General features: G+C 43.9%; 1 protein-coding gene across 2 annotated transcripts; it reads left to right on the top strand.

The window, feature by feature from the left end:
* Positions 1–794: 794 nt before the first annotated feature.
* On the top strand, positions 795–49714 carry LOC146194976 (phosphate-regulating neutral endopeptidase PHEX-like). Of its 2 annotated transcripts, XM_084596169.1 has the most exons (22): positions 795–900; positions 1981–2108; positions 4298–4446; positions 6256–6303; positions 7217–7393; positions 10999–11091; positions 11774–11970; positions 13645–13824; positions 15615–15701; positions 18053–18183; positions 19812–20043; positions 21293–21403; positions 22026–22103; positions 22183–22292; positions 35933–35991; positions 38771–38822; positions 39719–39786; positions 40769–40899; positions 45146–45211; positions 46154–46261; positions 47202–47278; positions 49564–49714. In XM_084596169.1, the coding sequence occupies exons 1-22, from the start codon at positions 883–885 to the stop codon at positions 49685–49687; spliced, it is 2424 nt and encodes an 807-aa protein (XP_084452295.1). In that variant the 5' UTR covers positions 795–882; the 3' UTR covers positions 49688–49714. The 2 variants fall into 2 exon arrangements, with proteins under 2 accessions (XP_084452295.1, XP_084452296.1); XM_084596170.1 differs by lacking the exons at positions 795–900; positions 1981–2108 and adding an exon at positions 3161–3373.
* Positions 49715–61429: the final 11715 nt, after the last annotated feature.

The following is a 61429-nucleotide window of genomic DNA, read 5'->3' as shown; positions in this document are numbered from 1 at the left end:
AAATGCTAATCCATTGCGCCACTGAGGCAACGACTACGGCAGGATTTAAATGCGCGGTTATTCATTTTTACAATATTCCCGCTATCTGTTGCCAGGTGACGCTGTTCAGAGGACCCTAACGTTGAGAGAACGGAATCACGCGGTAGCAACTGCTACCACCCCGTTTCATAGGTTACGCTCCTATATTCCATCCATCTATTCGTCCATCTATTGGCAGCGCCTTTCTCAAAAAAGTCTATAGTTGCTTGGAAAATGGCGTACTGCGTCATGTGCGTACTGCGTGATCAAGGACGAAGAATACGGCAGTAGTGTATCCAATGGCAATGCAGTAATAAAGCATGCATACCAAACAGAAGGTATAGAAGTGAATAGCCTGTGATGTAATACACATTTCTTGGTCGTTGTCTCTTGACAATATTTCAATATTTTTACGCATTCGCAATACAAGAGATCTTGGGCCAGTTCATATTTTATACTTTCTTTATTTTCTTCCGTTTCTATATTCTTTTTCTACGTTAATTTTTTTTTTTTTTTTGCTTAGATTTGATCAGACCTATGTCAAATACTACAACGGTCTTCCTTTACGGGGTGGTTAAGGATGTATTCCCAAAGTGTACCGTAGGCACCGTAGAGCAGAGCTCTGAAGACCAGGGGCTTGAGTTTGCAGTCATCAAGTATAAAATATGAAGAGGCGCAGCTTCATTGCCATCATTATTCGCAGCAGTGCCTTGACTTGGCTTCCGATGGTTGAAAGTAGGCAAAATTGTGGACGGAAAAGTGAAGACGAAGTCAGCACCACGAGCGGTGTTCGGGGCATGCGCGCGTGGTACCTGGAACCAGCCGCACTTTGACAACGGCTAGAAAAAAATGCAATAAACAGCCATGAATCCCTTCTCCGGGGTGAGTACTTACGGCCCCATGGCCGCCTTTTACCCTTCTGCGCCCGCGTAGCTATGTCTGCGCCGTGGAATTTCCGTTCCGCAGGGAATTTGCGTGGGTCTTTCGTTGGGGGCTAGCGTGATACCTCTAGTACACTACTTGCGTGCTGAACGTTCGCTGCAGGTTCAGAATAAATAGATCTTGCAAACTTTTTATGCCTTGATGCGCTTGTTTTTATCTACGCTTCTCAGCCGGGCAGGAATTTTGATGCCTATTCATGCGTTGTCACCGCTGGTCTACCACTTGTCAGCATGTAGCTCAGCTGTCCGCTTTTGTTGGAGGGTGAATAAATGAAACACGACTGCAACCACATATGACTCAAGCGTCATAAAATGTACCAATTTCATGGTTGTCGCTGTTATACCACAAACGTAGCGTATGCAAAAGCCATGAGAGACCCCGTCTTGTCTGAGACTTTCGGTGTACGCGCAGAATAGGTGGGTTGGTAATACGCTTAAGAAGAACTTCGCTTGCAAATTTTTAATTGAGCAAATATTTAAGCATAAAAGAGTCTCTTTATGTATCTTAGGTTCTTCGTTACCATTTTGCATTCTCCCTTCACGGCACTGGTTCCCGCATTGCCCGGGCACATTTTGCAGTTGCGTATTTATGTACTTTGTTACTCGCAAAAGTTACGTGCGAATGCGGAAATAACATTACAGGCTATCTTTTTAACTGTGTTTAAATGTGCTTTTCGCTACGTCACCGCGGGTTCAGCGATTTTCTTAATATGCAGCTGTAACGGAGTGAAGAAAGACAAACGCGAGCTACCACTTCGCTATGACCCAACATTGCCTGCGATTTTTTCGTTGATAGTTGCATCTTAATTTAGTCCTCTTTAACGCTTTGTTCTGTCGTGATTTTGCACTTTTTTGGGCTTAAGCATCAGCAGCCTCACCCTCATTTTCTTCTGAAAGCAATTCGTGCACCATAAGCTAAACTGAAAAAAAAAAACTTGACCGAATTGTGCTCTGGTTCAGCCATAAATACGTATGAATGTTTGCGGCAACAGCGATTTGTAAGTGAATTATTTCTTCTCAGGACTCCGTGTCCCGTGACACAACTCTGGAGATGCGAGACACCACGGCATCGACGACTTACTCCAAGGCGGCTTCCTCTTCAAAGTACTCAAGTACGAACAAGACCACCGGCTTCACTACTTCGGCACTGTGAGTGTGTCCGCTTGCTTCCAATGCAAAAAGCAGCTGCCATTTGGGCCACCTGGATTTGTTCCACATATAGATTACTTTCTTGTCATACTTGCCCTGTAGGGGTTTTTAGTCACTACAGGCATGATGCTTCAATATCTACAAGTAATCGCGTACACGGTTGTATTCCACAGACTTATAAAGAGGCAGGAGCTGATGCGCGAAGCTCGATTCGATTTAGTACGCAGCTTTTCCGAGACTGAGCTATTTTGGTAGTTTGCACGGGGCTGTGTTCAAACCGCTCTGGTATCCAAATTACACAACTACCCCATACAATGCGAAAACCACTGATTGTACATGCATAAACGCCATAACCGGGAAAACATGGGAATGCAGTTAATGCTATGGTTATACTAGGGCGAATTCGGGTTTTAGTTTTGAATCGAAAATTAATTAGGTATGAAGAGCGTTCACCGACTCGCTGTAGCTGATGAACAGCGAGAACTGCTGCAGTCCAATGCACTATCTAGTGCTTGCCGACGCGGGTCAGCTCTCAATGCATTAAACGCTTGACTAGGTAGATTTTGTCTTCAAATACAAGCTTTTTTGAAAGCTGTAGATGTTTCCCTTTCTAACCGTACAGCTATTGTCGGTCTGCTGATGAAATTATTAAGAAAGAGCGTGATGCATCGGCCTTCGTTTGAAATGACCGCATGCCCGGTTTGGTATTGTGCTGAGCTCGCTTCCTGCCGTCTGGCTCAAAAAAAAAAAAAAGAAATGAAACGCTTGACAGCGTAACGCTCTTTTCTGGTTCACACGCCACGTGCTGTACAAGGGGCTGAAGCTACCCACTAGTGAAATGCGTGAACGTTGATATGCGCGAATTGGTACCTCGGAAGGAAAAGTGTATGCAAGCGATGACAGTGCGCGCTGTGTTACCCTTATCTTTATCGCTTTCTTCAGCGCGTGCGCTGATTCACACCGCCTACGTAGTCAACTCTGAAGCTTCCCATAATCGTCTTTTGCTGGCTAACATTTGTGCCATCTCTCCGTATTCGGATGCATTTTATGAACAATGCTGCCAGTCTTGCTGAAATGAAACGCACCAAGCGTTGAGTTGGCCGCTTGTTGTTGCATCCCTCCTAATTCATTTCTACATTTGCTGATCGTTTTGCACATGGAAACCTCGGTTTTGTCACGCAAGCAGTTATGATAGTCGGCCGATTCCATTGCTCGTAGTGCTTTCATTGGATGCGAGGCATTCGACGCCTTTTTACACAGTTGATGTAAGTACAGCACCTTCAGCGAAAGCGCCTGATTTTTAAGGTGGTATGTGGCCGTGATTTGGCACATTAATTAAGGAGCTCAAAATAGCGTTCGATTCCTGGATGTTGTAAAGAGGAGATTTTGTAACGCAACATTTCTACGTGCGTATATGTCTGCACTGCGAGGGCTATCACACAATGAGAGAAAGGGGATGGCAGGAGGAGAGATGTTAACTCAATACGCTGAAAGCCATGGTTGTGTCTAATATATTAGATGCGTCAAAGACCTGAATAACGAAGGGTGAGCCCTACTCGGCCACCTCAACTCCCTTCTGCCTCTGTGTGCGCTTTAACAAAATTGATCTGTTAACAGTCCCCACGAACACCTTCCTGATCATCTACTACTCATGTCCGCACAAGGTATCCAAGAATCCTTTCTAGTTGAAATTTTCGTCTTCATGCCGTTTGTTGAAGAGCTCTAAGTGCCAATATTATGTAGAGCAAGAAGTAGTACCTGACTAATCCTTGCTGTTGCGCTGCCTATTTAAAGGGCAGGGAAATGTACCATCGTGACCAAAGTGGTATATAACACTCAGCCGGTGGCAGAGCTCGAAAAAACTGCATCCCAACTTTATCTAGCAACAGCTATCTAAGATCGAGACAATAGTGGCAGTGCCCCATTTGATCCACATGCATGTGTCACTGTCGCTGTCCCTTACGCTGTCGCTAGATGCCGTTTTGATCCAATTTTCTCAAGCTCTGTCACTGGCTAGGTGTTGTATACCACTTTTTCTCACGACTGTACGTGGCACTATACTGTTGAACTGCTTTGAGCAGCGCTCTTCCAAACGACCACTCTTCGCTACTTGTTTTTATAATCTTCACCCTAATATCTCTGGCTTTTCATAAACATAGTAGCGTTAGTTTTAATACTAACGTTGGCAGGCGCGAAAGTGGCAGCGGCGGAGGCTCTTCCTCGGTCAAGAGTCGCTTGGGCGCCACATCCTACTGGTGGTTCTTGGTGGGCGCCGTGCCGGTGGCAACTTTCCTGCTCGTCACCATTCCCATCGCCGCCTTCCTCAAGAGCTTTGTGGGTAAGCGCCGAGCAAGCAACCCTTTTTCTTTTTCGTATCTACTTTCCTCGCGCAGTACGCAGGTGTATGCGCACTGCTTGCAAGAAGCACGCATGATGGGAACCAATGGGAAGTGGCACCTTAGCCTGTGTAACTGGCTGTTAGCTTTTGCCTTGTCTATTTCATAACGAGCCTCTCATTTCCTTACATTCATTTAACACTTGCAAGAAGAGCACTACAGAATTTCAACGCAGCCTCGAGGGATGAATGCATGAAAACAAAATATCATCTCTTTATTTTGGACTTTCATAAGGGGTTTCTTACTTAATATAGCTGAAAGGGCGCGTGTCGTTTCCATATGTCTGTTAGTTTCAGCGCCTTGCTGTCAATGTATGAGCCGTATACTGGTAATTTGCTCGCGGACTTGAGAACGGTGCTGTGTCCACACTATAAAAAGCACTATAAAAGCTTTCCTTGATTCCGGAGGAGCCCGAAGGAAATGGTTTTTTAGTATTCGACAGTTCGCTAGGCCGATTTAAACTTCGGCAGTGGATAATTGACAGAAAAGACAAACTTAAGTGACGTCACAGCTGCATGTGCTTAATATAAGCGTCCGAGAAATGAATGTAAAGTGTCGTCAAAAGTATATTCCTTTCTTTGTATTTAAATCCTTACAGGCTTCACTGCAAGCCAGAGTGCGCGAATTCAATAACAATGAACTTGTAATTACTACCGTATAATGTCGATTTTCTAGAATTAAACGAGGCTGGTTTTAGTGAAGGGTATGCGGCGTGCAATTAGCGAAACTACTTGGCGTATAAAACACCGCATCATGGCAGAAATTTGTTTTAAATGACAGGTTATGCAAGACGAACGTGACCTGGCTTTCGTGCTTTTCGCTAACGATCGCGTAAAAAATACTCAGAAATATTTCGTGCACTACAGGTGCATTGTAAACGCACTTAAAAAAACCTTTGACGTGAAGCGGGTGATCGGCGCTCACCATTTTTTTTTTATTTCTTGAAAGGAAAAGCAGAGAGGTTGGCCGGAATAATTCAAATCTGGCCTGCTACTCTGCACTGGGGAAGGGGAAGGGGAGAAGAAAGAAGATCATGATGCGTGACGATGTGGGAGAAGGCGTATGAAATATATGTATAGGTCCAGTAGTTTGCCTAACAAGCGCAAATTATGCCCGCTGGCGCACAAAAAGCGGCAAAGAGCACGCACTGCCTGGACACCCTTCCCCTTGTTCTGCCAAGCGCTCAGCAGCAGTTCCTCCGACAAAGGTCTCTTCTCCAAACGCTTCAAGGAAGCGGCTGAGTCTCCTGCAAATTGTCGGCAGTGTTCACACTTCAAGCCACACTGAACATTACATGTTTTGAAGTGTAGCAGAAAGCTGACCTCTTGTGCCGAACACCAGGAAGTGGGCATCATGAGCGGCGGTTATGTGCAAGTTTTTCTCTTCGGTATTTTTGTGCAAATCAAATCCCCAGTACATGAGTGTTTTTGTACTTTGGGTGCATACGCCACTATACCTAGGATTTTGAACCCTAAGCAGTATCATGTTTAGAACCATCGCTATACTTCCATCAGGAGTTACCCCGCACTTTCTAGTGCGGGATTGATTCTACGCCAAGCGAAGCAGATATCCTCAAACGTGTCTCGACGTTTCGCAAAACAAGGCAAGCTAAACCACCCTGAAATTGAATCGCTATAAAACATGAAGACCACTTAGTACAGTTCGTCCCTTGTTGTCATTCCTGTTCGATATCAGTGCGTGTGACGTTGCAATGAGCTGAAGTTAATTTTTCTCCGGTCCATTTATCGCAGGCTTCGACCGTGTGCGGTTATGCGAGACCCGTGCTTGTAGGGAGGCAGGTGAGTGCGCCTTGCCTTTTCTTCTGATTTTTCTGAAACGTAAAATAATTGATAGTCTGCAGCTTAGCAACATGCCAGGATGGTGCAGTGGTTAGTGCACTCGAATACTGTGCCCAAGGATCCGGGTCGAATCCCGGCCTGGAAGCTGCTTTTCGATGGAGACGAAAAGCAAGGCGACCATGTGTTGTGCGATTTCAGTGCTCGTTAAAGACCCCAGGTGGTCGAAATTTCCAGAGTCCTCCACTATGGCGTCTCTATAGCCTGAGTTGCTTTGGGACGTTTAAGCCCACACACCAATCCGAAGCGATCTGTAGCTTAACGAAATTAACACAGATGTATCGAACAAAAAGCTGTCCCACATGTACCGTTCCCCCCAAAAAAATACTGAAAGAAAAAAAAAACATTCGTGTTTTAAGAATAGTTCAACGATGTTCTATAAAGAGTGTGGACTAGCCTCTGATTTGTTGGCACTTTTGTTACGTTGAATGAAATCTGTTTTCCGCTTAATTGAGGATGGAGTGTAGACAATGATGTACAATAGGTAGCCTCAAAATGCCTTTAGTTATATCAGTGGCGAATAAACATATGCAGGAATATCACAGTAATAAAAAGAACATACGTTCGAGATTGGTCGATAGACCAGCCGCTTAAGCGGCGAACTAATACGTCCGCATTGCCTTAGGAACTAACATTGAACGAAATCAAGCAACGAAACCGTTTAAATCATGCCCTTATTTCGAACTCGGTGAAGTACTGTGAAGGATAAGACAAACTATTTTCTGATAAATATTGAACAGTGCTTTGTGTACGCTGCTTTTTGCGAGCCTTTTGTTTGACACGTGGCTGCGAACAGACTCAGTTCTAGTCGGGGATTGTAGAGTGCTTCCCAGCTTGCGTCTCTGTGCTTGCGCAGGGAAGTTCTACGAGGCCATCATCGAGCGCGGCCGCACCGACCCCTGCGATGACTTCTACGCCCACGTGTGCCACAAGTGGACGCATAACGCGCGCATCCCCCCCTTCTCGAGAAAGTTCTCCTTCGACGACTGGATCATCTCGGACATCGAGAAGACGATCTTCGCCGAAGTCGAAGGTGCGCTGCGCTGCCTACCGAGGGCGAATGTGATCGGTGACACCCTCTCATGCCATTCTAATCTGCGATTCGGAGTGCGCTCCGACTGTGCGAAGAAGCAGAATTTCTACGGAGTCTAAGAAGTGTACCATAGCAGGCTAATCTGAGCTCAGCATCTGAATCCGTTGCGCTGTTCGCTTTCGCAGAGCCATTCGAAATGTCTCTTCACTCTTTACACTTAGGTATAAATTTGAAAGCGAGTTCCGTCATTTTTTTCAAAATATTTCATTATAAGTACTGTGTGCTTCAGATGAGACAAAATATTTTAAGCTTAGCATTTATTGCTGTGCATCATCGGTCTGCAATATTGTCACGTAGTGTTGTCAAGGCCGTTGGCGAAAAATGAAAAAGCTTGAAATTCACTAGAATACTCTTTATTGGGCTCACTTGGGCCCGCAAAAGATCTAAGCAATCGGCGGCGGCGACAGTAATAAGAGTGCTCGACGGTTGTCGATCAACGAATGCCCGTGGCACTCGCTTAAGCTCAATTTGAAGGCGGCGAAGAAACATGGATAAAGCCGCATTCCGGGAATAGCATAACCTGAACATCATATAAACACACGCGAAGGGCGCGAATGTTCTAAATACATCTCGACGCACCTTGCGCACAAAGAAAATGATAAAGCAGCATCACGGTCCGTGCGCCAGAATCACATTGATTAGTTCGCATGCCGGATGCCGGCGGTTATCTAAAAGCAACAAACGTTTAACATGGCTTAGTTCTGCTATGCCTGGATATACATAGCGAAAAGCAGCTACTACCTCGTGGTCAGAAGAAGTTAATTTCTTCAGTTTTCTGCGCCGTCGGTCAGCAGAAAATCTCTACTTGGCTTCCGCGTTGAATGCGGCTAAGTTCACCGGTGTTCTATAATTTGTTTACAGTAAAGGAAAGGCGCAGCATCTGTCACTCGCAAAAGGCAAGAAGCGCCGCCCGGCGGCGTTGGAGCGCCCTCGTTCCCGCTTGGTCCTCATAGCTGACGGCAGATTGATGACATCACATCCTTGACGTCACTTTAATTGAGTGGCTTAACCATTTTAGTCTGTGGTACTTTCAAATTGCGAGCCAATCGCAGTATCTGTCACGCACGGAATCCCGCTATTATCTTTACGGTACACAAGCGGAATTATGAGCAGCGCTTCACGACCCGCGGCGTAGCAGTACATGGACGTCAGTCCTTAAACGAGTAAAAAATGTGGCTGTACCAGGGGGAGCAAAAACTTTATTTTTTAGGTTCTATAGCAATACACTGCATGTTAAGACCTTTTCAGAAATGAAGGATTTTTTCGTACCTTGGGGAAGTCACTGTTTCATATGCTGCAAGCTGGAAACTATCGAACACCTCTGCTTAGACTGTTGGGAAGCCTTTTTCATCTGGGGCATTCTAAAACGAACAATTCAAAAAGACCTACCCTTGGATCATGGGCTACCGCTGGACATGATCATATTATTGGGCCTGCACAGTATCTGGCGATCAAGAATGGCTTTCAGGCATACAGACGTTGAGGCGAGGAAAATACGGCACTATTTTCGCGAAGCCGTTGCGAGTGTAATTTATGTTTTCAAGACACAAGACTGGCTTCCGAGAATGGAAGTGTTGCTGCAAATGTCTTATTTGTAATGGATCACGCAGCCTAAATCGCGTGATTTTAGCCCATTTTATGTGTTTGTGGAGTAACGTTTTTTATGTGTGCAATCTGATAATAAATTTGGCAATGAAGGAAAAAAAACGTGGCGCAGCGGTTAAGCATTCGGCTGGGGTTACAAGGGATGGAGGTTCGATTCCTGGATGGATACTATTTTTTTTTAATGAAGAGGAGTCGCACACCTCTTAAGCGTTGTTAGCAATACCGGCAGAGCTAGGTGAGGGGGCTGCGAATTTGGCCTTGGCTGTGACGTCATGGCATATGGCATACGTGAAGCTCAGCTTTGACCCTCGTAGTGAAGCTTTTCGCTTCAGACACCTCCGCCTTTTCTAGTGACGTCACTCGGTGAGTTCGCGCATACGCAGCTGTGGCCTGAAAGTGATCACACGCACGCCATACCCGCTGTTGACTAGCCTAGTGAAGCTTTTCGCTTGAGAAAAAGTTTGGGATCGTTCGCAACGATCTCAGTGGTACGCACCAGCATTTAGAATTGAGAACTGAGCCAGTAAACCTTCACTTTGTCTTGGTATTCGCAAACAGGTTCTGTTGAAGAGCGACTGCAGTGCTGTTTAATTAAAATTTCACTTCATTGGTCTACTTAACGAATTGCAAAATATAAATTTACATGCAGTGATACGTTGCCAATGTTGAAATGAGTAAAATGCAACGAGAGGACATAAAAAAAAAATATTAATCTCATCCAACTCACTAAGCGTGCGGAAGTACGGCACTATTAAAGCAGCCATGAAACGATCGACAGGAAACGTGACGTTTATTACTTTACCTTAGCACAAAACACGACGTTTAGTGACACTGGTATATTCAGTAAGTAGAGAGTTAACATGTGCGTTTCAGGAGCTCGCCCCGTTAACCCATTCAGGTAAATATTCCTCGACAACTCGCTCCGGGCTGGCAGACTGAGGGAGCACGATGATAAAATATGATAGTTTATATATTGCGAAGAAACCATCAAAAGTACCTAGGCAAGCTAGCCCTCCATGCATTGGTCGTGTCAAAATCAATAAAGTTTCACCGAACGTGATTTACTCTATGCTAACTTCAAACACACGGAGCTGACAACTACCTTCATGCGCAGACAGTTAAGAAAGCTTCTTTCTGAAATATATGTGGTGACAAGGTATGGAAAGCCATATTTTTGTTTCGTGTATAAAACTCGAGAAGAAGCGTTTCACAGTATTTTGCGAAGAACAATTTTTTTTCATCCCACTACCATCAGAAATAAATACAAAGCATATGGCGAGCTTCAGTGCTGTCAGTAAAAGGAAATATGATAGTGAAACAAGCAGTCTCAAAACTAGTTCGTCACAAGAACACAGGTCTTTCCATCCATTTCTTTTGATGCATAAGATCCTCAGCTGTTATGCGTTTTTCTTGCCTACGCCTTCTTTTACTGGCCAGATTGCGCAATTTGTATAATTGTTTCTGTGAATTTAACAAGAGAATGTCGCCAAGGTTATTGCTGTTAACTCTGTCGAGTAGTTGGATGATTATTCAGCAAAAGCGTTGCTCTTAGGCCAGGCAAGAGTAAAATATTTTTATTCTGTCAGACAAGGCGATGTGGTAGCTTGCCCTGAGCTGCTTCAAAATTTACTTTCTTCATAAGCGATATAATTTGTCACGTTTTTTTAGGCATTTAATTTAGGTGGTTTACATAAAACCAATGCCCCGAGAAATCAAAAATAGGGCCGCCTGTCAACATTCTCAGTCTGTATCGTCGCCGAGAGTACGCATCATGGAAGCCGTTTCGGATTGGCTTAATACATCGTAACTCTGGTGAGGTTTCTAGCTTCAGCGCATGCCGTGAAGTTTTCTGCTTGCGGTATCAATTATATATTTTTTTCTTAGGCAGGATTCCTTGAAGTACTGAAATAATGCTGTTGATTATTGATTTTGTTTTGCAGCCTCTATTACAGAGCAGGGTCAGATAATGAACCAAATGACTCACATTCCTGTCCGTAAGTTTGAGGCCATCTTCGCGGCATGCCAAAACGCAGGTGAGCTAATTGCTGTCAAATTTATCATTATTTGACTTTTTTATATGAGGTATTATTTTACTGTCCAACTTTACCGAAAATAAAAGTACGTTTCTCCTGTAAGTGCATGTAAAACCAATAAGAAGAATGTGTTTCCGGCAACATATTTAGAAATCGATCACGGACGCAACGAAATTGTGTTGTTTCTTGCCTGAATATTGCGTACACAAGCATCTTTTTCTGTTGCTCCTACCCCCGCTTTTTTAATGCTTCGGGAAAACTTCGTTAATCGAAGGACAAATTTCTTTAGTACTTCAAGATGGTTTTTAAAATAAACTTAAAAGTTGCGCTTCTCATGATGTATAAATCACATTCAAAACAATAATTTTTTACACTTGGCAATATGGCGATGGAATTGATTTAATGACATTTGCATTATAGCTTTACTGAGCATCAATCAGTGAACGTCACTTTCTAGTCGAAACGTCTGTAAAAATATTTTGTAACTACGCTGTTATATTGTATGCGACGCTTTTGCAACCCGCCCAATGAGCTGAACGAGAACGTCGATAGAAGTTGATCTTCATCCGGGCAAGACGGTTTTGATCACATTTTTAAAACTAAACGAAATAGCCGTAAACAACGTCGTCCGTTTTGTGCCTAATTAGCTGACGCGAAATTGTGTCCCACAACGCCGTCGCAGAGCGCAACAGCAGCAAGGAGGACATCAAAAAGATGCCACATATCCTTGGGTTGGAGCACTTTCCATCGCTAGATCCCGAGGGAGACCCAAAGATTTCCGTCATCGCTGGCAAGCTAGCCAAGAACTTCGGCCTCTTTCCTCTTGTCACGGTTCAGATGAGGGTCGACCCCGACGACTACGACAAAGTCATCATCTACGTAAGGTCATCCTTTTTAAATCGAAGCGAGACACGGGAACATGTGCTACCGATCGGCATTTCTGGGGTGGCAGTGATCAATGCCCTTAAAGTGGCGACGAAACTCTGTTCGAGCTTTATTTCGGCAAGGTTGGAGGATTTTCAAATTTTAATGCGTTTTCTTTTTGATTCGTTATTTGCTAGCACACCGATGAATTTTTAACCAGTAGCGATAAATGATTGAAAGCACATATTTTTGCAGGGCGATTGCAGTGAGATTCAATGTAGCTGAGAATTCCTGCGTGAGCTCTGTGAAGACCGAGAATTTTCATCGTTTGAAAACGGCTAGCTAAGGCGCAACCTCCAGACCCACAACCTAAATCCTATCCGAACATAACTTCCTTGCCCCCTCCTTTCCAGACAATATGCTCACTGCTTCACCGCTTACCTCTCAACTAGCGACGTCGCCCTCCTTCGCGACTTCGAGTGGCACGCGTTATTGTCTTACTGCATTGTGGGTAACACAACTAAGGGTTACGCGGCAGTTTAAATATAGCCGTTGACTTCTTCGGTAAACTGCACCGATAACTCTCAGTTCGCTTAAGGGAAAATGAAGAAACATTTATGCATCGCGGCTTAATAATGACGTGCAATTGATGGGCTTGCAGACAATGCATGCGGAAATGAGCGCTAATATGCGAGTACGATGCGCACGACCTGAATTCGGCACAATACTGTCATATCTAAAAAGGCAAAGTGTGTAATTCATTTAAGCACCGTGGGTAAATCATAGTGTTAAGCGTTAAGGGGGAACGTCATCACAGTTTCTCACCGTCCTATTAAAGTTACTCGGCTCGCTCTTTGTGTGTATGGTCTGCTCAGTGGCTTTTCAACTATTTGAACGGGAAGGGTACTATTTCAAGTATCAGCATTTGCTTGGTCGGAGTCTTGCGTCAACAACGCCATCTAGCGGCGGTTCACTATAGAGCGCGAGGTCATAGCTTGATAACAGGTATGACGAATACGCAACTGTTACGTACTCACTGTAGTTTTAATGCGCGGGTAATAAGCGTCTTTATGGTCGAATATTTTTACGGGCTTCATAATTCCTTGGGAATTTCGACGCGGGCGCATTAGGCCTTTCTTCTGAAATGTATTTCGGAGGCCTTGATGATGTTACGCGTAGGGCATTGGCTTGGAAACGCAAAAATATCCAAAAAAATACGCCACCTTTCTGCTCGAAGCGAATGCATCTTGCGAAGAAGACTATTCTCTGTGAGCTATCAGGCAACCTAGGAGTTGCGCTTTAATTTGTGGACAGCGGTTGCTTGAGTTAACGGAATATAAGTACGTTGTTTGGGTAAAAAGACGCCGAGCAAGTGTTGTCTTCCAAACGTCAAACATACATGTTTAATAGATTTAAAGTAATAATATATATATATAATACATTTTATATTTATTACTGTTAGAGGATGCATAAGTGTTTCATGTTTTCGATTTCTAACAAGTGTTCGCAAAAAGAAACATGCAATGTAATGCAGCTTCGTTGCTTGTGTATTCCTATGTCATTATTAACTGCCTAAAGATGTTTTATATGCAATTGCTCTCCATGTCTGCCGAGTTTCATTTCTCTCCTCAGAGCGCTACCAAACTTCTACAACCTACAGCGTATAACATGTTCCGCTTATGTTCCCAGCTGGATGAACCAGAGACAACGGCGCTGCCCAAGTTCATTCTTTCTACCACGGAGTCTTCGAATTGGCTTCGCCAAAGTGTGTGCGACGCCATGCTATCTGTGTACGGCATCGTGCCGACGAACGACCAGTGGGATACGCTGTGCGACAACATTCAAGCGTTCGACATCGAGCTAATCAAGGTAGGAATGCTCCCTTTTACCGCGCCTAAAACTTTCTTAAGGCTCTGCATTTACATTTTCAATTCTATTTTTTTCTGTCGCTCCCCGTTTATGTGTAATAAATGAGAAGATGGAATGAAGCTGGACAAAAGGGTTAAGAGGATTTTCTAAGGGGAACTGCAAATGATCTTGCCGCCAATAAAATGTCGGTGGGAAGGTCATTCCAGCACATTTCTATGCTAAGAAGTAATAACATCTGAAAAGCGGTTGAAGATAAAATGAATGAGAAACTACTGGAGTAATGTATTTGCAGGAGATTCCATTATTTATATACTTTGGAATTCACAGCTTTACAAAAAAGAAGGAAATATGCAACGGTCTTTTTCTCATTCGAACCCGCCAAAGCATCAAATTCGGACAATAGTGGTTCAGAATAATATGCTTTATTATTTTCCGCTGTTTTTTCAAATCTACGATAAAATGTTTCGAACAATAGACTGTACTGAAATGCACTGCATTTGCAATAATGCTTCTAATATTTGTGCATATATTTCGCATTCATCATGTATTCCATCCTCCGTAAACATGCCTATTGGCTTCTTTACAGTGAACAATTTCAACCCGAAACCATATCTCACCATAATAGTGCAGAGAACTGCTAATCGAAAAATTGGACGATAAAATTATAACTTAAAAACGAAAGTACTTATGGTACGCCAGTTTGTAAATACGTCGCTGAGCGTAAACTTGCACATCCGAAATATAACAATTGATGCGGTAATGGCGCCTTGTTGGTTTTCCATCATCACGTAGGAAAGCGGTGCTTCATAGTTTGCGGTTTGATGAATTGCACTTATATACTTGTGTATGACACGTGTTTGCACATGTTTTCGATGTATATGTGTATATAAGGAGAAAAGTGCATGTAATAAACAGTTGAAAGTTCGCGCACGTGCTAGTCTTTTCGTGCTTGAGTGAATCGTCTTGAGTTAACGTTTAGCGCGCCTATGTGATGATGTAACGATTATCCTAGTGTAAACTGGCCCATTGGTCTTCAATATACAGGCCTTGTACGTCACAGTGCTCGGAAAGGGCATTTGCACAACGCTAACAATAACGACATGGTGAGCGTGGCGCTTATAGCAGTGGGGTATAGGGGAAAGAAATGATTCCTCACAGATAAGGAACAGGGTTAACCCTACATATGTATTTGCCCTTTTTTTGCCGAAGCCATTCCCTAAGTCGCCAACGTTCGCTGATATTCATAGTATCTCTAAATGCCTTGCGCTAGCTGAATATAGTGGGCTGAAGAGGTTGTCGCTCAAGTGACTGCCCTAAAGAGGAAGTGGTTCTATCCTTGTTCGCTTTCCTGTTCTGTTCAGCCGCTTCGGGGAATTATCTCGATATGTTCTAGCTTTTAACAATATAGCTCCGAATCATGGGCATCCATCTGATTATCTTTATGCAATCATCGTTCGAGCTAGCAGGAAATCAAATCTTATCCTAAACCCTCGTAGCCTGAGCCATTTTAGGACGCTAAAGCTCCATAAATATTTAACCCCAAGTCACTGCATCCCAGGAAAAATAACCTCAGCCACTGTAACGGGAAAATAGTGGCAGTGGACATGCAAGCGGCCTTAGCCAAAGCTAAAGCGCCACCTGATAGTGACGTCACAACAACGAGCGACTTCGATTGTTTGCCAGCGACAGTGTTGTGCCCTATACGTCTTGGAAGCTACTTCCCTTGTTGAGCGGCTGCACAAGCAATTTTTATCCCCTTTTTGATGCATAAAGTTTGTTTTCCTTTCCAGAGACTAAGGTATGCCGAGGGCCATCGGACAGGAATGTTCTACGAAAAGAAAGTCCTCAAGCTCAAAGACTTGGACAACTCTTTTTATGTGAGTAGACCAGCTTAACTCAGCGTGGTTATAAATTTGCGCCTCGGGTGCGCTGCAGCAGTTACTAAGTAAATCGAATAAGCAGGGGCATCGCTTAGGAGCTAGACTTTTCGTCACTTGAGTTAAATTCAAACCGTGTACGCGCAGCTGAGAGCAAACAATCGAACATAGTAAATGGCTTGTTCTTCATTAAATTGTTTGAAAGTGCATGCTCCTCTTTACAACCCCTTGTGTAAAGACTTACAAACAGCTTTACGTTAGGCACCTAGGGAAAACGCCTGGCAAATTCGGACACATGAACAGACACAGGAGGCCGAAATGCACTCTGAGAATGAGAAGTGATTCCGCACTCCATAAGCATGTGGTCTACTCCCGTGCCTCATGATTAGAACTTAATACCACACTGTATATCTAAACTCTCAATCTGAAAACAATACCTTCACGTCAGCAATGACGATTCATTATCAATAGGGCTGTGCAAGGACGTCTTGGTTTGAGTGACCTGGAAATCACATGCTCGGAGTCAACTGGGATAATGTTTTCCAATATGTCGCAGTTAATTGTTGCTCCAAAACTCCGCTTCAACAACCGCATTCGCTGTGTCTTTCTGGAGCTTGTTCCCGAAGAATTGCACTTCTAGACCAAACTCATTCTGCGCATTGTTTGAAATACAGTTCGTTGGTCGCTTTGATATTTGCCTTGACGTGTGTTTTACTAGTAGCTGCAGCCGCGATGGCGTTAATAGAAGATACACAGTGACTGCCTCGGTTTTTATTTTTCGTTTTTTTTTTCTTACTGAAATTTGTCCTGCCACTCCAGACCTGCGTTTCACAATATAGTGCAGTCTTGAACGAGAACCAGATTGGTACAGGATTGAACACCACATTGTTACAGCACAAAAAAGTCGCTTATATTATTGTCCATTATCAATTAAAGCTAATTAAAGCAGGAATGAATCGCAACGTAAAGAAAAGAGTCACCTTAACAGGCAGATTCTGCAGCTTTAGTTGTAACGATAGCGGGCATGTGCTCGCATGAGCCACAACTTTCCGGACGCTGTCGAAGGAAGCAGAGGACGAAGTAGAAACAGAGGGTGTCTGCTCTCTTACACCCAGATTACGTAACATTACCGTATGCAAAGAAGAACCTTGCCACCACCACAAAAAATAGTCACCAAAACCGAAGCTGCGATATGGCGTCAGCTACAAAGCTCGTATGTATCCTAACGTATACCACAAAAACTTTTTCCTCCCCACCCGTTACCCAGAGACATGTATGGTACCAGCTGCCAACAATACAGAACTACAGTATATCATTCTGTTTTGTCCTTTACAACTGCACCCGCACGTTACACCTATAAATCCCTCTACTACGCACTCCTGAGAACCAGCCTTGGTCAGCATCGAGCCAACCAATCAGCGCCGACTAATCAAGCAGGCCGAGCAAATAGCGACGGCGAACGGGACTCTAGATTGAGAACCCTTCATCTCTTCATGATACCGCTCTCCGCAAGACCAGCGCGAGCTGCGTTAGCGGGCCTGCAGGATAGTGGCAGCACGTCGAACCCTGGACTGAGGGCTCGGCTCATGAAGACAAGCGCAATAAACGTTTTTCCTCTTCCTCTTCCAAAGGAACAATACCACCGTCGCCATCATATGACTTATGAGCAATTCGGAACTTGTCACCGCTGATTTTCTTGTTACCACGTGCCGCTGAAATTGCGAGTTGATCTATAATTTACATATGTACAGTTCAATGGCGGCTGCTAGCTGAAATAGATGCGGGATCGAATCCCGTACGCAGCGGCCCCTTTTCGATGGAGGCGAAAAGCAAGTTGCCCGTGTGCTGTGCGATATCAGTGCACGCTAAAGAGTCGCAGGTGGCCGAAATTTCCAGTGCTCTCCCCTATTGCGTCTTTTATTGCTTGAGCCGGTTTGGGACGTTAAACCCCACGGAACAAACCGAATCCACATTAAAACAGCGTGAAAAAGACGACGGCGGAACAAGCACATCAACACACATGCTGACCGTATTCTTCATTATTCCCTCTCCGTCTTTTTTACGCTGTTTAATATGAATAACAAAAACTGGGCCTCCCCAGCTTTATCTTCTTATAAGAAATCAAACCAAATAGCTGTGTTCTGCTATTTCCAACTATTACCATTTTGTGTTGATTCTGATCGGTCACCCCTAATGGGACGATTGTATTACATATAAAGAGTTAAGAGCAGACTTTATATTAAGTTTAACAGGGCGTCCAATCTGCTAGCCAGCATTTCTCTAGTGTTTTATGGCTAGTTTTATTCGTAAGGAAAATATTTGTTACATATATTCGTATTTTGTTCTTGCAGTGGAATTGGATGACTTTCTTGAAAACTGTGTTCGACGGCACTCCCACCAACGTTGGTCCACAAACGAAAATTCTTGTCGGCAATGTCAAATACGTCTCTGGCCTAGCGCGGTTTTTGCAGAAGCAGTCCAAGTGAGTCTTCTGGGCAACGGAACCAAAGTATTCATATCACCTAGTTTAGGAAGCATAATACTACTCGGAATACGTTTTGCGTTATCTAAATATTAAGCAATATTTTGTGTAGTTCGTACGGTCAAGAGCAGTCAGCCGAGTCGACACCGCTTGTCGGAAATATTCGTACAGAAAAATCCTGATTGGTCGGTGGTGTTATGACGTCCCATCCGTATGACCTCATGCGGGAGCTGGAAAAATGGAAAAACCCCCCATGCAAAATAAAGCTATATAACGATTTTACGAAGTTTCAGAATAAAGCTGAAACTGGCAAGGAGGTCGTCTCTAATGGAGGTATTTCAGAAATTAGAAGTAATTTCTATACATTTGTCGCCATTCTGGTTCAAACACGATCCATTTTGATCAAACCCGACTAGGGCTGGAATAGACCCTGTGTTGAACCCGTTTGGCACTGCAGTCCAGATGGGCACGCAGAGAATTGGTCCAAAAAATGTTGTTATCGAAAGCGTTAGAGGGGCAGTAGTGAACGGGCTGGTGTGCATATGACTTAGTAACGTGTGTTTGGGATGTATACGGACATTAGAGTGATAATTTTAAAATTGAATTAATTTAAAAATCAAAAATGTATAGAACATTTGCTGAATCAAAAGGCCGCGTTAAAGCGTCTACTTTTAAGACGAAGTTTGAGTGTCTCTATCCTTTTTTTTTTTTACGCTTTGAATTAATCTTGCTCAACCTGACTGTCCATGCGAGCTAATATACTGAACCACTCTTTATTTTTTTTTTTCAAAGTTGAAATCATTGCTTGAAGTAACCAGGCTATAACTGAGCGAACCAAAAAGTAAAAAGCTTCTTACGTCTGCTGCTTCTCCGGCTAATCATTCTTAGCGGGTCCGGTCTCAAGCTCTCATTTTAAACGAGATAAATCAAAAATCACTTTGAAGGGAGTTAATTGCGTTCGAGCTGACAATTAGGAAATGTAAGCTTAAGAAAGCTTAATAATTGTCAGCTTGGCCCCACATTGTGATAAATTCTAAGTACCTGTTTTTATCACGCAGATACTATCAGCCATCCTTTGTCGCTAACGTGGCTTTGAATACATTACGGTTCTTGTTTAAACGTCCGCTGTTTCATGTGTGTTACATTTTATACGATCCCCGAACAGCAGGAGTGATCTTCAACGGCAGGCAAAAGGCATGCAGTACAAGCAGACGTTTAATTTGGATATAGTTTTCAACAGTACAAGGTACAGTTGGGTACAGTTGTACGCGCTTGAAAGCGCATTAGACGGCCTGCTGCTGGAAGGGCATGCCTCTATTGTTTTCGAAGAAAAACGTTTTGTCGAAACACATATTGGTGAAGACCTTCCCAAGAGCCACGATATCACAGATTGTTTTAAGGTATTGCAGGTCATATACGCTTAGCCCCTCTAGTTGTACAGTACTGACACAGGAATGAGTCTAAATCCATGGTTCCTATTGTTAAAATAGATCTTTTTCCAGTTCATTTCTGATAGTCGTGCAATCCATATGTTACGACGTCACGCAAAATATTTCCTGATTGCATTTACAAACCGCCACAGCCTATTCTTTAAGAATGGTTGCATTACATCTTTCCGCGCGACGTAGGGATGTCATCTACAACTACCTCGGCTATCGCGTGCTTCTGCGGCTGGGATTGCTCTACCGTACTCATGAGAAGCACGTGAAGACGCTCTTCTACCGCTACCACATGGGCTACAAGACGGAACCAGAGCGTTGGCGTCTGTGCCTCCGCTACGCGGAGAAGAGCATGCCAACGGCCGCCTCCTGGATCTACCACATGTGGATAAAAAAGAAATTCGGCCTCAAGGGTGACAAGGTATCCCATCAGTCCATTTTCATACTGCGACCTAGTAGCTTGTCATGCACACAGTGTCCGGTACTTTATTTGTGCCAGTCACCTTGAGATCGCCTGGTCCTCTAATTAAGATTCAGAAAAAAAGGCCATTGACTCTAACATTAAAGAAACTACTGCATTCGTTTGTATTAAAATATTCTTCACATTTATATTCGTGGAGTCAAGGAATTAGTGGCGTAGTACTTAAAGGGTTCAAAACTTAGTTTCTATTGTGAAACCATGGTTATACGCTAGCCAGAGGTAATTTTGCTCCATTCTGAAACCCTTTGATGTGGTCCGAGTTGAACTTGGCTGGATAGGAAAGTCCACGGATGCCATTCAGCTCAGGTACATATACATTATACTTCGGCTTCCAGCACAGGGCTTGAGGCTTCCAGAACGGGGTTTATTAACTTTGGCTAACGACCCTGGGCTGAGAGGCGGAACGTGAAGCTAATAACTGCAATAGTTGGGGTTTCTACCCTGACCGCCCCCCCCCCCCCCCCCTCTCCTAATGCCTTTGCAGCCGCTTTTCTACAGTTGCCACCCTAGGTGTCAGTTTTTTTTTTTTTTTTTTTTGTATGGCGCTAGGGAACGTCTCATTTTCTGTGCTTTGTCGTGTTACCATTACGGAGATCACTTCCAGAGGTATTTTTCTAAACCATGATTTAAGCATGTATCTTTTTTCTTCACGTGCAACACATACATGTCTTTTTTTTTTTTGCACAGCTAATACGTCCCTCGATTTCTGAGCTGCTATTTTCTGCTCGGCCAAACCCGAGTGACCTTTGCTTATTACCCGGTTTTGGTTTCCCAAATTGCCTCACCTGCATATCATGTCTTAATCACACTGCACAAAACGTATGCCGAGCTGCATCTATCCCTAATTATTAATCTTTAGCGATTTTATTATCCCGAGACGCTTTTTCTAGATCTAGTGGGTTGGGTTACACGAGATAGGTGACAGAGCTATCTCAAATGCTGTAGGTATTAGAGGAAGTTATAGTTCCTCCTTTCTGACATACTTTTCCACCGCGTGCTTTATAAGAATCGACGTGATGTTAAACCACTTTCTAAAGTTAGCTACATGCCCCTTAATAATGCTGCGTCAGTAATGATTACCCTGCTCACAAGAAACAGCGGAGCGCTAGTTATTCCTTATGGCAGGATATTAGTTCTTACCTGCTGTATTGTGATTATAATTTCACAAGATATTCTTTCCTTATCTTAGCTGTGGATCAAATTCTTCAACGTGTACCGGAAGATATACGAGAGCGTTGACTACTCGTACGCCTACAGCTACCTGACTACAGCAGACGCTAGAGTGGAGGCCTACAGGAAGGTAAATATATTCGACGCTAAAATGGATAAACTTATTGCATTGCCAGAAATGCAAACCAATTTTATTATTCTTTAGGAAATATTATGCTTGCATTTTTCATGAGCTGAGAAGCTGAATTTGAATTCTTTGAGCGCATAGTATGTAATTCTCTGCGAGCCCAAAAATTTACATATGCGCCAAATTGGTTATTCGATGACGCAACCAAAATGGAAATGTAGACATACGTAATATTTCTCCTCACTGAGATTTCTGACACTCATAATTATTGTAACATTAAATAGTAATGAATGAATCATAACTTCACGAATGAAAATTAAGTGCAAATGGTACCGCTTGTATATAGTGTTTGCATTGATCGGTATTTTTTGTTCTGAAATTAAGTTAGCCTGAAGTAACAACATTAATGGAAAAACGAAAGATATTTATAACAGTGTGCCGGAGATAACCGACAGCGAATAATCAGCCAGCTATTCAACCGGCGTGTTCATAATTTTATCTCCAACCTTTGGTACTGAGCTACATTGAATATTCCCCTTTTTGGGCGAACAATTTATATCCATGTTCCTTTAACAGTGGCATGGCAGTAGGAATGGTACTGAGCTTGTCTTTATATACGCTACAGCTCAAAGACGTTCGTCTTCAGCTGTTCTTCATTAACGCCACCATGACCGACCCCCTGCTGAAGCTGTATGGTGGCCAGGTAAGTGCAACGAGAATTCGCTTGTGTATTTATAGTCTTAAATCGTTGGCACTAACCAAATGTACTTTAAAACCAACAGGAAACAAAAATCAACGTGAACGCTCCTGTGCCAGGCATATACCAGATGACGAAGCACTACTGGAACAACTACTTTTCTATTTCTAAGAATGCTCGCGAGCTGGATATTGCGTAAGTAGCCTTCCTTGCACTTATGGACAGGGCCTAAACTGCTTTGTTATGCGCTTGCTAGAAAGCGATGCGGGCAGCGCATTTCTGATCTGATCACATCGAAACCAAGACAACTACTACAAAGGCCCCAAGTTAGAAATCGCACAATATTGTCACGTTTCGATAGAACGCCAAGGAAGGCCTAAAGATATACGGTTTGAATGGTCGACCAGAACGAGTCTTGCGTTCAAGCTGCTTTCTCTTCCAGGCTCGCGCTTGTCGTCCCAGACGTCATCCTTGGCGTCGTCTTCTATGCGTCATTTGCCCCCCTCCTCAGGAAGCATCGTCCCTATGGGTATAAATGGAAGTAGGAGGTCAAGGTCAGTCCGAGTTGTACGGCTTCATACGTACAACGTGGACGGCGTCAGCTGGCGTCACTTCGATGTCGACACCTCGTCTGGCACCACCTCATAAGTGACGTTGGTTAAACGTCACTGAACAACATAGGGCCCGAAGTATCGCCGCAATAGTTTTTCGGAGAATCCACGGCGGCGAATTGGCGTCAAGATCCACACTTTATCACCAGGTTCGTACATGACATGTCGGTGTCTATGACTGTAGCGTCGTGCATCATTCTCTTGTTGATTTTTGATCCGCACACGCGCTAGTTGACGAGCTTCCTCTGCACGCTGATCGAATTCCTCGGCGTCCTGATCGAGATCATCGGTGCCGGCATTTGGGAGCAACATGGCATCCAGCATAGTTGTTACTGGCCGCCCGTGAAGGAGGCTGAATGGTGTCATACGAGTGGTGTCTTGGCGTGCCTGTAGGCGAACGTGACGTAGGGAAGAATTTCGTTCCAATTCTTGTGGTTCACGTAGACGTACATGCAAAGCACCTCTGCGATGATATTATTGAGGCGTTCCGTCAGCTCATTAGATTGGGGGTGATAGGCTGTAGTTTTACGGTGACTGGTACCACTGAGGCGGAGAACGGTCTCCAAAAGTTCGGCAGTAAATGCAGTTCCTCGGTCAGTTATAATGAGTGCTGGAGCGCGGAGCGCCGTGCTCACGACAATTTTCTCAACGAAGAACCGAGCTGATTCGTCGGCGGTAGCCCTTGGCAGAGTCTTGGTCTCCGCGTAGCGGGTTAGATAATCGGTGGCGACAATTATCCATTTATTCCCGGCTGTGGACGTCGGAAATTATCCCAGGAGGTCCATGCCGATTTGCTTAAAAGGCGTTCACACAGGGTGGAGTAGACCAGCTGGTCTTACAGGGTTTGATTTACGGTGCTGGCAGTCTATGCACGTACGTACGTAGTGTTTCACTCTCGCCGGCAGTTTTGGCCAGTAGTATCCGTGCTGTACTCTAGCCAACGTGCGGGTGTAGCCTAGGTGACCGGCGGTTGGCTCGTCGGGACACGCTTGCAAAACTTCACTTCGGGGAGCAGATGCGACGACGAGTAGATGACTGCTTCCGCCAGGGCGGAAGTTCTTGAAAAGTATATTGTTACGAATAAAAGAGCTGCGCCATCTATGACACCTAAAAACGCAGTGTCTTCATCTGTCATAGTGAAAGGTCGACCAGCGCTCGCGAAAGGCAATCAGCATCCATGTGCTTCTTTCCAGATTTGTAAATAACTTCCGTGCGGAATTCTTGTAATTGAAGGCTCCAACGTGTGTCTCCCTGAGGGGTCCTTTAGGTTCGTCAGCCAACGGAGAGAGTGTTGGTCGCTAATGACATGAAAGGGGCGAGCGTACAAACAAGGGCGGAACTTCATACCCGCGCATACCACTGCAAGGCGTTCTTTTTCGGTTGCCGAGTGGTTCGCTTCTGCTTCAGATAGCGTCTTGCTTATGTAAGCAATTACTTTTCCATAACATCCTGGCGCTGCACCAGCCCAGCACCTAAGCCTGCGTTGCTGGCATCCGCATGAAGCAGTGTAGGCGCATCGTCATCAAAGTTCGCCAGGACAGGTGTTGCCTGTAGACGCCTCCGCAGCTCCTTAAAAGCTTGTTGCTGTTCTTCACCCGAGCGAAAGACAGCATTATCATGCGTTAGTGAAGTTAATGGACAAGCAATTCGTGAAAAGCCAGCAATATACCGGCGGTAATAGACGCAAATATCCAGAAAGCGCCGCAATGTCTTTTTGTCCGTAGGTGTTGGGAACTTGGCGACTGTGGAGAGCTTTTCAGGATCACGCCGGACACCCTCTTTGCTGAGACGTGACCTAAGAACTGCAGCTCCTCGTAACCGAAGTGGCACTTCTCGTGTTTTATTGTGAGGCCCGCCGATCGTATGGCCTGAAACACAGCTAGCAAACGGCGTAGACGCTCTTCAAATGTGGCCGAAAACACAATCACGTCGTCAAGATACACCAGGCAGGTTTGCCACTTAAGTCCCGAGAGCACAGTGTCCATCAGCCACTGGAATATTCCAGGTTCCGAGCATAAACCGAACGAAAGGACCTTAAACTCATACAATCCGTCAGGAGTGACGAATGCTGTCTTCTCCCAATCCCTCTCATCTACGTCTATCTTCCAATATCCACTTTTCATGTCCATTGATGAGATTTAACGTGCATTTCTTAGGCAATCAAGAGAATCGTCAATGCGAGGAAGAAGGTACACGTCTTTTTTAGTCACTTGGTTGAGCTTGGGGTAGCCTATATGAAAAATCGTAAGATACCGTCCATCTTTTTAACAAGTACCATGGGGGAAGCCCAGGGGCTCTGTGACGGCTGGTTAACGTCGTCTCTAAGCATTTCGGCCACCTGGCGCTGAATGGCTTAACGTTCTTTCGGAGCCACACGGTAACAATTTTGTGGAATCGGGCGAATCGAGTCATCCGTGATGATTCGATGTTTTGTCAAAGGAGCTTGGCCGATCCGCGATTCGGAAGCAAAGCAGTCTCGAAATTGATCTATGAGATCCAAAAAGCGGTCCTGTTTTGAAGAAGACAAATTTGGTCTCACATCGACGATGAATAGGGGCGTCTTGCACATTGATCCTTCATGTTGCAGTGAGAAGCAGTGCTGCGCATTTGGGAGGCTGTCGAAAAAGGCCACAGATGTGCCTTTCGGAATTTGCTACCGATCGTCGCTGAAGGTTGTCAGCAGCACTTCGGTCTGCCAATTGGGGAAGTTGAGCCCTCGGGGTATAGAAACACCTCGGCTTAGTACCAGGGGACTGCCCTTTCGGCGATACCATCGTCGGTATGCGCCATGTCGCACTTCACTTGAGTAAAAGAGCATGATCGCGGAGGTAATATCACCATCTCATTGGCGACGCATAAGGGCATCAGTGGTACTTCCACATAACTGAGGTCTCCATGATTCTTGCTGAAGGCAACGACGCTGTCCCGAATGCTGATTACAGCAGCCCCATGAAGACGCAGAAAGTCCATGCCCGGGATGAGGTCTTTGTCACAGTCAGGGAGAATAACGAAGCTGCCTACAAAACCCGCGTTTCCCATTACTATCCGGGCAGTGCACTTCCTGTCGGTGCCAGTAGCTGACCCCCAGCATTCTAATTACTAGCCCAGTCCATTCGGCGTTTACTTTGCTCAGCGTATCAGCCAGGTTCTGGCTAATAATTGAAAAATACGCCCCGGTATCTACCAGAGCATCTACTTTCAGCCCGTCAATAGAAACTGCGAGGCCGAAGCAGTGGCCTCGTGGTAGAGCACTCGCCTCGGCAACGGGAGGTGGTGGGTTCGACTCTCACTGGCGGCCGGACACCCACTGCTTTTCTCAAATGGGTACAAGCCATAGCCCGGCCTGGTGCTCGGCTACCCAGGCCGCGTAGCTTTGAAAAGGAGCCTGCGGCCTCAAATCCCACGTGTTGGGCTTGAACAGTACTTCTGCATGAACCTCTTCATTACCCGTACGTCATTGGTTTATCAGCACTAACAACTTTATCTGTGTTGCTCGTCTCTTTCGGCATTTGCGGCGGAGGTGCGGCAAGGTCGGTGCTGTCAGCTTCGTCATCGGGGCTGCGCATCTGGTGCGGCATTTTCGGCGGTAATGTAGGCGGCATTTTCGACGGTAGTACAGCAATGTCAATGTTAACAGCGACGTCAGAACCACGGGTTTTCGGAAGTTGTGGCGGTTGTGAGTGTTTTGACAATTTGCAACTGGCTGCAACCTCCCCTCGCGAGGTTACGGCTGTTAGTTTCCCCGGCGAGGGCTCGGGCACCACTGTCCGCTAACGTCAGTAATGCTACGACGCGTCGGCGAAGAATAACGCTGTGATGATGGGGAGGAGCGGCGGCGGAGGCCCGGGGATTCGGTTTCCCTACTGACCGGAGGGTCGTCCTCGATTTGGGCAGAGGCAGCGTTGAAGAGGTGGCAAGCAGAAACAGGCGGAAAGGCCTGCCCCTCTTCGCAGTAGCGGCATTACCGATACACGTGGCCAGGTTGTCCGCAGTAGAAACAGAGTAGTAGGCTGTCATAACTGCGCCACCTGTCAGTTCGGCGTGGTTGAGAGCGCCTGGAAGGCGCCCACTGAGGCCCCTGAAATAATCGTGTCTCCTGACGATTCGATGAGTTCGGTGGGGCGTGGTCTGGAGGCGAGCGACGGACTGCGACATAGCTCTCTGGTTGCGGCTCGTGGTAAGGTGCAGGAATGTCGGCCGTGAAGCTGACCTTTTGTGGAGCGTGGTATGGTTCCGAAATGGCTGCCGCGTTGTCGACAGGGTGAGACTGGCTGCATGGTGCAGACGGTGATAAGGCACACCCAATTTCATTCCTGACAGATTCCCCGAGGGCCTCTGATGACTTGGCCTTCGTAGCCGTAATTCGCTGAAGCTCCTCAAGGACAATTTCTCTAATGAGGTCTTGAAGAGTGGTCCTATCGGTTGCATTCAACGCCACCGCAGTTGTCGGAGCCCAGTTAACGGGTCGGTTGTACTGGCGGCACCGGTCTTGAGGGCTCGCTCTATAGCCGTAGCGTCCTTAACGAACTCACTGAGTTTTAGGTGGGTTTCGTACCAAGCCGGCAAGCACCTGTTCTTTGACACCATGGATGAGATGCCGTAGCTTCCTTGGCTCACTCATATCAGGGTCAGCACGGCGAAAAAGGCGAGTCATGGCTTCCGCAAACATAGGAACGCTCTCATTCGGCTTCTGGACGCGCACCTCAAGCAGCCGCAGCACATTGTCTCGTCGGTCAGTTCTTTCAAAAGTTCTACCAGCTGGCAGTGGAAGTCATTCCATGTGGATAAGCTGGCTTCGTTGTTCTCAAACCACGTTCCAGCATTGTCCTGAAGGGGAAAATAATCATTGCAAAGCTTCTGGTCTCCGCTGCGCTGGTTGATCTTGGCCACTCGCTCAAACTGGTCGAGCCAGTCCTCCACATCTTCAAAAGCTTCCCCGCGAAAGCACTCTGACACCTTGGTTTTCTGAAGAGTCACCGCCGTAGGGTTATGATGTGCCATGGCTTGGGAGGTCTGAGGAACTTGGCCGTTTGAAGAGGCCTTCGGCAGATGTCTATACTCCGGCGCTAGGCCTAGAAGGTGGCAGCTAGCGCGATGGACAGGCGTGTCGATGTCTGGAGTCCGCTGTGGACTGCCGGAAGGAGTCTTATGCATACCCCAGCGTGCTCCACCAGTGTCACGTCTCGATAGAACGCCAAGGACGGCCTAAAGATAGACGCTTTGAAGGGTCGGCCAGAACGAATTTTGCGTTCAGGCTTCCTTCTCTTCCAGGCTCGCGCTTGTCGTCCCAGACGTATCTTTGGCGTCGTCTTCTATGCGTCAATATGTATGAAGCACGATTCGGTGACAGTCTCTACCAATTTAGACCACTTGTGATTATTTGACAGCGCAATTTTAGGTGGCGAGCGCTTTCACAGTGCGCATATCTAGTTCCATCCATTGCAACCACCTAGTCAGCACTCACCATCCCTGTCCAAAACACGATATCGCAACTGCACAAACGACGCATCAGGTGAGGTATATCAAAACAGAAAAAAAAATATCGTATACAACAAAACAAACAAGTTAGATGGTAAATTCGTTATAATTAGTCCAGTAGGCATAAGAAAATTGGCCTTTTTTATGAAGATTAGCGGAGCCAGGTTTAGTTTCCTGGAGTGCTTTTAAAACCAACTACAAAAGAAGCTACCTCGATATATCAGCAGGCGTTTTCTAAGCATTATGCAACAGAGATACAAGCTTTTTGTTAGTGCATGAGATGCGTAACAAATGTTTAGTTTTAGTTCTGAATGGAGAGGAATTATGTTTATACTCTGTAAGCAGTAGTAATTTTTACCCCCTGAAGTTAGGAACCTGTACATACAAACGTCATCCTAATAGAGTAGGAATACCAAATTTATTTACTTTTCTCTTTGAGAAATATACAAGAATCATGACCTAGATTTCAGCTAAACCTACTAAGCAATTGCAATTATAGTTTCATTTTGCACTTTCGGTTTCAGTTTCAGCCACCGCACGACGGCTATGAAGTCCCAAGCACGTTTTGACCGTACATGTCATGAAAAAAAAAAGTGATATTATTGCTGCTTATTCATTTCGTGATTTTCGGTTTTGGAGAGGCTTGCATGAATATTTTTTAGTTAAAATTTGGACCTCTTATTTGACAAGAAAACATTTGTGACGTCACCACCATCATTTTGCGACTGAAGCTAAAATTGCATTGATTAATGAGTCAGTTAGAAACTAAGTACTGCTTTTTCGCGAATTTACACAGCTATTCAAGTTTTGTTATGTGCTGCGCATCACATGAAAGATAAGAACACAGATCACAAAGATCTAATTTGACTTTGATACTTCTTTGAGGTTTATGTAGACGCAGTGGTAGAAAATTTTAAATTGCATTTGGCTTTATAAGGTATGTTTTAGGGCCGGGAAAATGTATGAATAATCAAGCATGTCCGAAAAATCGGTCGTCGACTGTATAGCGTTATAAAATATTTGTGATGCACTCACATGACGGCTGTGCTTGGCGCTGTTCGCAGTGTCATTTGAAGCTGTACAGCGCAGCAAAGTACGGTGGTTATCGCGCATTGCTGCATTTGGCTCACGGAATGCAATATTTGTATTGTGTAATGTGCTATATAGTCGTTGTGCTGTATCTTATTGCGCGCAGTAAAAAAGAATTACCACGGTTATGGGAGACCTACGGGGCGTGGGCGCTGTTTCCCACCGCAGACACGGATGAGCTACTTTATGGAGAGCTTACCTACACGGTGTGAATGGGACCATCAGAACTTGCACAATGGTTTGATAATGTCATGATCGATGTGACTGTGTTTCTACGGTGTGAATACCACCAAATAGAATTTTAGCACTACCACTTAGCGAGACAGACGTTTCTGGAGCTTGCTAAAGGACTGGATAAATCGCAGTTAGGAGTACAGCCTCATGCGTTTAAAAGCACTCTATTGGCAGACGCTTCTTTTCAGCTTAAAGGGGGTAGGAAATGGCTAGAAAGGTCATAGATGAACGTTTTGAATGTGTAGAACGAATGCTTCTGAGCGTTCCTCCAAAGTACAACTTGCAACAAAGGCCGTGATTTATTATTCATTTTTAAAAATTGCGTTTTTTGGAATTCGCGGGCTGCTCGGCTCTCGCGTGGCGGTGAGATTTGGAACTGTTCTGCCGTGAGTTCCTACATCACAAGTACAAAGAGTGACAGGTCACGACAGGCTGCCATTGGCTGCAGCCTCGATGCCCACTACGTCACGGACATACTTCAAAGTCGTCTGCTCGACTGCTGCATGCACTGCATGCATGAACCCCAGCTCGGTGCTTCGGTTCGCGATGTTAGCCGAGAAGTTGGTGGTGTCCGACTGAGAGTGCGCGTTGGTGCAGGAGTGCGAAAAGAGCACGAGCTGGTCCGATTCAACACCGTGCCAATTAAAAAGGCAGCATCAACCATCGTGTACCGGCCGACGGCGCAGAAGCGTACTGTAGTCCTGTCTCGTCGTTGCAGCATCAACAATTATTGTAGCGTGTTGATAATTAAATGGAACGTGCGTCAAAAAAGGTCAGCCCTCAGCTTCATCATGAAAGTACACAAATTTGTACCGCTTAAGTGCAGCACCGGTTGCCGCCAGATTACCGCAGAGATGCCGTCCGCGAGCGCTGCGGTTGACGGCACTCCGGTAGCGCGCTGCTCCCTGGTCGTCGCTAGGCCTTGGTTCTTTTGCATCGAAGCCACTGAAGTAGCGTGCATACGAAAATCTAACGAGGTGAAGGTGCACTTTATGTCGATGCTGCTGTTATTGTGAAAAATGTGCGTGTAGCAATTTGAAGTAGTGCGCATGCATGGGGTGCAGCGGTGCAGTAGCGGCAGAACATCCGCCTCGCATGCAAGAGGACCGGGGCTCAAATCCCGGCGCCGCGCAATTCTCCACCGGATTAAAAAAATAAAATAATAAAAAACCGCGTGTCGATGAAATTGCATAAACAGGTTTGGGGTGCGACCTGATGCCGGTGAACGCCTCCGGCAACGCACTCCCTCACCAGAACAGGATTTGGCCACCCTCGTGCAGTAATTGGCCACAACCTCTCATGATAAACTCCATAAAACCCCGGCCCTTAGTCACCAGCGGTTGCTGAACAGCTGACCACGGCGGCGGTCAGACCTGTAACGCAGCAGGGGGTGCTAAGAAAGCCTGGCTCCGCTGGACAGGCCGCCTTTGAAAACTGACCCTGGCAACGTTTAATGCTAGAACCCTAGCTAGTGAAGCTAGTTTATCAGTGCTGTTAGAGGAACTAGAGGGCATGAAATGGGATGTCATAGGGCTTAGTGAGGTTAGGAGGCCGAATGAGGCATATACTGTACTGAAGGATGGGCATGTACTGTGTTATCGTGGTTTACCAGAGAGGCGACAACTAGGAGTAGGTTTCCTTGTCAATAAGTATATAGCGGGTAATATAGATGAATTCTATAGTATTAATGAGAGGGTTGCAGGCATCGTAATTAGGCTTAATAAGTGATATAAACTGAAGGTTGTACAGGCCTATGCACCTACATGTAGTTATGATGACCAGGCAGTTGAACGCTTCTACGAAGATGTAGAATCGGCAATGCGAAATGTAAAGACGCAGTATACTGTACTAATGGGCGACTTCAATGCCAAGGTAGGGAAAAAAAAACAGGCAGGAGACAAGGCAGTAGGTGACTATGGCATTGGTTCTAGGAATAGCAGGGGGGAGTTAATAGTGAAGTTTGCAGAGCGCAATAACTTACGAATCATGAATACCTTCTTCAGCAAACGGAAGAACCGGAAATGGACATGGAAAAGTCCTAACGGAGAGACTAAAAATAAATCGACTCCATAAAGTGTTCAACCCCCGCCATTGTGCAGGATGTAGAGGTAATCAGGAAAGTGCGATACAGTGACCACAGGATAGTGAGGTCCCGAATCAGCCTAAATCTGAAGAAGGAACGCAACAGATTAGTAAGAAAGAAACCCATCAACGAATTAGCGGTGAGGGGGAGGACAGAAGAATTCAGGATCTCGCTACAGAATAGATACTAAGCTCTAACCGAGGATGACGACATTACCCTAGAGGCAAGGAACAATAATTTCAGAGATATCCTTACTGAGTGCGCGGTAGAAGTAGGCGGTAGGATGGAGAGGATACCGGCAAGCTGCCTTAAGAGACGAAAGATTTGATTAAGAAACGCCAGAGTATGAAAGCTTCCAATCCAACAGACCAGATCGAATTGGCAAAGCTAATCAATAAGGGCAAGGTGGCTGATATAAGGAAGTATAACATGGAGAAAATTGAGCATGCTGTAAAGAACGGGGGAAGCCTTGCAGCGATAAAGAAGAAATTGGGCATAGGCAAAAACCAGATATATGCGATAAGGGACAAGGCAGGCAACGTCATCACGAATATGGACAAGATAGTCAAAGTAGCCGAGGAGTTTTATACAGATCTCTACAGCAGCCAAAGTAGTCAGGACCATAACGAGATTGGCGGCGGAAAAACAGTCAGACGTTCCACCAGTGACGAAGGATGCGGTCAAGAAAGCATTAGAAACTATGAAAAGGGGGAAATCAGCTGGAGAGGATCAGATAACTACAAATTTGCTAAAAGACGGTGGGGGATATCGTGCTAGAAAAACTGGCCACCCTGTATACGCAGTGCCTGGTGTCATGTATGGTACCGGAACCATGGAAGAATGCAAACATTATCCCCATTCATAAGAAAGGGGAATTTTAGGACCTTAAAAATTACAGACCAATCAGCTTACTGTCTGTTACGTATAAGGTGTTTACTAAAGTAATCGCTAAAAGAATTCAGACAACCTTAGACTGCAATCAAGCAAAGGATCAAGCAGGTTTTCCGAAACGGTACTCTACTATCGATCATATCCATACCATCAATCAGGTGATAGAAAAATGCTCGGAATATGACTAGCCCTTATACGTGGCATTCATTGATTACGAAAAAGCATTCGACTCAGTTGAAACATCGGCGGTGATGCAGGCATTGCGAAATCAGGGGGTAGACGAGCCGTACGTGAAAGTGCTGGAAGATATATAAAGTGACTGCACAGCAACCATAGTTGCACCTGCACAGCAACCTGCACAGCAAGGAGACACAATCTCCCCAGTACTATTCACAGCTTGCTTAGAGGAAGTATTCAGTGACTTGGAATGGGAGCAGTTAGGGATAAGGGTAGATGGAGAATACCGCAGTAATCTGCGATTTGCTGATGACATTGCCTTGCTAAGCAACTCGGAGGATGAACTGCAAATAATGTATAATGACCTAGACAGGAAAAGTAGAAAGGTAGGCTTGAAAATCAATATGCAGAAGACTAAGGTAATGTGAAACAGCCTCGGGAAGCAACAGCAGTTTACATTAGGTAGCGAAGTACTGGAAGTAGTGGGGCAGGTAGTAACCGCAAATCCGGACCATGAAAAGGAAATAACAAGATGAATAAGATTGGGATGGAGCGCATTTGGTAAGCACTCACAGATTATGACTAGCAGCTTACCGGTATCCCTTAAGAGGAAAGCATACAACAGTTGCATCTTACCTGTACTCACCTATGGGGCTGAAACGTGGAGGCTAACCAAGAGGGTTCTACTTAAGTTGAGGACAACGCAGAGGGCTATGGAACGAAAAATGGTAGGGGTAACATTAAGAGATAGGTAGCGTGCAGAGTGGGTTAGAGAAATAACTCAAGTTACTGACATTCTAGTGGAAATAAAAAAAAATAAATGGGAATACGCAGGACATGTAGTGCGATGAGAGGATAATCGATGGTCGCTTAGGGTAACAAACTGGATTCCAAGAGCAGGAAAGCGTAGCAGGGGGCGGCAGAAAGTTAGGTGGGCGGATGAGGTTAAGAAGTTCGCAGGGGTCAAGTGGATGCAGCTAGCACAGAACCGCGTTAAGTAGAGAAATATGGGAGAGGCCTTCACCCTGCAGTGGGTATAGTCAGGCTGATGATGATGATGATGATGATGATGATGATAAAGTCATGAAATAGAGCACACGAAACGCATTTCAATTAGGAAGCGGTTAAGCTTAGATGCACCCACCAAGTGCATACGATTGTAAGTAGTAGTGAACTACTGATCCTTACGATATAACCTAGTAATGTCTATAATAAGGCTCAGGTAATACCCCATTCCTGGGGCATTTGAGGTATTGATAATAAATAAATAAATAAATAAATAAACCTGAAATAGAAATTCTCTCATGCCCTCTTATGCCCTCTTTGACTTCGTCACATTTGATCATTGCTCCCTCACAAAATTCACGCTAAATGCTCGACTCCGGCCATTTGGTATGGTGCTGGATCTTGCGCATTGTTGTCGGTGCTTTTTGCGGCGCCTTAGATGTTTATCAAATATATGATATAGATACACTGAGTTTTAAAACTCATGGATAGTAATATTTTCCAGCCTTTACTTAACGGCTCAGCACGAAATGTTGTATGCATAGTTTGCGCTTTTCTTCTGCTTAGATCCTTGTGCACGAGGTTCAATCCTCTAGGCTTTAAGCAAGGCATCCTTGCGAGAATAGGCCGGGAGTTTCTAGCGTGTATGTTCTATTTATGATGTAAATTTTGAGCACAAGGCCAATATGAAAAGGAAGAACTGTAAGCTGGTATTCTTGCAGATCCTTCATAATTACGGTTCATGATAGGCTATGCTCAAGCACCTGCGTGAGAAAAGAGGCAAGTTAAAATTGGTTCACAGGAAGGGAAAGGCGCAGTAACTGTCACACTTGCTCTGTGGACACCCGAACCGCGCCGTAAGGGAAGGGAGGAAGGTGGGAATGAAAGTGGAAAGAGAGAAAGAGGAGCCGTAGTGGAGGGCTACGGAGTAATTTCGACCACCTGGGGATCTTTAACGTGCGCTGACATCGCACAGCACACGGATGCCACTTCGTTTCGCCTCCATCGAAACGCAGCCGCCGCGGTCGGGTTCGAACCCGGGAACTCCGGCACAGTAGTCGGGCGTCTTACCACTGCACCACCCCGGAAAGAGGCAAGGACAGGATTGAATTTACGGTGAACGAATTAGATGCCCCCAAAAATTAATTGAAAAATTAATTACTTGCACTGCGTATCATTTTGTTAGCCCTTGCCGAGAGTACCTCGATTTGACTTAGGGTAGGAGTTACTTATAGATTCCATTTTCCATTCAGCGCCGTTACGTCACTTTGCGACCAGTTGAAAATACCTAGAGCCAATATCCCTACTCTGCCTCCATATTTAAGAAATATGATTTGCCGTTTCGAGCTACCCTAAAAGATGCCAGTCAGATAAATGTAACAAGGAGGTGCAGTGTCAAATATCATGCTAGACGTTATTGCGGTGACCACGTTTTCACCTGCCGTTTTCAACTAAACGCATTACATTTAGTTTAATTCCTGTCCGGACACCAGCAGTGACTGTGTGCAACACCTATACTCGTAAGTTTTGCAGTAAAATGTATTCAACGCATTGTCTTGGTGGTCGAAATTTCCGGAGTCCTCCACTACGGCATCTCTCACAGCCTGAGTGACTTCGAGAAGTTAAACCCCGCAAACCAAACCAGACCAAACATGGGAGGCAAAAATAAGTTCAACACAATTCAAACGGAACACGAAAATAACTAGCTAATGCTAGCCTTTCTGAGCAACTTTATTTATGTGCCTGAGAAAACGCCTATTTTTATTTCCTATCTTCAAGTTGGCTCTTGCGTCTCTTACAGTCTGAGTCGCTTTGGAACGCTAAACTCTACAAACCATCAAGTTAGTGCTACGTATATTTCTTCGGAGCTTTGAAAATGAGCTAGGTTCAAATTTAGCCTCTACCGTAGAATAACATAAGCTGAGCAATCTCGGTACCCGAAAAGTTCATAGCCTTCAAAGGAATATTGCGTTTCACTGAAGAGCAAATCTTCGCAGCGACCCGTTGGCAAAATGACAGACAGGATGTATTTTTGCCCTATTATTACACACATGGATGCAGTAATGATTGTTCGGCTAGGAATCCATGGGGGCCTTGTGAATGACCGATAAATGTTGTCGGCGTTGAAAGGTATTTATAATCCGTACTCTGAAAGTTGTTCTTTTATTTTAATGCTAGAAAGTTCCTAAACGTTTAGCCTGGTCAAGGGACCACTAGAAAGAAAAACCCTCTTCAACAAGTGCGCCTCTTTTTACCTACCATTGCAGGTACACGGGGTCCATCTTCGATATCTACAGCACCTATCATTACGACCTAAATTCCTTGTGTGAGTACTTCCCACTTCGTATGAAATGGGTGAAGGGGTGGCTGCGCCTGACCCTACGGGGCTGGACTGGTAGATCACTGCCGCTTGCGGCAAGGGCTAGCCTGCCACCATAGTTTTATCTGTTGTAGGTCGTCATTGCACCCGCTACCGTTTCGGTGGTGGTCGACGGCTGTTGCTACGTGCGTCTTTCTGCCCCTTTTCTTTTTTTCTTCTCTATTTTCTCTTCTGTTCGCACTAGGCAGCGGAGGTGGCTCAGCTGCATAGCCGGTAGCAGTCCCGTGCATTTTCGTTTCCTTTATTAATGCAGTCGCAGCAACTTCGTATGAAATGCAAAAAAAGCATGTTGTCTTCCTTGAAACTGTCAACGTGCCCTACAAATAGAATAAAATGTTATATCTCGGCAAGTGAAGTGTATCCGCAGCTATAATCTACTGCTAGCCGCACTATTAGTGCATCTTAAAAGAACCCAAGGTTGCTGAAATGTGCCGAGCTCTCCACTATGTCTTTCATAGCCTAATTTTCCTTTAAACGTTAAACCCTGTTAAAGAAACCAAATCAAAGCGAAATCCTTTTATTCTTCTAAGGAACTTTTTGTTTCCTTTCCCATTGTTGTAAGACAATTTCTCATTAAGTTGTTATGGTCATATGCTGTAAATAGATTGTAAAGAATCGGGAAAAATATTGAACCGTAGTGATAGTTCTGTTAACAAGCAATCATCGTAGACATCGCGTGCGAACGTCAAAGTACCAAATAAAGGGACTAAGGAAAGCTAGTTGCTACTTCCTATACCATTAGGCATGCAGTCATTGCAGTCGCCTGCGCTTCTTGACGGCGGCTGCTACGACGCGTTTTTTCTTCCCCAGGGTTCGAACCCGATCTCGGCGGCTGCGTTTCGTTAGAGGCGAAACGAAGTGGCGTCCGTGTGCTGTGCGATGTCAGCGCACGTTAAAGATTCCCAGGTGGTCGAAATTACTCCGTAGCCCTCCACTACGGCTCCCCTTTCTCACTTTCCACTTTCACTCCCACCTTTCTCCCTTCCCTTACGGTGCGGTTCAGGTGTCCACAGAGCAAGTGTGACAGGTACTGCGCCTTTCCCGTCCTGTGAACCAACCAACCAACCATCCTTTATTATTTCTTCAGCATATCTTAAAATTCTCCTCTCTCCGCCTCTCCGCATGATGCGGCTGTGGTGACTCAACTGGAGTTAGTTGGCAGGCCCGTGCAGTTTCGTTGCTTCCTTCCAACAGTCCGTAACAACAAAACCAACAGCACTTCCTGTACCGCCGCTAAAGCGCAGGCCGCTGATAATGGTGGCCTTGAAACGAGCACAGTGAAAAAGCGTCACAGACCAGTTGCCTTTTAAGAGAAACCTCAACCATAACTCTTTAATTACGCTGTTATCATCTACGTCTCTTGGAATTCAAGAGTCAGCTGTGAAGGGCTGCCGTTTATGTATAGGCCGAGCCCCTGTGCGTTTCGAGGTGGCTCTTTTGGGGATCCTACCTAATCTGAGTACAATTTTGAGCCGGAAGGAGGTGCCCCAGACGCATGAAAATTACATGCAAAAATAAAAAATAAAAATCATTTAAATTAAGGCTGTCGGCTTTATTGGCGATGTGAAAGGTACATCACAGATATGGATATGGCTGCTACAGGCGGTAGTTGGCAGATGGCATGGGCACGTACTGATTCGTCGGTGGGTCACGCGACCACATGACATGCCAGAAGCAACCGATGTAGGCTTCTACTTTTATATGGGCATGTGAGATCAGAGTGGAACCTTCCGGGACCCATGGATTACGTGTAAGCAATCTACTCTAACGTATCAAAGGCACGTTTGCACGGTCATTAAGCGAGGCGCTATAGATATCTTTGTCGGGTGGGCGCCAAGAGCCATAAATGGCATTACGTCAACCCCCTAAAACTGGAGTTTGTGTGCCGCAGTATTTCGGTATCCTCAGATGAACCTCGCGCGGGACAGCTGTAAGCGTGAATCTGTCACTGCCAAATCAAATAGCAGGACAGAGCTTTCCGTCGGCTCAAAAAGTGTTCCTATAAATTTAGGTGCTCGAACTTGTTTTCATTCCCACAACGACGGAATGCCTTCTCAAACAATGCGTAACCACCTGTCGACACACGCCATGCTTCAGCTCCAAAACTAAGTGTGTAAATATTGCCGGTAATTCTATAGCTTACTCGGTAACGTGAACGATTTGGCGTATATTCCTGCCGACATATTCGTAACACCATAATATCGGCGTTATTTGCGATTTGGCGCCACGGGGCTGCAGTATATTTACGAACAAGGGAGTATTCAGAGTACTGTTTAGGAAACAATTGCCGTGATACATGTACAAGAAAAGTCAATTTCTGCAGTAAAAACAAAATGGCGCGTGCTGCACGAAGCCGCTATAGTGTTTTTTTTTCTTTTATCGATATCTCCTACAATGACGTCAGTCTAGGTCTTAGTGTACATTTCTCTCATATTTCATTCCGCCGTCGTACCTTCGAAATACGCATTTCCTTCCAAAGGAGAGGGCTCTGATCACCGCAATATTTTAATTTGCAGCTTTATATCTAACACAATCTCATTATTGCAACCGTGTGATGCCCTTAACCATTACCATGCTGTACAGCAAATCAAAGCTCAGTTCTCGGTAGTCCTAACCCACAAAGCGTCACCATATTAGATCAATATCTATGTGGGGCAATTGCCACATTATGTTGAAACACCACATATTCATGAACAGTTCAATAGGAGTTACCGCTTTATTACAGACATCTCGCATGGCGCTTTCCACGGACCGATGTATGCAAGAGACAAGAATTTGTGAGTGAACTTCTTTCTTTATTCACAATATTATTATGGACATGCACAGCATACACAGCATTACGCTAAGTGTATACACTTTTTGTTTGGTCGAAACGCCGGCACTGTACCCCAGTTTCGGCTGAGGAGTGTGTGTGTGTGTGTGTGGGGGGGGGGGGGGGGCTGTCGGAAGGAATCGGAACAGGGCAGGAAAAAAACAGAGGGCTCATAGTTGATCGACAAAGGCTGAGTAATGCACGAGAAATGTGAGAGATTGATCGTTATTGCTGAAGCGATAACTGATTGATCAGCTACCTACTATTAAAGGTAATAAAATTTAACAAATAAAAACATCAATATATAAAATGTGTTAGATCATTGCTTCGTAGATCGTTGTCGCTAACGAAGTAGATGGAGCAAATGAAGACGCGCTATTGCGTCCACTATTAAAGTTAATTTTCAAAGAAAATAAAAGCGTTCCTGGCACACATATTTATAATAGTTACATATTGGTAGAGCACGTATTATGAACAGCAAGGATAAATTGCTTTCAAGTTTCATAAATTTTATCTGGCTGCTCACCAGTGACATTCCTGTAGCGTTTTGTTTTGTACATATGTAGGCTAGAACATTGTCGGCACTTGCTTCATACGAATAATGATCATTGCAGATTTCTGCGTTTGTATTTGTCCTTTGTGTGAGCCTGTACATTATGCTAAGTATAGGCTAACATTTGCTGGTTTTCTGCTGAAGAAAAAATATAAATGATGCTCATGATCATTCTAATTTTTACTTGTGAAAGATAAATGTTCGATTCTAACTCTATCTTTCGATCGTCCTTTGTGGTTTATAAAAGGAGAGCATAAGCGTCCATGAATTGAACTCACTCGTATCGTTATTATTTTTTTATTTTTTAGGCTACTGGATCTGGTGAAGAGCGGGTATCGAATTGGCAGGAACCTCTTGAAAGCGATTGACGAGCGAGGTAAGCGTGGCATCAATTTACACCATACTGCGCAAACCAAAAGGTACACGGAAGTCAAAACCCTTAACTTGCGCATCGGTGGTGTAGTGTTTAAAACATCTCTCTAGTGGTCACGAGGTGCCGTGCTAGATGAATAGTGTGGCAAGGGATGACCTCTAGCCTGGGGCTCAGTGTGGTGTCAAACGCAAAGTAAAAGTAATAGAATGCTGCTGTTTCGCTTCTGCTGCGTGTTTATTTAATTTGAGTTAAACTAGCATTAGCTCAAATCTGCACAGTTTTTGTGCGGTTTAGCGTTTGATTTTTTTTTTGTACTCGTCGGGATCTTTTCACCGCTAGATGAAGACTTTTTAGCCTACTTTTCAGCGGCTATTTAGAAGTAACGAAACAAAGCTTATTGACTAACCCCCGATTTTAGCGTAATGCAGTCGTACTCGATATAAACTAACGAGCTATATTAAGCTTGATGCTGCAGAGCGAAGTTCAATTTTATTCACGATTAACTGATCCTGGATAATGCCTTTTCTTCAGTGCAATTATATTTAACGTGAACTATCGAACTACATATAATTTGATGTTGTAAAGTTCTAGTTTTCACAAAGACTTGATTAACAGGAATTAAGACTTATATTTAGTACGGGGCAAATATACCAGATGTAAACTATCCGACTATACAGCACTTGTCAATATTATATTCGAAATAAGTTAGTTTTTTGCTTTGTGGATACGTTCCGTACACAATTTATACATGGCACCCATGAACCAAATAATGCGTGCGCGTTAGTAACATATTCTTGGCATGGTTACTTATCTGCAAACGGTTCTACACTCCTCTCTTGTGTGGCTGAAAATACAAAACTGAAGTATGCTTACTTACTCTAATCAAACCACCTGCCTCTGCGTTTCTGTACTTCTCTCTCTGTACTTCTCTGCACTTCTCTGACTTCTCTTTCTGTGCCATTGTTTATTGCTTTCGTTTCACCAGGGGGTTACATCGATTCCGACCACGTGCGCGAAGACTGGATGGGGTACTACACTCGTCAGAGGTTGATGGCCAACAAGCAGTGCGTCTTCAAGCAGTACTCCAACAAGCGAGTGGCTGAGAGCCGTCTCAAAGTGAGCCTCCCTCTGTACATTTTGCCTCCCCCCTCCCTCCCCTTCCCCCTCCCTACTGTAGGACGTTGCGAAATCTGTGGCTGCTCTGAATTCAATGTACTTAATGCTTTTCAAGGGAGTGCTATTTGTCGCAAATATTAAATATGAAAAAGGCTGACTAGCCAAGTGGCCTCTCACGTTATGCATACTCTGTTTTTGTAAATATTTGTACGATGAGGTCCCATTCACATTATAAATGCCTATGTCAATGGAGGCTTCCCTATTGAGATAAAATAATGTTTTTCAGATCAGAATTTTGTAAAATAGTGTAAAATAGGAACAGACAGTGACAAGCTTATAATAGATAGCCGGTATTTTTAATACCAGTATGGCAAGAGTTCATTTCTAAAACTCGGTACTTTTAAGCCCAAACTAACTGGCAACCAAATAAATACAGCCGTGCATTCAAGGGCAGCTTTCTGGGGAAAGTAATTTAGCATCCGTTTTGCGTAGATAAAACTTGCAAAATTATTAGACCAGCCGGGAACACAATCTGTGTAGAGCCACGTCAACAAATAAGCATTGGTCTGTGGATACTTGTCTAGGCGACATATATTAAAATCGTTAGAAAATCGAACGTTGCGTCGCGTCGTACGTCGCTCATAAAATGGCATCCATCAGCCAGAAATATAGGCGGGTTAAAATAGATATTTTTGTATCCTATGTTGGGGCTTTTTCGTTGCTTTAAAAAAAGCGGTATATACTTTCTTTTATGACGTATAATTGGTCCCGAAGAAAAAGGAACGCTACATCCTACACTGCGAAATCTTAAGAATTGTATCACGATAATTTATAGACTACACAAAGTTTTTTTATTTATTAGATCAAGTAAAATTATATTGTAATAAATGTCATCTGGTGCATTATCAATAGATGTATATCAACTATGTGTTTTCGATATGTACAATACTAGAGGGGTAATTTATAATATTACGTTGTAAATAAGGACTACGGATATGATCAAGGCTGTTCAGCAGGTCAACGACTAAAATTAGGGAAGACGTTTAACGTAGAAACGACCAGTACATTGCAACTTCAGCAGTGGAGCGCAGAAATTATTGCTTAGTAGTTGCAGTTCCGAATACCGTTAAACGTAATTAAACATAATACAAACATCCGGCTCGGTATTCTTTTTCTTCAGCCTTGAAATATACTTCTATCGAATGGTAGTGCATTCTGCCACGGGAAAACACCTTACACCTAAACAGACTTGTCATTCCTACTCTTCTCAAACCGGTGCCTTTTTGCGACTAGGGAACAAGCCGCTTCTAACTCTACGCACACAAAACAATTATCCCTTTTTTCATTTAAGCACCTCAAGGCTGTAAATATTAGGAGACGGCAGGATTCGATTCTGGAATCCAATCCGATTAAACTGCAGACAATATTCAAGTCCTCTCCCGCCGGTTCTGGTTCGCTAAAATAAAGGGGTAAACTTGTTAGTGAACTATTTTGGGCCGAAATTGGGCCTTCTCGTATCTTAGTTCCTGCTTCTTTTTATAATGAGCGTTGTCTGATTCCCTAAAAGTAATCAATGCGCTCATAATAATAACAACAATTAGTTCGCAAGAAGGGAAAGGTGCACTATCGCTTACGCTTAATTCTGTGGACACTTCAACCGCGTCGTAAGGGAAGGGAGGAACGTCTGAGTGAAAGTGGACAAACAGAAAGAGGTGTCGTAGTGGAGGGCTTCGGAATAATTTCGGCCACCTGATCATCTTTAACGAGCGCTCACATCGCAAAGCGATAGACGCATCTTCGTTTCGCCTACATCGAAACGCACGCGCCGGCGGTCGGGACTGAACCTGCACACTCTGGCACAGTAGTTTTTTTGTTTTTTTTTGTAATGCTGAAATTCCTTGTTTGGTTTTTAATCAATAATCATTTTTCAAAGCAGCCCTCGACAAGTCGTTGCCGCTATTGTGAGGCTGAAGAAGATGTTTGTAATCGGAGTTAAAATTGTATACTTATCTATTATTCCTATTCTTTATTATAACGTATAAATATTGCGCATCCATATATTTTTTGTAAAAAAAAAAAAAAAGATAATGACTTACGTCTTTATCAAAGTTTTAACAAAAACACGTGATTTGGAATTAACACCAGTCACAAGAGCAAATAACTGTAATATCACATCATACATTTTACAACAAGCAATCCTTCAGCTAAACACTCTCCCCACATTTCTTGATAGCTAATAATCGACAAGTTTACTCGGAGCATACGAAGGCAGACATATAATGAAATAATTTCGTGAGAAACTGTCATATGTTACTGTGACCCTTATAAAGTGATTTAATATTCTCAGCGATCACAATGAACTTATCGCCTATTGTTAATAACGTACTGCTTCTTATTTTCTGTAAAGTGGTAGATGCTCTGCTCAATGTCATACACATTGTAACAGTTGTTTGTGCAATAATGTGCCTGACTGTGAAACATTGTCTTGTTGACCTTTCAATCAAGACTTTCACTTGGGCTAGTTGGTTCATAGCTAAATGGCGAAAGAACAGCGCGAAGTCTAAGAGGTCTAAGAAAGGTCTGTTAGGTCAAGAAAAGTATCTTGCCTTATAATAACGCGAATTTCAAACTGGTGAAGAGGACAATCGAGACTAATGCACTTAAGGCCTCCCTGACGAAGAGCTGTGAACATATGCTCGATTATAGTTTCGACAATCAGCAGGCTCAATACCTGTACTCTGCTGGCCACACATCTTCCTTGGTTTCAGGCCTTTGCGAAGCCTTACTTCAAGAAGTGAATGGTTGGAAATGAATAAAGGCCGAAAAGAAAGGTTTGGTTGTTGTCCCATACATCCACAACCTGTCAAATTGCATCAAGGAGGCAGCATCGAGGTTTGACGTGGATTTAGTGTTCTCGAATCCTTGGAAATTGGCAAAGATTTGCTCGATGGTGAACAGACAGAAATAGCCAGCCTGCACTTTAAAGCATGCCAGCAAGTACACAGAGTTCTGGGCAGGAGTTGTATCAGATTCCTCTCGGATGTGGAAAAGTGTATATTGGTCAGTGGGCACTTTTTTAATAAAAGGGGAGGTGAGCGCTTCCTTGATGTCAAAAACAAGTCGGTGGGACATATGTCTGATCACTTAAATTAACCCCGCCAGGTTTGTCTTCCTCTTATCTCGAACACGAAGTTGTCTCTATCAATGTACAAAAAGGTGAGGGAAATAATTGTAGCCTTTTTCCTTGATAAAGCTGGGGACGCACGCATCAGCTCTCACTCAATTTTTCAGCAGGACAAGGAACAGAAGTTCTTGGAAGGTGGCGGATGTTTTTGACGCAGCCACTAAAGGGCACCTGTGCCATGTGCAGTCTTTTTTGTTCTGTGTTTCTTCTTTTGTTTTCTTCTTCGATAATATTTTTTTTTCCGACCTTTCGCTCTGTTTTCTTGTTTGATTTTGGTTGCTTTTGCATGTTAACTGTTGGCCACCTGCCTTTTTTTTTTTTCGCAGTGTTACTTGTTAGCTGTTAATTCATTGACCACGCCGTTTTGCTGCGACGATTTTAAGATTATTCACTTTTTTGGACACGGCCTCTTGATACGATGGTTTTAGGTTCCCATTGCTTCCAGTTTTTTTTATGCTTTATTTGACCTTTTCCCTTTTCTCTTTCTGGCTTTCTTTCCTATCCCTTTTTCATCCATCATGTCTTCTTTGCTATGAGTGAACACGAGCCAATGTACATTTCTTTCGCCGCCATTCAAATGACGATCTTAGGTTCGCATCTGTTATCGGCCTTTGCCTTATCATGTGGCCCACCTCGTGGTCCAGTGCATCATATTTATGCAATTGATTTTTGAAAATCAACAGTTGGTAGTCAGCACCCGTCCTGTGTGTTTGCGTGTTTAATCGTCTCCTTTGTTTCGCACTGTTCTTTCACCATTTCACCTTTCAGCTTGTTTAACTTGTTTACAGCGCTTGTAACGTTCGAACTGCATCTATTATGCTTTAGGGCCAATAGGCTAAAGGTTCTGGGATTCCTGTCTGGCTGTTCTGTAGGTTTTAATCCCAGCTCCTTCTTTCAGGATGAAAAAAAGATATGAAGAGGCTGTAAAACGGGAATTTATATTCCCATTCGCATTTCTTCTTTTTCACTCATCAAATATACATTAGTTTTTACTCAGTGGTTCTGGACGTGTATGTTGTCAGCTTTAGACTTACTAATTCCCTCTGCCTTGGTACCCTGCAGCTGAATGCCAACGCTACCATTGATGAAGACATGATTGATGTCGCCGTTATCACACCTCTCATCAGGGTACGTATGTAACCACCGAAGACTGCTGGTGGATTATGCGGTCTATATTTACAGTCAACTAAAATCCTCAACACTGATTTGTAGGAGTACAAAGATAGCGTGCAGCAACGCGTACCAAATTCGCGTGAGCATTACTTGCGCCAGCATGAAGTTACATGACTTGAAAGATTGCAGATAATTATTGAGGTTTAGTTCCTGAATCCCTTGTCATTTTTGTGAAAACCGTGTTGTGTAGAGTTTAATATTAGCCATCTTCGAACACACAAATATCCCTCATTACTGGTGTCGTGCCGAAAGGGACACTGAGTTTGTGAAATGTTTCTTCTTCGGTAATATGCTACATTCTTTAGTCATGCGTTTCTGAGTGCATATAGACTGCGCGCTTCGTAACTGCAGTACATATTTCAGGAAATGAGTATTTAACTTCATGCGCAACGCCAATTCTTGATATCTTAGTATTAAGGCATTAGGTCATGCGTTTAACGTCCGCTAACGGTGCGTACGTTTCACGACTGGATCCTCGAGCTGCTACACAAAGCCAGCTTTACAACGTCCTTCGAGCCGCGCGGCATGCAGGGGTGAAGCAAAATGTGATTATGAACGTAGAAACAAGAATGCGCTGCTCATTAAAAAAAAAAAGAGCATACAGAACTGAAAGAGCTGAATAGCTAAAGGAAAGAAGGTTCAAGAGGGACTGGACGGAGCCCTCAAATAAACGTGCTGAAGTGAAGGTGGCGGGTGATGCTTCAGTATTCTCAGCGTTATGAGTTTTCGATTCAGTAGTGCCATGCGATGCGTTGAAAGTTCAACTACTTCAGTATACAGTGCCTACTTGCTGCGTATCGACAAATCTGCGTTTTGATCTTTGATGGTATGGCGATGGAAGCAGTCTCACTTGCTTTAGTGTATTGTTGTTATTCTTTTGTGTCTTCCCGCTCACAGTTCTACAGAAAGCTGATCTACGAGAAGGCATACCCGTTCCCTGACTACAGGCTCCAGGGTCTGCACCACGTGTCCTCCGACCAGCTCTTCTTCTACTCTCTGGCAGAGGTGTGAAAGGCCGAGCAGAGCATTTATACCGCTAGCGCTACTAAATAGCCTCGTCTAACAGTCATTGTCAAATCACAGGAAGTGCATAAATGTCGGCATGCTTCAACAACACTGATCTCGAGAGTATTTGAGATGCGAGCATGTTTCTTTTGGGTGAAGGACCCACTCCATCAGGCTCTGCTTTTATTTTTTAATTCAAAAGTAAAAAGGAGGTCTGTTTAATTTTTGGTTGCGTTTTGTTCAATATAAACAATCATACATTTTAACGATACCATGCATAGCAATGAAAGCCGCATGTACAAGACTAACAGTTACTTCAGCAATAAACTACACGTGAGATAATGCGCAACTCGGCTTTCAGAGCTCTAAAATCCTGCGGTGTGCACCTCTTAATACAAAAAAATGTGCGTAATTCATGAGATGCGATCAAAACATTCTTTTTTTATTTATACTTTTCTCCTATTCAGTAGTTTTATCAAGTGGATTTACCTTCAGTTTTGAGGGTCTTTGACTTTGCAATACAGTTTATCTTTAAATTATTGTTAATCAATGCATTCTTCCTTATTAATCGTCTTTTTATTCTACTGAATAAACTCGGCAAATGTCAACCCTAATATACAATGCGCCTACGGAGATCGCACACGTATATATTTTTACGCCTTTTGAAAGAAATATTTTAGTTAATACTAAGGAACACTTCGATTACCCCATCCGTAATTTGTCATTCGTGCAGATTTATTACAGTTGTGTCACCTGGATGCCTAGAGAGGAAACGTTTACACGAGAAATTTTAATTAACTCGTTTCCCCAATGAAGCGGCCGGCTTTCTCTGCAATTGACAGTTTTTGCATCTGTGATAATCGGCATCTACGTACCTTCACAGTACTCAAAACCTGTACTGCATACATTGCGCTGATTTTTTTTTTTTTATGTCTTGCAGTCATTCTGTGAAAAGACCACGCGTGAAGCCGTAGACGAGCTGATTACCAACGGAACCTTCAGCCCGAACAAGTACCGGTAAGAGGCTACCCTCATGCAAATTAAGTTATTTTTTTTTACTTTTACAAGTTTGTGTCCCAATCAACTTAGCATATCTGTTTAACATGGGGTTATCCTTAACACGGTGAGCACGCCGAAAGATTCCAGGGGCTTCTTCGAAAAACTTTGCTTCTCAGGATTGTTCATGCGGTGCTCCCCCTATTCCTTCCCGCGGATGTCCCGTTGGGCATAAGGGCCCCTAGTTTAAATGAGGCGACGACAACCTCAGTCATGCTCTACATTTTTGGTAAGTCAATGAAACCAGTTGCACAGCACCGCCAGCTGTCTTGCGCAGCAACGGTATTTTTTCACTTTCCAATTATGAATTAGAATTAAGTGTTATTCTAAATTACTAAATATATACATTAGACAATAAGTACAATTTGCAAAGTTGGAGAGCTTATTCAGAAACCCCATTCTATTCATTTGCGATAAAGGAAGCCCCACGAGGATCTTTTTTTCTGATCTACAAAGAATACCCCCGAAATATAAAAAGAACACGTGACTGACGAATTCACGCGCTACTATTGTTCTGCTCTCAGTCGCGCTTTGAGTGAACGAAATCAGCTGCGGCCATGGCTCCATGGCCCCGTTCCAGTGGCAGGCTGATATATCTGCGAAGGTTTTTTTCGCCCGCGTCAGCCAACTAGTCGGCGCACGTGACGGTGCAAGCTGCGGTGAGCTTACCGCGCTCGCTCCAACCTTCGCCAACACGTCCGCCTACCGCTGCGACTGGGCCGTCGACTCAAATTCGTTGCTTATTTCGTTCACTCTAACCACGGTTGCAAGCACCACAATTGCAGCACTCGAATGCGCCAGTCACGTGATAGTTTTTGCATTTTTCAGGCTCTCTTGAAGCTAGCAAAAAAGATATACGTGAGCATTTCTGTATCAGAAATAGATGCAATAGTGTCTTAGAAAGTGACTTTCAATTTTCAAATCATTTGTATTCTAAAAGCAATATTTAGTAAACCAGGAAAATTATTTTCATTAATATTTAGTGAATTGCAAAATAGTAATTGCCTGTGTTGCTATATACCGCTAGCAACAGTGTGCAAGCGGTTTTCCTTGCCAACCTTCAATGTTTTGATTTTTTTACTTTTGGTAAAGTTAGCTGGGACAGCCTGTACAAATTATCGCTTTTTAAACTGAATTATTAGTTACCAGTACTCTGCTCATAATATTTTTGTCTTGAGCTCCTATAAATAGGCAGTTTCAAAGCTCTTAAGCCATCAAGTTTCGATTATTTCCCTTTTACTAATGTCTACAGCAGATACATATAAATCAGCCCCATTACCTCTGAACCCTATAGGCACTCTAAAATACTAAGCGCGATTCCGAAACTACATGATAGTGACTCTGCATATGTCGCTGACTAGTAAAATGTGGAGTAATAAGCTCAATTGTTTCTTCATATCTGCGACACTTTGAGTATGATTTCGTGTCGTAGCTGTGCATGTTCTGATAGGTCCTCATCGCACATGAAATAGAGTGCTACACCTTAAGCTCACACCTTCCAAAAGAAGCAATCCTTGCCTTCCACGAGTATCACGTTTATCACTTTGACGCAAACAACTTACACATAATAAATTTGATGCCATACGCAATTTTAGATATCATCGATCGTTATACCATGAGGTGAATTTTAAAACAAGTGTATATTCACCGTTAATGACGGCAAATGCACTTTGGTAGCTCGTGAACCATTTTCGCCTTTCTCACATATATTGTTTCTTTACAACGATTAGCAGCTCTGTGCTTAACGCCTTGCAGATTTTCAGATCACCTCTCCAGAATAGATCGCTCGGAATTCATATCGATAGTGCGATTTAACTAAGTTGTTTTGTAAGCTCTTGGCTAGTTATTAATGTCCGGGTTGGCGACGGCTGTCTTATTTCCACAAAACCAGATAGGCGTCGACACAACTTTTTAATGCTTACCTTGTAGGCTAAAACGCTATGCGATCGGCTTGAAATCTATGATTACTAAGTCGTTGTCCGTGTATACTTTCCAACCCCAATTCTATGGTCGCCACTATAGTCAAGACCCGTGAGTGAAGTTGTTCCACCTATAATTTATGGGGCTTCAACTACTGTTTTTCTAAAATACCAGGAAGAAAAGTTTTTTTGCTTTTTTGAAATAGTCGAGTGCAGTAAAATCATTGTGAGCTATTACTATCGAACTGCGGTGAGTAGTTATCGAGTTCGAAGCATAAAACTATACGTTTTGTACATGCTCTTATTCCATATTCCCCTCTTTCGCAGCATCAACAACCCCCTGCGCAACTCGCAGCACTTCGCCAAGGCATTCGGCTGCCCGGAGTCGAGTCAAATGAACGCCGGCAGAGAGAGTTGTGACTTCTGGTCGACGTTCCGCAAGGACTTTTGACCCGGCACAGAATAAAGGCCCACAGTGTACAGGAAACTACTGTTTCGGGCGGCAACGGTTGTCAATGGTTAGGGGGTCCCGCGCAAAGCCAAAAAATCCGACGCCAAAATGGCATCCATATTAGTTAACTTTTTTCACTGCCTTATGTCTCCTCCTAAAGAAAAATTAAGGATCGCCGTTTCTAGTTAATAATTATTTGCGGTAATCTTCTTCAAAGAAAATTCCGATTGCGGTGTATATTTTAGAAGCAAGCCCCTATTTGTGTTGATAAAAGGGTCCTGTGTTGGGTACTAGCATATTTATTAACTGCTAGAAATGCCTATGCGCAAAATACTGCAATTTCGCTTATGGTTGGCTGTTTTGGTTAGCGCTTCATACATATCATCGTATAGCAGTAATTATTACTGGAAAAAGCTTCAGCCCTTCACATAGATGTATCAGCGTAGCACTACTCCACTGTTTCCTCCGCAGCGGTGAATGGCACTATTGAGTGAACTCGTGTATTGGATAGTCTGAAAGAAAATTTGCCACGTCACTGTGAAAAAGCAAAATATTGAATTTGCTTTTTTTATAGCCCGCACATGTGTGCACAGTTGTTGCTATGCTGAAATGCTCACTATTTGTTGAAGAGGAAACTGCAATTACCCTCTTCATTCAGGCAGGCAGTTCGGTTCGTTCTCAAACGTGTTCAGAGCACCCGTTTGATGCCTTGCTTTTAAAAGAAAGTTGAATAAGTTGCAAAAGCTTTACTGGACGTACAATACATATACTGCTTTCATGGGGTCCAGGCTGTAAATTGATTCTTAGATGGAAAGTCAATTAGCAGGTTGGAATTTGAAAACCTCACCCACTGCTTTGTTTATTTTCCTTAGGATATGTCATTGTGCCCAGCCTAATTAGTACAGGCTAGCATGCGGCATGTTCACGGCGCTTTTGCTTCTTTACACGGCAAAATTTCAATCTAGTCTTGCATGTGCTAAAGTGTTACTCCCCAAGGTGCTGAATGCGAACTCAAGTTTGCGTCCTTTTTAAGGCGAAAGCATTTCTAGGCTCGTGAAGTGAATCTGTGTGCGGGAGCTGTGCGTTCGTTCGTAATCTGTTCGTAATTTCTCTGCGCTATTTGTCACTCGCAAATAGCGGACGTGTGCGGAAGGATAATAAGAATGAAAACTATTGATGGTGATAGCCAAAGAATAAAACCTACATATATAGATTTAATGAGTAATACTAATTACTAATAAAGATGATTACGGTTCCCTTCGATGTCTTTTAAGAGGAGAGCGGCGAAAGCCTACCTTTCCTCTCCTATTTGCCTTTCATAGCTAAACCTTTTTACTCTTATCCAGTGAGTTGTGGCCATCCAGGTCTTCGTTAGATATATAGGTCGTTTCATAGTCATGCTAAGTCATGCCTAGTCATTGTAGTCATTGCCACTCGTTTGTGAGCATTTGACTAATTTTCATTCAGTTGCGGTCATTACAGGTCGTCGCTTGACGTATTGTTTGTAGTCTTTAGGAGTCATGTTGACTAATGTCTAATCATTGTAGTCATTACCACTCATTACTAAGCATCGGTACTCATTTCTAGTTAGTCGCTCTCATTACAACTCGTAGTTTGACATATTGATCAACTCTACCGACGTCTACTTATTAACTATCACCATCAATCATCTTCGTTCTTAATCACCCTCCTCACAAGTCCGCTATTTGCGAGGGACGCATCCGCGCAAACAAGCGACACACAGATCACAGGCAGAAATTTTCGATCGATGAGCCTAGAAACGCTTTCGCCTAATAGCACATGCATCCTCTAGTATATCAAAATGCGAGAGAAAAACAACATATGTCAAACGACGAGTTGAAATGACCGCTACTGAACGGAAATCAGTAAAAATGCTGAGCTATGAGTGGTAATTACTACAATGACTCTGCATGAGTCATCATGAATACGAAAGCAGGCTTTCGATGACTAAGCTTTCACCGTCCTTCTTTTATGAGACATCTAAGAGACCCTAGTATTTTGTACTTCATGTGACTGTGTCGCCTAGCAAAGCGACAAAACGAAAACGAAAGGCAGCTGTGACCTATTGAACTCAAACCGAGGTATTTCTCGTACGACGTGAATACGACGCATCGCAGCTATCGCCACAGCCGATCATAATGAATGCTTTAGTTACATTGGCTAGTGTACTTTAGTGCCACCCACTCGCGCAGTGCATTTCATGTCATCGTCTTCATCAGCTTCCATTCATGCAAGCACACGACTATCGCACTGCCTTCTCAAGGTGCATTAAAAGTGAGATACGTTTGACTGTCGCACTTCACTCAGCCCCAACATTGGGGTGGCCTACCCTGAGATATATTGCTGCACAGTTCGAAAATTGAAATTGAAACTAGTTTGACCCCATTTAAAGCCAATCTGGCTAATTTATCAAATAGGATTGGTCGACCCAAACGCCTTCGAGTAATAGTGTGCTGGTTAGCGTAGTCAAACGGTCTGTCATTTTCCAATTCATTTTACCTGTTACGTTCTTTTCCCCATCCTAGCCCTTCCATTGTCGCCCCTCCTATATCTTGCTATCTTTTTATTACTTCATCTTTCGCCGCCGTTTTAAATATACAGGCCATCGCGCTCCCCACAGCCGGACCAGATATAGGCTAGTCAGTGGGCAAAACCTTTCTGCTCTACTCTATCACAGCCGTCCTGACCCTTCCCTAGCACGCAAACTCTTCCTCCTATCTCTCGGCCATTTTTCGCCGCAGTGAGATTGCTCGGACTAATATCCGCCACCTATGAGCACTTATCGAGATTATTACTTGTAAAATCTTTCATCGACTCACTACCGCTATCATAACGGTGTCACGTAGACCTATTGAAAGGAAAAAAAATCACAGATATATCTTTCTCTGGAGAAGGAAGAACTCACGAAAGAAGTAAGTTTCACGTCTCAGCATTCGAAGATATTTTATTAGCGTCCACTAATGTTGACGTGGAGCCTCCAAGATTTTTTATACATGAACGTGAACTGCAATTTTTTTTTTTTTATTCTTTGGTCTGATCGAAAATATAAATGTTCAGATTTACGACTACACAGGCCTCAGAATATAATTCATTACTTCGTGGTTCTTAAAGCAGATATAAACTGCTGTTTTCCGACAAAAGACCGAGAATTACACATTCACGGCACCAAAGGGTGCTATTTGATGTGCAGTTTATTGCTTCTATACCGTTGTGCATTTAGCGTTTCGTCAGCCACCCTATGCAGCATTGTCTGATTAGCTTTCAACCACAATTTAGCAAGAGCGCTCGATCTTGCAGGCAGTAGTTTCCGTTTTTTTTTTCGGTGTGAGCAACGCACATTTTAACCACTTCAGAGAAAACATTCCACTTGGTGTGTGGTGTTCTGAGTGATTTTTGACAGTCGAAGAAGAACTGGAAGCTTCTACCTATCGTCTAAATTGCGGATCTGCGAGCAATTTGATCCTAGATGGTGTATATCATCATTAGCTAGTGAATACAGATGTAAACATTGTCATAAAACTTGCCGTCTTTTCCCCTTGAACTACTCCAGTTCGTCGTCGATGTATCCGTTATAGACGTTTCTACTTACGAATTTCGTGCACAATACATCACTGTTCGTATCATCAAACTTTTTTCCTTTCAGATGCATTGCTCTAAACGCCTGTTAGCACTAAGCACATTTGGTACTCTATTTGTCCAAAATACGCCTGATCGAAATCCGAAAGCGTCGCTATGATGTTTCCGCCCTAGGACGCCATGGGCATATATGTGGACACGGATTTCCGAAAGCCAACTACTGCCATTTATATGAAAATTTATGATGCGCTTCTCCACTGATCTCTGAGACAATCCGCATTCCGAATTTCATCATTCATCATAGATCGAAGAGTCAGTCTGCGAAACTGTGTCCGGGAGACGAATTGGCACTCCTCACCGTCGCTGCGCGGGTGTCTGATACTTTATAACAAAAACTCTTTTGAAGAAGTAATTGGAAAAACTCGAGTTATCTGCGAATCATGGATGTTTGATCTCCCCCTGCCTGCCAAAAGCAACTGGAAGAGTTGCGAAAAGAAAATCAGCAACGTAGAGAAATGCTGGAGAACGTTCTTGCAAGGCCTTGTCCCGGTTAACACCGGACATTCATGCGTCTCAAACGCAGCGGCAACGTGCTTCAGTCACGCCTACTCGGCGGATGCAACACGTGTGTTCGAAGAGCTGGCCCGGGCGGTCATGCAGTCGTATAACAACGAGAAACATCGTCTAGAAAAGAGCCGGCGGGAATAGTTTCAAACGATAACAAACGCGATACAGACACAGATTGAATCAATTTTTACAGAGTTACACAAATGCACCCAACGGAAAAACAATGAGCCAAAAAGACGTAAGTCCGCAAAAGCGCAATAAGAGTGAGGCCAATGTGTCAGGAAAGCCAGGAAATTGAAGCCTCTTGTCATCCTTTTGCAGGAAGCAAGAGTGCCTTGCACTCTTCCTTTACCGTACATTTTAGCAGCCTCATCACAACAGAGGAAACCAACATGCACATAGTCAAGCTGCTCCCCATTTTAAAAACGAATGTACAGCAACCAAATTACAAATTTCTGGTCTATTTATTCAGTTTACAAAGTAGTCGCATTTAAACTATGTCCTTCTGGGCAGCGGGTCATGGTGGCAGTCTCGGTGTGTTATATTCCCCTCACTCGCGGTCATAATACCGACTCATCCGAGTGGCTCGCCAAGGTCCTGGCCCTCCGCATCCTGGTGGGAGGAGACTTCAATGCTAAGCACCTGAACCGGGGGTTACGCCACAACTGACCCAAGGACGCATTCATAAGAAAAAGAAGTGCACCAGACGACGCTGCAAAGGCCACTGAAATTTTCTTTTGTGTTTTCAGAGCCATCCCTGCACTTCTTTTATGAACGCGTCGTTCCTGCTAGTTTTCTTTTTCACGTCCAGTGCACATTAGTAGTCTAATGTGGAGTGCAGTCGAACATGAAAAAAATGCAAACTGTGACATAAATTACCCAGCCAGAAGGACATATATATTGTGTTTGTAAAATCGGGTGTAATCATCATAGATAGTATATGAAAGCAACGCGTGAGAAGATATGTAAACAACGAATTACAGGTATGTGGCAAACTAAGAGCAGAAATTTTGATTTGCGCAATGTGAACTAGCATTCGAAACAAAAATAAAAATAAAGATAATAATCACTAAATAACGAGCAAGGTGTTAGGTGTTAGGCAAGGAGACACAGTCTTCCCAGTACTATTCACAGCTTGCTTAGAGGAAGTATTCAGAGACTTGGAATGGGAGCAGTTAGGGATAAGGGTAGATGGAGAATACCTCAGTAATCTGCGATTTGCTGATGACATTGCCTTGCTAAGCAACTCGGGAGATGAACTAAAAATAATGATTGATGACCTAGACAGGAAAAGTGGAAAGGTAGGCTTGAAAATCAATATGCAGAAGACTAAGGTAATGTTCAACAGCCTCGGGAAGGAACAGCAGTTTACATTAGGTAGCGAAGTACTGGAAGTAGTAGGCGAATATGTCTACTTAGGACCGGTAGTAACCGCAGATCCGGACCATGAAATGGAGATAAGAAGAATAAGATTGGGATGGAGCCAATTTGGCAAGCACTCGCAGATTATGTCTAGCAGCTTACCAGTATCGCTAAAGAGAAAAGTATATAGCAGTCGCATCTTACCTGTACTCACCTATGGCGCTGAAACGTGGAGGCTAACCAAGAGAGTTCTACTTAAGTTGAGGACAACCCAGAGGGCTATGGAACGAAAAATGGTAGGGGTAACATTAAGAGATAGAAAGCGTGCAGAGTGGGTCAGAGAAATAACTCAAGTTACCGACATTCTAGTGGAAATTAAGAAGAAGAAATGGAATGGCAGGACATCTAATGCGAAGAGAGGATAACCGATGGCCGTTCAGGGTAACAAACTGGATTCCAAGGGAAGGCAAGCATAGCAGGGGGCGGCAGAAAGTTAGGTGGGCGGATGAGATTAAGAAGTTCGCAGGGGTCAAGTGGATGCAGCTAGCACAGAACCGGATTAAGTGGAGAAATATGGGAGAGGCCTTCGCCCTGCAGAGGGTATAGTCAGGCTGATGATGATGATGAACGAGCAAGACTGACAAAGCTGATGTGTAGAGTGTGGTTTAAAAGTTAAAACAATGCACCATAGCAAGTTGACGTCAGCCACAGTCTAGTTGCCACGATTGTCATAATCATCAAGCTTGCTCAGCCAGCCTCCAGCAACAGCGGAGGAAGAGTTGGTGTCTTCCTCTCCAGCAGGTATGCATTTGACAGGCCGTCTCGTGAGGAGTTTACTCGGGTTCTTTTTAGCTGTATGAATAATAAAAAAACAGGTGTGATTGTTTCGAATCTCTGGAAATCGAGGAAACCTTAGCCTCGAATCAAAAGCGAAATCAACATGACGTGCATTCGCACGTACTTCGCATTTGGCTAACTTAGCTAAATCGGCTGAATTTTTTTTTGCGAGCTCCTCTCGATTTCTTCTACTGTACTGTAAAAGCGACAACATGCTGACGCTGCTGGCAGGTGCCTCCTACGAACGAGCGCTGAACAGCCAGTTGCGATGCTGAGCCCAGCTTCACTAGTGGTACGTTTATGAATTAGGTCAAGTAAAAAATTTACTGCTCTTTAGTTTTTTTTTTTTATATTTACATAAGCTTCTGAATAGCCAGCGCCTTTCACTTGCGTATACTAAGGTGCCTCGGTCTACGCCACCACTCTTTTATTATATGTCGCTACGCTGGCCTAATCGCAAGATTTTACGACAACATCGTTAAGATTCCCATTTCGAAGAAAATCCGAGTTCGTCATCGTTGCCTGTGAACGAAATATACCGAAGGAACTATGAAATTCATGAACATATCGAAATAGTCGGTCTGACAACAGATTTATAAATGCTGCTGAAACCTAATGGCTTATGCTTTATAAGATATAACGTCCCAAGCCGTCTCAGGCAATGTGCGACGCCGTAGGGGCCGGCTGCGGAAATTGCAACCGCCTGAAGTTCTTAAGCATGCACGGACATCACAAAGGATCTATTGTTTCTCCACCGAAAAACGGCCGATGTAGCTGGGAATCGATACGGCGGCCTTGAGTGTTTAGCGGGAAAGGTAATCTATTCAGAATTGGGAATGACTCCAAAGAAGTGTAAATTGCGAAACAAATACGTTGCTCATAGGCCAAAAAGGCTTATTTGTTCGAGCTGTATAAAGTGAGCGCGATGTGAGTAAAACAGCACAGCGCAACGGAATTCTGCTCCTAAACGCAAAACATAAGTGCATCCCCGTGCTTCAAGCATCCTCTATGAATTAGCCGCTTCAGCATTTCCCATTGTGAAAATGACCAATGTGAGAGCACGCTAACACGTAAATTTATGAAACGCAATACAGTGAGCGCTTAAACCTTCGGTGAGACCAAAGCGCTTTCCAAAACGGAAATGACCAAGTCCCGATATCATGCCCGCACATGGAAACAAGTTGAGGACTGGTCGGTAGGCTTTTTGGTCGGCCAAATATATATACCTGAGTCGGAAAAACTACAGAAAATTTTCTGATGTTACGGCAGAATTTATGTGCGGGTTTTGACGGGAAACTTGTTGTGACAACAGAATATTCTGTAGTAACATCAGAAAGTTCTGTAGTTACAATAGAAATGTGCTACAGAACAACAGACAACAGAAATATACTACATATAAACTACAGAACAACAGAAAGTACTACTGAACTACAGAAAAATCTGATGATTACGACAGAACTCACTCGTATTTTGTGAGACAGTTCTGTAGTTTTTTTCGACTAAGAAGATAGGGAAAGCGGGGCGTGTGTTTGGCTAGCGATAACGTCGGTCAATTAGGTTGGGTCGACGTCTGTTAGAAACCATTTTTTGTTGTTTTTTGTTTATAGTGTAAGCTTTACTACTTCCTTTTAAAACTTGTGTTTCTTTCATGTGGCCTTGAAAGCGCCCAGCGGCGCGCGACTACAAGACGCCCGCTTCGTCTTTGCACGCATGGATGGCGCGCAGAGCTGGTGGCGCTCGCTTGTTCTGTTGCTTCGCTTTTTCTTCACACATAACACAAACTTCATTCGTATCGGTACATATATTCACAAATATAAAAAATTGCCTGACACAATGCCACACAAGTTTCCAGTCCCCTGCCTACCCTTTTCCTAAACCGCCACCCATCAGGCTTGCCTCTTTGGGCCTCCCCCTTCAAATTGCCTTCGGCACGTTTGTCCTGTCTAGAGCCTAATGTAATGTCCTCCAGATTCGCAGACATCTTTGGAGGAGTCGTGCGCATTCGAATTTTCTACTTAGGTTTAGCTGTGTTAAACATTCCGTTTTTTCTCTCTCTTGCCGAAAAGCGACGTTAAACAACCTCTTTTTAATGCAATTATGCCAACAAAAGCCGGCCTAAAGAGATTCGAATACCATACCTGCTCTTTCCTTTATTATAATGCAAAGTTCGAGTGGCTAATATGTTAGAACCAAAACTAAAAATCATTGCATTAATGTGACTCAGGTCTGAAAAAATATCTATATTTTTTCGACAAAAAGTACTTTGTCAGCGGGAAATTCTTTTAAACGAAGCTGCGGACTATTGGCACCGGCTGACGCTGACAGAAATAGGAAACTGGCTAGTTTTGGTTTTAACTACTCCAGCGCACCTGGCGAACACATTCCATTATTTGTCCATGTATTCTGTTGTCAGTTGCACGGATATTTATAAAGCAATGACTACCTGCTCACGCAAGCAGGGTGCTAAGATGTGGCAGGAGAGGTTCAGTCTACCCCATATACAAGCTATGGTAAGGAGGGGAAAGGGTGGGGGTAGGGGCAAGTGTTAACTGTTCCAGTCTAAATGTAGAAACGGTGCATATGTTCATCCAGTTTAGAATCGTACGCACTGGTAGTCGCTTGTTTCATGCAACTTCAAGGCATCTTGTTAACCTCTCCTTTCCTCTTTACGGCTGCTAGGACTCCTTTTTACGTGTTATTATTCAGTTCAGAGCGGACGGACCTTTGCCTGAATATGTTGGTATACATCCTATTGTGTTCAAGGTAATACTCCTATAAGTTTGTCGGTTACTTCAAACACAATTTTCATCCGATTATCACAGTCACGTGGCATGACAAAAAGTGATAATATGAATCACTGTTCCCTCTATCATTTTCAAGAATAGGGCGCGTCCAGGTCAAGATGCTCTAAAACAAATTAAATAAATTGACATTGCATGCGCAGACAAAAACATCCTTTTCTGACTTACAGCGGTAATTCGCCGGTAAAAGCGTGATTGCAAAAGAAAGGCATTCTTGTGGCTTGGGTGGTTCATGGTCTACTATGCGAAAATAGTGAAACCACTGACCGAGTGCTTATAATGTATGGAGTCTGGATCCTTCTCAGCATCGTAGCCGCTTCTTCGCTAGGCTCTGTGTGCGGATGCCGATAAATTCGTTTTCTTTCATTATAGTAGTTGTCATGGGACGTATTCAGTGCTGCACACAGTCGGTCAGAGTTCAAAAGTGAAACAGACGCTGCGCCTCTTTTACTTCGATGCCAACCTAAACAATAAATGTAACCCACAGCCGTGGCTCAATTGGCTAAAACACTCGGCTACTAAACCCAATGTTAGTAGACTATATTAGTTCTTACACTCCCCATTCGATCCATGCATAGCAAATGACACACTTTCCTGCTCCGTCGTCAGATGGTACTGGGATCGTACCAGGCTCCAAGAACTTCAGGTCGTCTCAATGGCAAAGTATGGTTTCGCTGCACAGCTGCGGATATCTAGGCGTTTTGGCCAAAGTTCCCTCTTAAGCGCAGCACACGCGTGCCCGCTGCCTCCGTGAATTGCGACCGAGAATTAAAACTGCGATCTCACAATTAGTAGTGCGACGGTACAAGGCGTATTGGCCCGATTTTCCACTTAAGCGCAACATACGCGTGCCCTCCGCCTCTCGAAAATGCGGCCGACAAATACAACCGCGATCTCAGAATTAGTAGTGTGACGATACTACTGGGCTACCGCCGTAGGCAATTCTTAGAGCATCTTTACTATCGTTCGAATTGTTTGCAGCGTCCTATAGTAAACGATTGTAGCGAACTTAGAGAGAATGAGAGAACTTCAGTCACCTTGCTTCTTACCTCCGGTTTGGTCATCCTTTTTCTGCATATTCAAGCGTGCTAGGATACGGGGACATAGCCGGCGCTCGCCAAATAAATATAATTTATCAAACATAATTTTGCACAATATTTCAAGAGTTCAAGCCAAACGCTCCCCTTGCGTTCTTTAATTCAGCCAAGCACAGCATTTACACTTGGCACGTTCTTTCCCAGAAATCGTGCATAACATGTAACATACGGATCAGATATTATATACACAAACCTTTTATTATGCAAGGTCATAATAAAAGTCATAGTGCATGGCTTTGTAGTGTGCGTACAACTTTGCGGCAGTTTCCAAGAAACACTACAGAAGCTTGGCTCCCTTCCTGGCTGCCTTTATTTGTACACTGAAGCTGTGATGCTGGTGAATAAACTTGGAAAAAAAAATACATACGAGCAGTCAAATAGAATTTGCTCACGCAAGCACTCAGCTCTTTGTAATGAAGGCTGCATCCTACTTTAACCAGAGCCAAGTTTGAAAGTTTCTCTAAAATAGATAAAACAAGATCTCCGAAAACCTCATTTATCTTCGTCTTTTCTTCAATGACACATTCGATTGCATTTATCTTGCTGGACAAAGCACACGATCGATGCTGCAGAGCACCATGCTTGAACGACCTCATTTCGGTCAGTACAACTGCTGGCGGCACATGCTGCGTTGACACACAGGTCATCAGGCAATTACTACAAGTAGTGAACTTGTGGTTTTTATTGACAGCGTACTGCAAGATAATACAGGGCACTCTCTTTCGCAGTGGAGCGGCTGTAACTGTGCTTGAGCCTATCGTCAGTTCTTGGTTTTTGCAAGTCAATCTGGCTAATAATCTTCCTCAGCTCTTCCTCACGGGCTTGTTTCCTGGAAAGTAAGTCCAGCTTCATGTTGTTTAAGTTTTCATCAACAGAAACAAGAAGGACTAGGTCCGCTTCACCTGTGCAGTTGCCTTTTAGTGCCACCTTGAGAGGTGTGTAGAGGCTAAAAAGTAAAAACATCTGTCCAAAGTGAGTAACTGTGGGGTGATCTTCGTGACCTCCGAAACATCCCACAACTCCAAAGAAGCGCTAGAAATAGAAACCCAAAATATTTTTAGACACGCAGATTAAAAGTATACGCGATTGTGCAGCTTATAAAGCAATGACCAAAAGTTAGAACCGTACTGACAAGACGGAAAGTACATGCAAACATATTAGCTCGAAAACACCACATTAATTTGGATGCGACAATTTCTAAATCATTGTGCTTTTCATGATATCAGTGGCACTTAGTTCTTGGTGGTTGTACAGAAGATATATACAACAAATGAAAGAGGCATTTCTACAAGTACCTCTAAGGTGTCCTGATTTAGTTTCGCAGTGAGCACATATTGAACGTTCTAATCATGGAAAAGAGCAATTATATCCAATGCTGACAGCAGTGTCACTCTAAGGGACTGCATAGTCATTTGGGAAGCAAACATTCTAGCGTTTTGCGCGATGCTGCTCCTCTCAGTGGCATCAAGCATTTCAAGGAA

This window comes from Amblyomma maculatum, chromosome 3 (genome assembly GCF_055883805.1).
Source record: "Amblyomma maculatum isolate TAMU_Amacu chromosome 3, ASM5588380v1, whole genome shotgun sequence".
NCBI lineage: Eukaryota > Metazoa > Arthropoda > Arachnida > Ixodida > Ixodidae > Amblyomma > Amblyomma maculatum.
The sequence above is the reverse complement of the archived record's forward strand: the minus strand, read 5'-3'. Positions and strand labels throughout refer to the sequence as shown.

Bases quoted from the DNA above. Each gene is read 5' to 3' on its own strand.
- LOC146194976 (XM_084596169.1), top strand. The intron at 4,447-6,255 runs GTAAGCGCCGAG...CATTTATCGCAG, and splicing joins CTTCCTCAAGAGCTTTGTGG to GCTTCGACCGTGTGCGGTTA. The intron at 20,044-21,292 runs GTATCCCATCAG...TCCTTATCTTAG, and splicing joins TCGGCCTCAAGGGTGACAAG to CTGTGGATCAAATTCTTCAA.